Source organism: Musca domestica, unplaced genomic scaffold (assembly GCF_030504385.1).
Source record: "Musca domestica strain aabys unplaced genomic scaffold, Musca_domestica.polishedcontigs.V.1.1 20, whole genome shotgun sequence".
In the NCBI taxonomy this organism is placed as follows: Eukaryota; Metazoa; Arthropoda; class Insecta; order Diptera; family Muscidae; genus Musca; species Musca domestica.
In genome coordinates, this window is record NW_026712250.1 from 11583822 (window position 1) to 11655910 (window position 72089).

Sequence of the window (72089 nt, forward strand, 5' to 3'; positions counted from 1 at the left end):
AAATGCAAATCCTATTTTTTATGCCTTGTTATTGACCACAGAAAAAAAACACGACTCTCATAATTCACATGAAATTGCTTCATTTTCATGGGTGTGTTTCTCCCAAATCGCTTTTCCTTGGTTTTTTTTACATCAAATTTCCTTCAATTTACAAAAGGCAGAATTTGACAGTCATTGATGATCTTCTTTATGAAAAAATGATCCTAAAAAAAAGAAATTCTTTGGGCCATAAATGGCCCATTATGTCAATCTTCTGAACCTTTTGTTTTAAAATTTTCATTCATCAGCCGTCCTCAGGACAGAGGAAACATGATGTTTGCTGCGTGTCAAATTTGACACTTTTTTATCACAAAGTGGTCCTGATTTTTTTTGATATATTTTGGATTTTTTTTTTTTTTTTGCAAATGGAGCAGCTGCTTTCGAAAATATGTAGATTTCTTAAAGGATGCAAATTATTTTGCTTAAATTCGGCCTGACGTGAGTATGGCGCCCAATGTAAGCCAACGGTGTACCAAATAATTCGATAACTCAACTATTCTACATAGAAAAGTTGTCGATAACAACTATTCTCTATAGAAAAGTGGTCGATAACAACTATTCTCTATAGAAAAGTTGTCGATAACAACTATTCTCCACAGAAAAGTTGTCGATAACAACTATTCTATATAGAAAAGTTGTCGATAACAAATATTCTCCATAGAAAACTTGTCGATAACAACTATTCTCCATAGAAAAGTTGTCTATAACAACTACTCTATACAGAAAAAATGTCGATAACAACTATTCTCTATAGAAAACTAATCGATAACAACTATTCTCTAAAGAAAAGTTGTCGATAACAACAATTCTCCATAGAAAAGTTGTCGATAACAACTATTCTCCATAGAAAAGTTGTCCATAACAACTATTCTCCATAGAAAAGTTGTCGATAACAACTATTCTCTATAGAAAAAATGTCGATAACAACTATTCTCTATAGAAATGTTGTCGATAACAACTATTCTATATGGAAAAGGTCTCGATAACAACTATTCTCCATTGAAAAGTTGTCGATAAAAACTATTCTCTATAGAAAAGTTGTCGATAACAACTATTCTATATAGAAAAGATGTCGATAACAACTATTCTCTATAGAAAATATGTCGATAACAACTATTCTATATACAAAAGTTGTCGATAACAATCATTCTCCATAGAAAAGTTGTCGATAAAAACTATTCTCCATAGAAAAGTTGTCGATAACAACTATTCTCCATTGAAAAGTTGTCGATAACAACTATTCCATATAGAAAAGTTGTCGATAAAAACTATTCTCTATAGAAAAGTTGTCGATAACAACTATTCTATATAGAAAAGATGTCGATAACAACTATTCTCTATAGAAAAGTTGTCGATAACAACTATTCTACATAGAAAAGTTGTCGATAACAACTATTCTATATGGAAAAGTTGTCGATAACAACAATTCTATATAGAAACGTTGTCGATGACAACAATTCTATATAGAAACGTTGTCGACAACAACTATTATATATAGAAAAGTTGTCGATAACAACTATTCTACAACTATAGTTGTCTATTCTACATAGAAAAGTTGTCGATAACAACTATTCTATATAGAAAAGTTGTCGATTATTTTTTTTTTGTAGCAAGATTTTGATAATATCCATTTGTGTCCTTTGGGTAACTTCCCCTCTTCGGAACCTTACTAATTAGTTAAAATTTTTTCCTCAGTTTATCTGAGGTCTACATCACTGTCCAACGATACTCATGGCTGATACCAATCTGCATATGTCAGTTTGTCTGTCTGTCTGCCTGGCTGGGATGAATAATCCACCCGTGATGCTTTACCCCCTTGACAACAGAAAAAGTGACACGTTTTTTGCCGCAGATTTCGTCCAAACGAGGGTTGCGGTGTCGTTTCGTGAGCAGCAAATCCTTTCGGAATGCCAAGGCAGTATGTTTTTTTTTCTAACAAGATGCTCACGTTTTTTATGCAGACATTTCAGGACGACGATGTGTGTGGCACGGATTTATAGGAAAAAGTTTTTCCTGAACGGAAATTTTACATTTCCACGAAACAAGAAAAACTTTTGCATTTCATTTTGTAATTAACCCAATGATCCTTTTTTTGGGTCATGTCTAATGCCAAACTTCGTAGTTTGGCTTCTGAGAACCACGGATGTAATTGGAGACTTTTTCTCAGAAGATTTGTTTTTTTTTTGTATCTTCGCTCAAATGAGCTCCTTATTGATAACATGTCAATGTTGACACTATTTGACAGATTGCATTAAGTTATTTACATAAATTATATTGGGTTGTTAGCTAAATGGTATCCCAAAAAAAAGAGAGGAGAAGAAAAAGGGAAAAGAAGAGAGAAGGATTTCGTAGTTAATATACGGAAAAAATTGTTATCGTAAAGTGTTCGGTAGAAGAAAGTAGTTATGGGTAACTTTTCTCTCTCTCTCTCTCTTTCTGTGCTTAAAAGTTATTATCAACAACTTTCCTTTGAAGAAATGTCATGTTCTGCCATTTTTCTCTAAGGAAAAAAAATACGCTTAAAATTTTGAAACAAAATTGTCAACTACTTAACGGAAGGCCAAGAAAAATTGCCCTGCAAATATGCTCCTCGAACGACATGTACAAATGACCTGCAATTAATCAGATCAATACAAATAAGGAAACAAGAACACATCTTGCCCTAAAGAAAACAATGGCTACATTTTTTTTTTTTTTTTGGCCCACACCATGGGCGAAACTCAGTTGTGCAAATATTGAACCGGAATATTCGCCATGGTGTTCTTTTGAATTGAAATTTGAAAAATTTTAAATTAGAAGAAGAAAAATCTCTGTAAGAGAGAACATCTTACAATCTGTGAGTTTTTGTTTGACACCCTCAGAGAGCAATGAATAGGCGAGAGATACAATGTAATCCATTTATGGAGTTCATGCTCAGCCAGCCTGCCATTCATGGAAATTGAAAAAAAAATAACAGTCCTATGAATAGACAACAGGACTCTTGACACATGACATAAGCAAAAGTCATTGTCACCATGAGATACTAAAAAAAAAAAATCATCAATTGTGGGAATTTTTTTAACCTCCACCTCCGGTTGTTACACCTCGATATATATATTTTAGACCCCACAAAATATAAATATTCTTGATCAGAATAAAATTCGATGACGATTCGTCTGTGATAATCACTCTAACTTCCGAACGAATTGAAGTGGGTTGATAAAATTTTACCCAGATGTGTCTTTGGTCTGCTGGACTTCTGGTATTGAAAATGTCCACGTTTAGGTATAGCCCCCATATAACTGTACCTCCCTATATTCGCTATTTTAATGCTTTAAGCTACATTATTCACCGGAAATGTTTCAAAATTGGTATTTGAAGTTCGTAATGGATTCTACAGCCTAAAACAGAACATGGGCCATGTAGGTCCACGTCTCCGTATAGCCCCAATATTCGGTATTTTGATGATTTTAGCGACATTATTTACCGGAACTATTTTAAATTTAGTATTTGAAGTTCGTAATGAATACTACAGCCTATGACAGAAAATTGTCTGTGCAGGTCCACGTCTTCGTATAGCCCCCATATAACGGTACCCCCTTATATTCGATGATTTTAGCGACATTTTTCTCCGGAATTGTTTCGAATTTCATATTTGCACTTCGTAATAGATACTACAGGCTATAACAGAAAATTCCAGATACAGGTCCACATTTTTAAAAAGGCCCCAAAATAAGGTTATCTCCCTATATTCGGTATTTTTATTTAATTTTTTTATATATTTTTTTTTTTTATAATAATAATCTCGGTTTTTGAGGGACCCTAAAGCTATTTTTTTAATCCCCGATTACTAAGGGACCATGAAAATATTTTCTTTAAATAGTAGATTTTTGGTAAACCTTAAAATATATATTTTTTTTATACCCTACACCACAAGATGGTCAGGGTATTATGTCTTTGTGCATTTGTTTGTAACAGGCAAAAGGAAACGAGATAGACCCATAGTTCCTTTTGATGATCTGCATAGAATCACATTCTGAGTCGATTTATGCATGTCCGTCCGTCCGTCTGTCCATGTATTTTTGTAAACAAAGTACAGGTCGCATTTATTGCCCGATCCAGATGATATTTTGCACAAACCATTTGTTTGGCCCAAGGACGAACCCTATTGAAATTGGAGATAATCGGTAAAAATTTAGATATAGCTCCCATATATATCTTCGTCCGATTTGCCTTTTATTGTGCACCAAACGTGTAATATCAGCCGGAATGGTACGTAATTTTGCATATACACCCAAATTAGGCCGGAAAAAAAGTATGCCAAATTTGATCGAAATCGGTTCAGATATAGCTATAGCTCCCATATACATTGTTCATCCGATTTGTTATTTTTGTCCTCCGCAGCAGAAATATGCGCTCTGCAACAAAAATATTTGGGGAAATATATCAAATATAGCTCAGAAATACATTTGCTAAATTCTATCGAGATCGGTTCAGATTTGGATATAGCTCCCATATATAACTTCGTCCGATTTACCTTGGATTGTGCACCAAACGTCTAATATTTGTCTAAATGATACGGAATTTGGTACTTACGACCGAATTGTGTGTAGAAGCTAGTATGTCAAATTTGGTAAAGATCGGTTCAGATATAGCTATAGCTTCCATATATATTGTTCATCCGATTTGTTATATTTGTTACCCACAGCCGTAATATGCACTCCGTAACATCGATATTCAGGGAAATATATCAAATACAGCTCAGAAATATCTTTGCCAAAATTTATCGAGATCGGTTCAGATTTGGATATAGCTCCCATATATATCTTTATCCGATTTCAAATTAATTGTGCACCAAATGGGCAATACAACTCCGAATTTAAAATATACAAATGCATCGGCATATTTAGTCTTTTGAACTTTAAATCATAGCGTGTATGATTGAATTCACCCATAAAAACTTTTAATTGTTATGTGGAGCTCTACTAAATTAGCAAAGTGGTGTAAGGTATCATAAAGTCGGCCCCGTAAGGCTTTCTTAACTGTTTTTTTTTTTTTTTGGAGAAAGTTTCAAAATTCTTTCTAATTAGGTCCGTGCGAAGTTACTGCTGTTTTTAACTTGTTTAATTTAAAAATTAAATATCTTTGTGTGTTCCGCTCCAAAAGGCAAATATATATATGGGGAAAATCTTCCTAGGAGGAAGAAATAAATACACATTATTCCCATAATTCAAAAAAAAAAATATTTAAAAAGAGAATGCCTCTTTGTGTTCCGCTTTAAAGGGCAAATATGTAAGAGGAAAATATATCTAAGAGGAAGAAAAAAAAAAAAAAAACACACAATATTTCCGAGATTGAGGGACCTTGAAAATATTTTCTTAAAAATACATGATTATTAATGGAACTTCAAAATCCCTAAAATTTTTTTTTTTTTTTTTTGAAATACACGGTTGTTGAGGTATCATAAAATATACTTAAACATATTTTTTTAAGAAAATACTCGGCTTTTGAGGGTTCCTAAAGCTGTTCTTTAATCCCCAATTGCTAAGGGACCATAAAAATATTTTCTTTAAATAGTAGATTTTTGGTAAACCTTAAAATATATTTTTTTTTGAAAAATTCTCTAATTTTGAGGGACCTTAAAAATATTTTTTTAATCTTACATGATTTTTGAGAGACCATAAAATAAATATTTTTTAAAAATCCGAAATTTTTGGGAGACTTTAAAATATTTTTCAAAAAGTCTCAAATGCTGAGGAAACTTAAAAATATTTAAAAAAAAATTAAAAGATTTTTAAAAATCGTAGATTTGTTGAGGCCCTTAAAATATTTTCAAAAAAATATTCGTTTGTTGAGGAACCTTAAAAATATTTTTGTAAAGAATCTATGATTATATATTATATACCTTACACATAGATTTTTTTAAATCCGCCCTTAATGGGGGGACCAAAAAAATATATTTTTTTCATGGATTATTGGGAGACTTTAAAAATATTTTTTAATCAAGTAATGTAAAGGGACCTTAAAAATATATTTTTTTTTTTTGTAAAAAATCCATGAATATTGAGGGATCTTCATAATATATATATATATATATATATATATATATATATATATATATATATATATATATATATATATATATATTTTTTTTTTTTTTTTTTTTTTTTTTTAAATCTACTTATGTTGAGGGATCTTATTTTTTTTGTAATACGAAATTGTTTGGAGACCTTAAAAATATACTTTTTTTAAATACACTACTGGCTTTTTATAATTGTAAATTTTTGGGAGACCTTAATTTTTTTAAAGAAATACACGATTGCTGTTGCAAATATTTGTTCATAAATGTTGAATGTTGAGGGTATTTAAAAATATTTTTCAAAAAAAATTACGATTGTTGAGGAACCTTAAAATATTTTTTTAAAAAATCCACGAATTTTGAGTTTTTTTTTAAATATTTTTTTTAAAAATTGTACGAATTGTATGATTGTTAGAAGCTTAACAAATATTTTTTTAAATGCATGATTAATAAGGAAATAAATAAGGGGAAAATCTTTGTTAATGGGAAGAAACTACTTCTAAGATCAAGAGACCTTAAAAATATATTTTTTTTAAATCCACAAATGTTTAGGGACTCATTTTTTTTTTTTTTTTTTTTTTTTTTTTGAAAATCAAGGATTGTAAACACACATATTTGTTTTAAAACCACAAATGAGGAACGTTTACAATTTAAAAAAAAAAAAATTAAAATATAAAAAAATATTTGTTGTTTTTTAAATTAACTTCATAAACACAGTAAACAATATTGCTTCACGATATTAAAAACAATTAAAAAAACCAACCATTTTCTTGAGCAAACGATTTTTAAATTCTTTTCTTTCAAAGGGTTAAAACTTTAAGGATAATATATCCCCAATGAAATTTACCATTTAAAACTATACGATAGCATTAAAGACATTTAAAAATTATTTCAATTTCAAATAAATTAAATAGTTTGCAAATCCCAAATCCCTCTCGAAGGCGACAATGTGGCAAAGGATTTACAGTAGACAAATAACTGAAAGGACTATGTCAATATGGCTGCAATATTGGTGGCGGTGATGATAATGCATTCAATTTTGCCAAAGGATTTTTGCATAAACGGTTTGAGGTGCGGGGTAACGAGGGGTGGATATTCAAAATGCAATATCCTTTGAGTATTAAAGGATAATAAAAGATTTCAAAGGGTTAAAAATTGAGACAAACATTCTAGAGCACTTAAATTATATTTTCCATATGTTGTTGTTGTTGTTGTAACATCTTAAATGATTTGCCAAATTAAGTGGCAAATTGCAAATTAACAGAGATTCCAAAAAAAAGTAACAACAACAAAAATGCATTAGTTATGCAAACACTTTATGTTTTTTGGCATTTCCTGAAAATGGATGGGGGAAAGGGATTTGGAAAAGGGGTCTTCGTCCTTTGAAAAAATTTGCAACAAATTAATGTCGTTTAATTAATATTCATGCAATTTATATTAGTTTTAGTGAATTTCGTTTTTTGTGAGTCCTGCCGGGAAATCTGAATCTCGACACAATAAATATTTTCAAATTTATAGAAATCTTTTACAGTCCCTTGTCAATAATTGATTTCCCATTTGTAGGACAAGCAAAAGTTAAGTAGCACAAATTTGCATATCCTTGCAAGGGATATTTTTTTAGTATGGGTATTTTGGCTTGTGCAGGTCCACGTTTTGGTATAGTCCCCATATAATGGTACCTTTCTATATTCGGTATTTTAATGATTTTAGCTACATTATTCACCGATTTTTTTTTTTCAAGTTTCGCATTTAAATATTCTGATGGCCTATGGCAAATGTTGCCTATGCAGGTCCACGTCGTCCAATAGATCCTAATATAACGGCTACATTTGGCATTTTTATGATTTTAACAGAAATTTTAACGGATTTTAATTTTTTTCTTGAAAATTGCCAAATTCGTTCTCAACGGTGGAGTATTCAAAGATAGCCCCGGCTGAATTTACAGCTTTTTTACTTGTTTTAAATTTATTTTTATTTTTTTTTAAATATATTTTTAAAGTCCCTTAACAATTTCAAATTAAAAAAAAAATAAATTTTTAATAAATGTGTTTTTAGGTTCTCCCGACAATCGCGGAATTTTTGAAAATATATTTTTATGGTCCCTCAACAGTCGTGGATTTTTTAAAAAATATTTTTAAGGACCCTCAGTAATTGTTGATCTTTTAAAAATATATTTTTTAGATCCCTCCACAATCATTGATTTTTTGAAAAAGATGTTTAAGGTTACTTAACAATCATGGATTTTTTTTAATTTATTTTTAAGGACTTTCAATAATGGTGGATTTTTTAAAAATCATAATTTTCAGGTCCCTTAAATATCGTGGATTTTTTTAAAAGATATTTTAAGGAACCCAATAATCCCAGATCTTTTAAAAATTATTTGTAAGGTGTCTCAACTATCGTGGATTTTTAAAGTCCCTCCACAGTCGTGCATTTTTGAAAATATATTTTTAAGGACCCCAATAATTGTGGATCTTCTAAAAATATATTTTTAAGGTCACCTAACAATCGCGGAATTTTTGAAAATATATTTTTAAGATCTCTGCACAATCATTGATTTTTTGAAAAAAAAAATGTTTAAGAGTACTTAACAATCATGGATTTTTTTAAATTATTTATAAGTTCTCTCAATAATGGTGAATTTTTTAAAAATCATAATTTTCAGGTCACTTTAGAATCGTGGATTTTTAAAAAATTATTTTTAGGAACCCAATAATCCTGAATCTGTTAAAAATTATTTTTAAGTCCCTCAACTATCGTGGATTTAAAAAAAAGATTTTTAAGGGCCCCAATGATTGTGGATTTTTCAAAAATATATTTTTAAGGTCCCTCAACAGTCGTGGATTTTTTAAAAAATATTTTTAAGATTTCTCCACAATCATTGATGTTTTTAAAAAATACGTTACTTAACTCCCGTGGATTTAAGAAAAACATTTTTATACCCTTAATAATGGTGGATTTTTTTAATATTTTTAAGGCTCCTTAACAATTTTTTAAAATATACTTTTATTTTTTTAAATAATCCCGGAATTTTTAAAAATATATTTTTCAGGACCCATGTAGTTGTGGATCTTTTAAAAATATATTTTTAAGGTCTCCTAACAATCCCGGACTTTTTGAAAATATATTTTTAAAGTGCCTCAACAGTCGTGGATTTTTTAAAAAATATATTTCCCTCCACAATTGCGGATTTTTTTTTTAATTGTATTTTAAAGGTCATATAAATCATAATTTTCAGATCCCTTAAATAGCGCGAATTTTTTAAAAATATATTTTTAAGGTCCATCCGCAATAATGGATTTTTTAAAAAAATATGTTTAAGGTTACTTAACAATCATGGATTTTTTTTTAATTTTTTTAAGGTATCTCAATAATGGTGGATTATTTAAAATCATAATAGTCTGGTCGCTTTAAATATTGTGGATTTTAAAAAAAAAATATTTTTAGGAACCCAATAATCCCAGATCTTTTAAAAATTAATTTTAAGGGGCCTCAACTATCGTGGAAATTTTAAAAATTATTTTTACTATCGTGGATTTAAAAAAATGATTTTTAAGGTCCTTCAACTATCGTGAATTTTTTAAAAAATATTTTTAAGATTCCTCCACAATCATTGATTTTTTAAAAAAAATGTTACTTAACTCTCGTGGATTTTTTAAAAAAAATATATTTTTTAATCCCTCAATAATGGTGGATTTCTTATAAAAAAATATTTTTAGGACTTCTTAACAATTTTTTAATACATATTTTTATTTTTTTTTAATTTATTAAGGTCCCTTAACAATTGCTGATTTTTTAAAAATATATATTTTAAGGACCCCAATAGTTGTGGATATTTTATAAAAATATTTTTAAGGTCTCCTAACAATCCCGGATTTTTTGAAAGTATATTTTTGAATGTGCCTACACAGTCGTGGATTTATTAAAAAAAAATTTTTGCGGATTTTTTAAAAATGTATTTTAAAGGTCCATCCGCAATCATTGATTTTTTTTTAAAAAATAAGTTAAGGTAACTTAACACTTGAGGATTTTTTAAAAAATATTTTTAAAATCCCTCAAAAATTACGGATTTTTTTCGTAGACTTTTTAAAAAAATATTTTTAAGGTCCCTCAACTATCGAAGATTTTTTAAAAATATTTTAAGAGTCCATTAACAATTACGGATTTTTTAAAAAAATATTTTTCAAGTCCCTCAATTTTCGTAGACTTTTTATAAAATATTTTTAAGGTCCCTCACCTATCGTGGATTTTTTAAAAAATATTTTTAAGATCCCTCAACAATTACGGATTTTTTAAAAAAATATTTTTCAAGTCCCTCAATTTTCGTCGACTTTTTAAAAAATATTTTTAAAATCTCTCATATATCGTGGATTAAAAAAAATATTTTTAAGATCCCTCAACAATTGCGGATTTTATAAAAAAATATTTTTCAGGTCCCTCGATTTTCGTAGATTTTTTAAAAAATATTTTTAAGGTCCCTAAACTATCGAAGATTTTTTAAAAATATTTTTAAGATCCCTCAACAATTGCGGATTTTATAAAAAAATATTTTTCAGGTCCCTCAATTTTCGTAGACTTTTTAAAAAAATATTTTTCGAGTCCCCCAACAATTACGGATTTTTTTCTAAAAATTTAAAAAAAAAAATTAAAAATTATTTTTCAGGTCCCTCAATTTTCGTAGACTTTTAAAAAAAATATTTTTAGGGTCCCTCAACTATCGTAGATTTTTTAAAAATTATTTTTCAAATCCCTAAACTATGGTGGATTTTTTTAAATATTGTTATTAATTGACGGGAATATTATCCTCCACCACGTGTTTAAGTAAGGTATATTCTTTTTGGGGGGCAACAAGGCTTACCACTTCCAATAATTTTCGGTCTACCATGTGCTCTTCGACAATTCTTCAGTTTCTAGAAAATTTGTCAGTCGATTTTGACTCGTACCCCAAATATTTCATTTTGGCACATAAAGCTTCTATTCTATGGCCCTACGTTAACCGCACAATTCCAAGTTGCTACCCTGGATTTTATTTTATTTTTTTTATTAAATTTTCCCCTAAAATATATTGTCAAAATCTGGATGATTCAAAATGAATGAACTTGAAATTTAATTCTAATAAAAACTGACCAATATGTGTGTTGTTCTCTCAAGATGCCACATAATCACCATTCTAAGATTCTGCCATAAAATCGCTATTAAATTCCTCCATCCAGTTCATGGACAATGGAAATGTGTCATAAAATCACCTTAAATTATGTGACACATGTCACATAAATTGGGTGGCCAAGAAAGGTGTTCATGCCTCGAGATATTTAGTCGCTTGGCCAGAAAGAAAATAAGTCGAAAGTAAAAACCTACGAATTAGAGCACAATTTCCACAACCGAATACAATGGCAAGGAAACAATACTCCGAGTGAAAGTAAAATGAATTAAACCAATGGCATCTGTTTAACTATCTGGTTTTTTTTAAGAAGTAATTCTACAGCACCAATGCTACGACAAGAAAGGACATGGAATCCTGCTAAGTTGTAGCCAAGATCGGCTAAGTACATGCTCAGAGATTTTATGCGTATTTGGCTACTGTTTGCAGCATTGACACCTTGCTAACCAGAAACGGGCCAAAAACAAAGGAGAACAACAAAAACAATAAAAAATCACAATCCTGGCACTAATCATCAACTTGGCCAGCCAGCCAGTCAGCCAGTCGACCGTCCAGACAGTTAGTAAGGCAAATCCCTACAGCTGTCCAATTCCAAGACAGCTCGCACACACACACACACACATTTGGCAAAGCAGAAAAAAATTTCAATTTTTTTTCAATATCCTTTCGACAACAGGAAGAAACAGGACATTTTTTCCCCTCTTGAAACAAAAACAAACACACTGATTTGAAAAAATCAAATATGTGTGGTAGATTTTGTTTCTTTTGCAAAATATATCTATTTATGTTCTATATGTCCTGTGGCGGACATAAACAAACAAGAGGCCAGAGACAACAACAACAACATCAAACCCAGCAGGACATACCAACATCTTTCGTGCATTATCTTTCTAACAGGCCTACCTTAAGCAGGAAGATCCTGTCAACAAATGTAACAATGAGAGCAGAAGGTTTAACGGGGAGAGAGAGAGAGAGAGAGAGAGAGAGAGAGAGAAATCATTCGAAAATGTGAGAAGGATGAGAGGTAGATTTTAATTTTAAGACCTGGAAGAGAGCGGGAGATCAAGAATACCCGGGAAATTTTTAGGGGAGGACATTTTGGTTCACCACAAATTTTCTTCGTAACATTTTTCAAGACACCAATGCTATTTAACAGAAAGATGTTAAGTTAACAGAAAGAATTTTCAAGGAGCAACAGGACAGCATACGTGAACATTCTACAGAATATTTTTACAGGGCAACTGGCTTGGATGTGAAACGGGTTTTTTTAAAGATATATTTTATGGAATGTCCATAAAACGGGAAATATTAAAAAAAAAACATTTTCTTGGAGATCCAAAAATCGTGAATATTTCAAGATATTTTTTGTAATTTCTTAAATTATATTTTTTATAATTTTAATTATTTTTTTCATTATTTTTTGAAAAATACTATATTTTTATTATTATTATGTTGTTATTTTTTTGCATTTTTTCATATTTTAATTATTTTATTATTATTATTTTTTTGGATTTTTTGAAAAATACTAACAAATATTTTTTCAAGTTTTTATAAAACGTGGATTAAAAAACATTTTTTAAGTTTTATTTGGATTTTTTATAAAATATTTTTTTCAAGTTTTATAAAATGTGGATTTTTTAAAAAATATTTTTTCAAGTTTTTATAAAAAACGTGGATTAAAAAACATTTTTTTAAGTTTTATTTGGATTTTTTATAAAATATTTTTTTCAAGTTTTATAAAATGTGGATTTTTTAAAAAATATTTTTTCAAGTTTTTATAAAAAACGTGGATTAAAAAATATTTTTTTTCAAATTTTTATAAAATCTGGATTTTTTAAAAAATATTTTTTCAAGTTTTTTTAAATTGTGAATTTTTTTAAAAATATTTTTTTCATGTTTTTAGCAATGCTCGGAGTTCCTCAGAAAATATTTTTCTAAATGTTCACGTATCAGAGATAAAAAAAAATTAACTGTATACAAGACAAAGTTTTTTTTACAAAAAATATTGTCCGAAATTTTCGGCAAATCGGAGATTTTTTTAAAAAACATATTTTTTGATATGTTCACTAAGCGGGAATTTTTTAAAAAATATTTTTTGAAATGTTTTCAATGCGGATATTTTGTCAAAAATATTTTCTAAAATTCTTGCGGAGATTTTTAAAGAAGTATTTTTCAAAGTTTTTAACAAAGGTGGATTTTTTGAAATACATTTTTTAAAATATAATTTTTTAATTCTTTCAAGAATATTAAAAAATATTTTCTTAATTTCAACAAATCGAGAATTTTTAAAATATATTTTTAAGGTTTTACAAATTTTTTATACATTCAGTAAATATTTATAAAATATTTTTGGAGGTCAAAAAGGTCGTGAATAATTAAAGAATTATTTTTTTTTGCAATTTTTTATTATTTTTATTATTTTGGAGGTCCAAAAATTATGAATATTTCAAAACACTTTTTTTGTAATTTTTTTATTATATTTTTTATAATTTTAATTATTTTTTTATAATTTTTTCGATTTTTTGAAAAATACTATATTTTTAATATTATATATTGTTTTTTGTAATTTTTTATTATCTTGATTATTTTTTTTTTCATTATTTTTCCGATTTTTTTTTAAAAAAATATTAAAAAATTTTTATAAAACTTGGATTTAATTTTTTTTTAATTTTTAAAAAACTTGGATTTTTTAAAAAATATTTCTTCAAGTTTTTAACAAAGCTCGGAGTTCCTAAGAAAATATTTTTCTAAATTTTCACCTCGCAGAGATTTAAAAAAAAATTAAGTGTAGAAAAGGCAGGGTTTTTGAAAAAAAATATTTTCTGAAATTTTAAGCAAAGTGGAAATTTTTTTAACCTATTTTTTGAAATGTTCACAAAGCGGGAATTTTTTAAAAAATTTTTTAAAATGTTTACAAAACGGATATTTTGTCAAAAATATTTTCTAAAATTCTTGCAAAGCGGAGATTTTTATAGAAGTATTTTTCCAAGTTTTTAACGAAGGTGGATTTTTTGAAAAATATTTTTTAAAGTATAAGTTTTTAATTCTTTCAAGAATATCAAAAAAATTCAATTTCAACAATTAGAGAATTTTTTAAGAAAATATTTTTTAAGGGCTTACATACACTAGAACATTTTTAAAAAATATTTTTCAATTTTTTATACTGTTTATCATTCAAAGAATTAAAAATATTAAAAATATTTTTGGAGGTCAAAAAAATAGTGAACGTTTAAATAATTATTATTTTTTGCAATTTTCTATTATTCTAATTATTTTTTTTATAATATTTTTTCGATTTTTTAACAAAATATTTTTTTTTAAGTTTCATAAAATGTGGATTTTTTAATAAATATTTTTTCAAGTATTTAAATAAGACTGCGAAGTTTTAAAAAATATTTCTCTAAATTTTCACTTAGCGGAGATTTAAAAAAAATTAAGTGTAGACAAGATATGGTTTTTTGAAAAAATATTGTCTGAAATTTTCAGCAAAGCGGAGATTTAAAAAAAAACCTATTTTTTTGAAATGTTCACAAAGCGGGAATTTTTTAAAAAATATTTTTTGAAATGTTTTCAATGCAGATATTTTGTCAAAAATATTTTCTAAAATTCTTGCAAAGTGGAGATTTTTATAGAAGTATTTTTCCAAGTTTTTAACAAAGGTGGATTTTTTGAAAAATATTTTTCTATTTTTTTAAACCTTTCAAGAATATTAAAAAAAATATTATATTTTTTTAAAGTTTAACAAATCCGAGAACATATTTAAAAAATATTTTTCAATTTTTTGTACTGTCTATCATTCAAGGAATTAAAAATTATTTTTTATACATTCAATAAATATTTATAAAATATTTTTGGAGGACAAAAAATCGTGAATATTTAAAGAATTATTTTTTTGCAATTTTTTATTATTTTTTTATAATAATTTTTCGATTTTTTTAAAAATATTTTTTTCAAGTTTTTTTAAGTTGTGAATTTTTTAAAAATAATTTTTTCAAATATTTAACAAAGACAGCGCAGTTTTAAAAATACATATTTCTCTAAATTTTCAATTAGCGGATATTAAAAAAAATAAAGTATAGACCAGACGAGTATTTTTTATATATCTGCATTTTTCGCAAAGCGCAGACTTTTTAAAAAAATCATATTTTTTGAAATGTTCATAAGGCGGAAATTTTTTAAAAAATATTTTTTGGAATGTTTACAAGGCGGATATTTTGTCAAAAATATTTTCTGAAATTCTTGCAAAGTGGAGATTTTTATAGAAGTATTTTTCCAATTTTTAAGAAAGGTGGATTTTTTGAAAAATATTTTTCTATTTTTTTAAATCTTTCATAAATATCAAAAAAAAATTTTTTTCAATTTCAACAAATCGAGGATTTTTTAAAAAAAACTATTTTTTTAAGGTTTTACAAACCCGAGAAGATTTTAAAAAAAAAATTTTCGATGTTTCAGAACTGTCTATCATTCAAGGAATTAAAAATTATTTTTTATACATTCATTAAATATTTATAAAATATTTTTGGAGGTCAAACAAATCATGAATATTTAAAGAATTATTTTTTGGCAATTTTTTTATTATTTTTTTATAATAATTTTTCGATTTTTTTAAAAACATTTTTTTTCAAGTTTTTTTAAATTGTGAATTTTTTAAAAAATATTTTTTCAAGTTTTTAACCAGGCTCGAAATTTTTAAAAAATATATTTTTTAAAATTTCAACTAGCGGAGATTCTTAAAAAATGTTTTTTTTTTTTTAATATTTTTTGAAGTATTAAAATGGCGGAAAATATATTTTTTGAAATTCCTACGGAGCGGAGATTTTTTAAAAACTATTTTTCCAAGTTTTTAACAAATGTGATTTTTTTTGAAAAATATTTTTTTTAAGTTTAGACCAAATGTGATTTTTTTTTAATATATTTTTTTAGGTTGAGGCCTAACTTGAATTTTTTTAAAAAATATTCTTCAAAGTTGATGCAAATCGAATATATTAAAAAATATATTTTTCTAAATTTTTACCTAGCGGAGATTTATTAAAAAATGTAAGTATAGATAAGACGGGGATTTCTTAAAAAAAAAAATTATCTTTTTTTTCCAAAAAAATAGTTTTTGAATTGTTTAAAAGGCGGGTATTTTAAAAAATATATTTTCTGAAATTCTTACAAAGCGAAGATTTTTTAAAAAATATTTTTTCAATTTTTTAAAAAACGTGGATTTTTATTTATTTATTTTTAATTTAAAACCAAATAGTATTCTTTTGAAAAATATATTTTTTAAGTTAAGACCTAACGTGAATTCTTTATTTTTTTTTTAATTCTTCAATATTCCGCGATTTAAAAAAAATTGAACGTATTTTGAATGTTTCTTTTGGTTTTTATATTCGTCTGTTTTTTTTTTTTTTTCTTTTTTTTTTTTTTTTTTTTTTTTGAAATGGTTCCTTAAAAATTGTGTTCTTTTTAATATTTCAAAATAATAATATTTTTAAAAATATTTATAAATTTTTATATAATATATATATTATATTTTATATTTTTAAGCCTGCCCACATATATTGGATTTTGTGTGAACGTATTTTTTATTTGAATCAAATCCTATTAAAGTTATCCTCCATTGTCCAAAGGCGACCCTAGCGAGAAGTCTCAGAGTTCTCATCATGATTTAAGGTGTGTGTCTTAGCTGAAACAATTATCACCAGAGATGCCACTTATTTAAAATGTGAACGATATTGGCAAAATAAGCTTCATTATTGGTCATTTGAGAGTATTTTTTGTGGAGTTTTATTTTATTTTTAATTTTAGGGTCCTCGATATTCCACTTCTGTCAAACTTCTTTATGTTTCAGTGAATGTTTGTAAAAAACCCTGAATTTGATCAAAATTTGGAGTATCAAAATGACATTTCTCACAAACCAGGATAAATTTCGTGAAGAAATTTCAGTTGAAATTTATGGGTAAAGGATCACATACCCATCCCTGTATTTTCTTTTATTCCTGAATTTAAGTATGGACAACTTTATTCTCATTTTTTTTTTTTTGACACTCCTCTTCTTGATGCGAAAATATCCAAAAATAATTACATATTACAATTTTTGCTATCTGGCCACATCATTTAACTTTGTAAAACGCCATCTGTTGACTTTTCGGCTGCATTAAATAACTCCCCTGTTGACAGGTTGGTGTGTTTTTATCCGCCACTGTTAACTGCAACATGGATGTTTATTCCACCACTCAATGCTCTCAAAACAAAGAGAAGAGACAAGAAACATCAGCCTACCTACCTGTTTTATAACAGCGAGAGCAAACAATAACACCTTTCTCTCTCTCAGATGAGTTACTCTCTCACATGTGTTTTTGTGCTCTTCCTTGATTGTGTATTTTTGCCCAAGGGCACAGATTTGTGTGCAAAAATTCCTTTAAACGTTGTTGGATGGTTGGTATCTTTCAGATTTTTGATGATGGGGTGGTTTTGTTTTCGGACAGACAGGCTGACTGGTAGACAGACAGGCTGACGAATGAATGTTTCTCAGCATGATCATCTTGAGAGTTTGCTTCTTCTGTGTGCGTGCCTGTGTTTTTGGCAAGCAACCGGTTGTTTGATGGCACAACAATAAGAAGAGGGCGCAAAAATTCGTTTTCGTAGAGAGGGAGATTTCTTGGCATTGCCTGGCGCAGGAGACATTCGTGCGTTAGCTGTCGATGACTGAGGATCGGCGTTGAATATTAGTTTAATTTTTGTTAAGAATTTTCACAACGCGAAGTGCTGAGATTTGTTTGATGTCGGCAAACTGAGAAAAAAAAATATTAAAAACTAAAGTTTTCATTTTAAGAACTAAAATTGTTAATTTAAGGAAAAGTGTTTTTAAATTGAAATAAATAATGTTATTTGTTAATAATTATTGCTGATTTGAAGGCCATAACGGGGACAAAATGGACCTGTAAAATTCGGAAAAATTCTGAAAATTTTTGTTACTTTTTTAAGGTAAGTTGGGAGAAATCTAAAGAAATGTATTTCAAATAAAATGGATTCTCAGCTGTTTTGATCGATTAAAGGGCTCATAAGTTTGTCTCTAATTCCAATAGCGATCCAAAAGTTTGGATATCTGAAAAACATTACTTTGGCATTATGTGTGGTGATTTTTGTGCAAATATCTCAATTTGTTGAAGAGAAAATTTCCCCTTTACCAAATGAGTCAGAGAGCAAACCTTACATTACTTTCGTATATTGCTGATATTGAAGGGACCCCAAGTCAGGATCCAGAGAAGTGAGGATTTCCATATTCGGCATATAATTAGAATAATATTTCATTATTACTCACACAAAGTTTTAAAGAAAAATGCCCATTCCTTCCTATATTACTCACCGCTCTCTCCTAAAATCTCCCGAGAAAAATTTATTACCAATATCATAATTGTTCATATTTAATGGTCAATAAGTCAGGTCCAGCATTAGCTGAGATTCTGAAAACGGGCACAGTATTAGAACAACACTTCGACATTATTCATACAAATTTTTGATAAAATATATCAATTTTTTCTGACATCCGTCGCTGTTCTCTTTTAAGGGCCTCTGAGAAAAAAAAATCACTACAATATCGTACAGTTGAAATGTATAGGCTTATAACTCCTGCCCTAGAGCTACTAGGGTCACAAAATTCGGCACATAATTGGGGTAGTGTTTCAACATTATTTTTGTAAATTTTTGACGGAATATTTCTTCCTGTATACCATCGCGCTCTCTTAAAAAAATGTCGTGGAAAAATATGGTATTTTTTGTTGACAGTGTTGAAATTTCTGGGTTTATAACTCCGGCGCTATAATAGCTAGGCTCACACAATTTGGAGCCGTATTAGAGCCATATGTCAGTATTATATCTGTGAATTTTTGAAAAAATAGTTCAATTCCTTCTAGTATCTAATCGCACTCTCTTAAAAAACGTCTGAACCAAATTAAATACTCATTACTTACATTATATCAATTTATGGGCTTATAACTCCGCAGCTAGGCTCACACAATTTGGACTCCTATTAGGTCCATATCTCAGCATTATTTGTGAGAAAATTTGAAAAAATATTTCAATTCCTACTTGTATCCAAACCCACTCTCTTAGAAAAGGTCAGCAACAACTGGAATATTTATTACTTACAATATCGGCATTTATGGACCGATAGCTCCGGTCCTTGAGCACCAAGGATCACAAAATTTTGAATCCTATTAGGACCACATCTCCGTATTATTCCTGAGAATTTTTGAAAAAATATTTCAACTTTTACTTGTATCCAATTGTGTTCCTTTTAAAAAAGGTGAGTCAAATCGAATATTTATTGCTTACAATATTGACATTTATGGATCGATAAGTCCGATCCTAGAGCACCATGGATCACAAAACTGGGAATGCTGTTAGCGTCATATTTCATCATTATTTCTTAGAATTTTTGAAAAAATATTTCAATTCCTTCTAGTATCTAATCGCACTCTCTTAAAAAAGGTCCAAAATCGAATATTCATTACTTGCAATATCAATATTTATGGATCGATAACTCCAACCCTACAGTAGCTAAGGTCAAACAATTTGGACTCCTATTAGGGCCATATCTCAGTATTATTCCTGAGAATTTTTGAAAAAATATTTCAATTTCTACTTGTACCCAAACGCACTCTCTTAGAAAAGGTCAGCAAAAAATCGAATATTTATTACTTACATTATCGATACTTATTGATCGATAACTCCGGTCCTAGAGCTCGGGTGGTCACAAAATTTGGAAACCTCTTAGGGCAATATCTCAGTATTATTCCTAAAAATATTTGAAAAATATTTAAATTCCTACGTGTATCTCTCTTAAAAAAAATCTTCAAAAAATTTAATACTCATTTCTTACATCATAGAAATTTATGGGCTTATAACTCCGACGTTGTAGCAGCTAGGCTCACACAATTTGGACTCATATTAGGGCCATATCTCAAAATTATTCCTGGAAATTTTTGAAAAAATATTTCAATTTCTTCTTGTATCCAAACGCATTCTCTTAAAAAAGGTCAGCGTAAAAATCGAATATTTACTACTTACAATATCGATATTTATGGATCGATAACTCCTGTCCTAGAGCACCAATGATCACAAAATTTGGAATGCTGTTAGGGTAATATCTCATCATTATTCCTAAGAATTTTTTAAATAATATTTTAATTCGTTCCAGTATCCAGTCTCACCCTATTAAAAAGCGAGTCAAAAATGTAGATATTTATGGATCGATAACTCCGGTCCTAGAGCACCATGGGTCACAAAATTTGGAACCATACTTGGACCATATCTCACCACTATTTCTGAGAATTTTTGAAAAAATATTTCATTAGGAACATATTTCAATTCCTACTTGTCACCAATCGTGCTCCCTTAAAAACATCAGTGATGTAAATATAATATTCTTTATTTACATTTTGAAAATTTCTGGGTTCGTAACTTTGACCTAGGTGCAACTAGGCTCCTTAAAATTGGCGTACAATTAGATTATCTTATTAAATTGATCTGTGAAAAATTTTAGTAGAATATTTCAACTCCTTTCCGTTTTCCATTCGTTTCAATACGGCCACCGTATTGATGGTATCATTGCGCATGTACTTACATAGGCCTAACTCAGGTTTTAGCCGCCCGATCTTATCGAAAGTACACTTGAATGAAAGCCAAGAGACTCCGTTACCAACCATCCTTTGGAGGTATTTGCGTATTTAAAGCAGAAATTCAATTATGTATCTGTAGATATCGAACAGGGATCTCAGCTCTAAGATTTTTTGTTAGAATACTACTTGGGCCGTATCTTTGGAAGGGGGAACCTGATCGGAACAATCTTGGCCCTAAATGAAAGCTATGATTCAATGCCTTAACATATTCTGGTATCAATTTATATGTTATCTTGGAAAAAAGTTATGGGTCAAAGAATAGATACCCAAGAAACGCGATTCCAACTTGACCTCACTGGTAGGATTTCAAAGAGTAATAACGTCTGCTTCTATCGAGTAAAGTTTAGGAAATAGTTACTATTATCCATTTTTTCTTAAAACAAACATATACCACTTCTTTATTTCCTCTACAGCCATGTATAATTTGCCGCAGTACCGCCTTCATAACAACTTCCTTTAGGGTTGTATCAAATGACAATGTGAAAACCCTGAAAATAGATTTGCATTGTATTTGTGCTTAAATGAACATAAGTCCGGAACTACTTGCGCGATCTTTATGAAAGTGGCCTTAAATGAAAGCTAGGATTAGCTACTTTAAATTGTCCATTGATGGAAAATAAGTAAAAATTAAAGAAAAATTGTTATGCTCCCGTCGAACTCGGAAGCAATCCATCACTCTAACATTTTTCGTTAGAACACCAACGGTCACATATCTCGGGAACTTTTTACCCGTTGTGCGCAAACAAACCCACAAATGAAAGCTTGAATCCAATACTCTAAAATATCCTTAACTCAGTTCTAAGGGTCTTTTAGGAAAAAAATCTAAAGCCGAAGATTGGAAACCCAAAGTCCTTCTGGGTAACCCAGCATCAATGGTAGGATGTTGAAAAAAATGAAATAATTATTATTTTCCTTTTTCTTTCGTAACTGAAAGTTGTTCCGCCCCTTCCCTTCCCCTCTGGCCATGTAAAATGTTCTGTTACCCCGCCTTCTTAATTAATTTTCGTTGAGAGAAAATGCAATGAACGCGTGACAAGTCTGTGTTGCTTTCACTTTTCTTTTGACAATTTCTTTGATAGTGACATTTAAACTCAATAGACGAGCTTTTTACTTTAAAAATATCCCTGAAGATGATTTCCGGAGGAAATCGAAATATTGGATGAATAAAAAAAAGGAAAAATTCAAAAATAAAAACATAGTTTTTTAATGACCTTAAGCCAAGCTATTAACCAAATAAGTATAATTTCTTCAAAAGCCATGGCCCGCCACTTCCTTGTCCCTAAGAAGCTAAGCCTCCTTTTTTATTACCTTTCCCTTTTTTTGGAGAATCTTTGTCGCTCTTTGATAATGCTAAAAATTGCTCGATTTTTTTTTTTTGCTATCCTTTGATGGCATAACAAATGAGCGGCAAATTTTCGTCTGGGATGCTCTATTTCTTGACGTGATCCTTTTTTTTTAATTTAATGGCATATTTGGCATGCCACTCACCCTAGATAGGAATTCCTTGGGGTGGCTTTTTTTCAGGGCACCCAGGCGCATGCTTGTGTGTGTCCTTGGGCTAAATCTTGGTAAAGATCGTAAAGGTCTTTTTTGCCTTCCTTTCTCTGGGGTGACATTAATGGATTGCAGTTTCTCATTGATTTGATGTTTCTTCATTTACTATCTTGGGATTTTTTTGCTTCTTTGATCCTTTGTCCCAGGGTTTAAATGATCCACGTTTCGTTTTTTTTTTCTATCCTTGAAAAGGGTATGATCTAATTTTTTTTGTTTTTTTTTTCGGACGTCCCAATGGAATACCTTTTTTGTTTTTATTCGGAATTTTGTCGATCCAAAAGGATCTGGAAATTATCTTGGGCATTTCGAGTTTGTTTTTCAAAAATTATGGCATTGTGGCAGGCAAAGCTAATTATGATTTGTATAAAAAAATATGAAAAGAAAATTTTGCGGTTGATTGAGGTTATGAGAATATCTTAAGCTTCTTTAAATATATTTCTTCAATATTTATATTCGGCATAATAATATAATCGTTACAACAATTAGAAAGCCATTAATTTTTGGGATTCAAATACAAAAGAAAAATTTTAAAAATTTTGCAATGATTCTTGGGAAAGGTTGGATAAATTTTAAGGTTATCTCCTTTGGTGGCTAAAATTGCATTTCGAGCCTAATTTTTTTTTTACCGATATCTAAAATTACTTCAAAATTATCTGTACAAAGTTTGATGGACATATCTTGCCTCTTTGATAGCAAAATTCTATTTTTCAAAAATGTCCTTTACCGAATTTATTGTCATTTTTTAGGAAATAGCAAAATTCATGGGTCCATAAGTCATCTTATGGTAGTACTAGGTGCCTAAAATTTTGCACGCTATTAGATTATTATCTCAGATATAACCGCGACAAAAATTGTCTTAATATTCCCAATCATTCCAAAACTGTGGCCCATGGAATCAATTTACCCAGTGTGAACCCCTTTAATTGACTTTCATTGCACTTGTGCTTTTATGAAAATAATTTGGGACCAGGTGGCTCAATCTCGTTGAATATAGCCTTAAATTAAAGCTAGGATTCTCTTTTACTAACTCTCCTTCAGTTGCTAAACCATATCTAATGTAGAAAAATAGTTATGCCCCCATAGATATCGAACAGAGATCTCACAATTAAAATTTTTCGTTTAAATGCAAAGTGGGCCATATCTAGAGAACGGGTAACACGATCTGCACAAATAAGGTATCCTACGAAAGCTGGGATTGAATGCTGTAACACTTATCAATACCGATTTTAGAAGACATTTGGAAAAAAATATATAACCCATGGAACAAATCCACAAAGAGCGTATGTCCAGCCCAGCATTAAAAATTGGATTTTAACTAACTTTTATTTTTTGTGATTAGGCTAACATCGACATAACTCAGAAACTACCTGCTCTATTTATCTAAAATTGACCTTGAATTAAAGCTAAGACTTTCAGCTTTTATCATGCTATTACATACAAGACCATAAGTTTCCTGCAAAAACATTTAATTGCAGTAAAACATCAAAAAAGTATATTTAAGTTATCTCCTTTGGTGTGAACGTTAATAAGGAGATATCTAAGGAACTATTATTTGGATTTCTTCATATAAGATCACCAATGAAAGCTAAGATCGAAGTCTTTAATTTATATCATTTTCGATTCTAGAAGTTATTTGAGAAAAAAAGTTACAACCTAAAGAACAAATACACAAGGATCGCTAGTACAACCTAACATCCATGGTAGTATTTTGCGTTTGTGCCAATATGGACATAACTCAAGAACTAGTTGCTCAATCTATTCAAATGAGACTTCCAATTAGAGCTGAGACCTTACACTTTTAACCTGTTTTTACCTGTAACTCACAAAGGGTTCTGCAAATATATTTACTTGCTCTATGAATTGGAAAAAAAGCTTTTCCCCAATTTTTTGGTAGGAATATCTATAAAGACATAACATAGGATATCGTAATTGGATTTATACATTTAAGGTCTCAAATGAAAGCTTAGATCGAATACTTTAACATATATCAGTTACGATTCTAGAAGTTATTTGAGAGAAAAATAACACCCCAAAGAACAATTACGCAAGGATCGCTGGTACAACCTAACATCAATTATAGTATTTTGCGCTTGTGCCAATATGGACATAACTCAAGAACTATCCAATCGATCTATTTAAAAAAGGTCTCTAATGAGAGGTGAGACCTTGTGCTTTTAACCTGCTTTTACCTGTAACTCAAAAATGTTTCTCTAAAACTATTAATTTGCTGTATAAATTGGAAAAAAGGTGTTTACATAACCATCTGGGTTAGAATATTTTAAAAGACATATCTAAGGTCGTCGTTATCGGATTTATACGTTTAAAACCTCAAGTGAAAGCTTAGATAGAGTATTTTAATATTTATCAGTTTCGGTTAAACAAGTTATTTGCGAAAAAAGTTGTATCCAAAAGAATAAATGCGCATTTATCGTTGGTTCAGCCCAAACTGAGGGTGTGATTTTGTACTTGTCCCAATATGGACATAACTCGGGAACAAATTGATCCATCTATTCAAAAATATCATTCTGCTAGAGCTAAGACCTCGTACTTTGAAACTGCTTTTAGTTGTAACTCAAAAAGTCTGACGGATAATGCTAATCTTCCGTGAAATTTCCAAGAAAAAGATCTTATCCTTAACTTTTTGGCTACAATATTATAATGGACATATCTAGCAAACTAGCAATCGGATATCTTTATACAAGATTTCAAATGAAAGCTATGATTAAGTTATTAAACATATATCAGTTTTGATTTCAGAAGTTATCTGAGAAAAAAGCTATGACCCAAAGAACAAATACGCAGAAAGTCCTTGTTCCACCCAACATGAGTTTGGAATTATGTGCTTGCTCCAAGATGAACGTAACTCAGGAACTATTTGCTCAATCTTTTTTAAAATGGTTTGTTATGAAAGCCAAGACCTGGTTCCTTTAAATTGTCTTTGGATGCTATTAAAAAAAGTTTTCAGAAACAATTATTACTATCTGTGAGATTTTGAAAATAGAATTTTATGCTTAACTTTTTTGTCTGCAATATTAATAAGGTCATATCTAGGGAACTAGTTATTGGATTTTTAAATGTAAAATCACAAATTAAAGCTTAATTTAGATACTTCAACATATATTGGTTTCGATTCCAGAAGTTATCTGAGAAAAAAGCTATGACCCAAAGAACAAATACGCAGGAAAGACTTGTTCAACCCAACATGAGTTTGGAATTATGTGCTTGCCCCAATATGAACGTAACTCAGGAACTACTTGCCCTATCTCTTCGAAAATGGCCTTTTATGAAAGCTAACAACTCCTGTCTTTAAATTGTTTTTGGGTGCAAATAAAAATTTTTACTGAAAAAGTTGTAATTTTCAGCGAGATTTTGAAAATAGGATCTTATGCTTAACTTTTTTCGCTACGATATCAAAAAGGACATATCTCGGAAATTAGTTATTGGATAATGTAGAATCACAAATTAAAGCTTACTTTTAATACTTTAACATATATTGGTTTCGATTCTAGAAGTTATCTGAGAAAAAAACTATGACCCAAAGAACACATACGCAGGAAGTGCTTGTTTAACCCTACATGAGATAGGAATTATGTGCTTGCTCCAATATGGACGTAACTCAGGAACTATTTGCTCTATCTTTTCAAAAATGGCCTTTTATGAAAGCTAAGATCTTCTCTCTTTAAATTGTCTTCGGGTGCAATTAAAAAGTTTTCAGAAAAAAAATTATTTTCAGTGAGATTTTGAAAATAGAATTTTATGCTTAACTTTTTTGACTACAATATAAATAAGGCCATATCTCGGAAATTAGTTATTGGATTTTTAAATGTAAAATCACAAATTAAAGTTTAGTTTGGATACTTTAACTTATACTGATTTCGATTCTAGAAGTTATCTGAGAAAAAAGCTATGACCCAAAGAACAAATACGCAGGAAGTGCTTGTTCAACCTAACATGAGTTTGGAATTATGTGCTTGCTCCAATGTGGACGTAACTCAGGAACTATTTGCTCTATCTCTTCGAAAATGTTCATTTGTGAAAGCTAAGATGTTGTGCCTCTAAATTGTCTTTGGGTGAAATTTAAAGAATTTTCTGAAAAAGTTATTATTTTCATTGAGATTTTGAAAAGAGATATTTTTTCCAAATTTTTTTCTTACCCCATTAATAAGAACATATCTAGGGAGGTAGTAACCGGATTCTTACATTTAAGGTCGCAAATGAAAGCATGGATTGAGTACTTTAAATTTTATTAATATCGGATAAAGGAGATATTTGGGGAAAAAAATTGTATCCCAAAGAACAAATACGCAAGGAGTGGTGGTTCAACCCAACATGAGTTTGGAATTATGTGCTTGCTCTAATGTGGACGTAACTCTGGACCTATTTTCTCTATCTCTTCGAAAATGGCCTTTTATGAAAGCTAAGACCTCCTGACTTTAAATTGTCTTTGGGGGCAATTAAAAATATTTACTGAAAAAGTTGTAATTTTCTGTGAGATTTTGAAAAGAGATCTTGTTCCCAAATTTTTTTCTTACCTTATTAGTAAGAACAAATTCAGGAAACTATTCAACGGATTTTTACATATAAGGTCACAAATGAAAGCTAAGATTAAATACTTTAACATATTTTAATTTCAGTTTAAAACATTATCTACGAAAAAAGTTATGACCCAAGAAACAAATACCCAAAAATCATTGGTTGATCCCAATTCTTACTTGCTTCTGAGGCTTTCGAAAAGTATTAAATCCTTTTCAGTGTATCGTCTATGTCATATATTTTTGTGGGTGCTTTTTCAGGTCATCTATAGCGGCTGAGTGAACCCTCAGCTAATTAATACTGACTTTGTGACTCTTAATTATTCTTTGCGGAACCACTGCCTCTTCGCCATTTCTATATCTGTTCAATGACCCTTTTATTTGTCTGTATCGATTTAATTGATCTTCCACTTGGTCCACTACGTCACTCTGGCCTTTTTGGCTCTGCAACATAGACTCATTGCCCTTCTTCTTCCCATTGAAGATAGCAGTCCTTGTTATCTTTTCTGTCCCTTTTCACATCTCCTTTTTGCGCGGCAACTTTTGCACAAATTATTTCCATGGCACCCCGGCATTTTGTCACAAATTGCCGCAATAAATGACATAAAATTTGTGGAAGAACTAATGTGGTCCTTGCTTTGTAGTTTGTAAAAAAAAAAAATTTTCTAAAGGATCTTCTGCTGATCCTTTTGAGATAAGTTCATGGAAGCACCACCAACAACAACTACCCAACTGATAAAGGTAATAATTGTCATGGCCTGTTTTCTGTCTTGAACTATGTCATTCTCTGTGATTTATATTTTCAAATTTCGCTATGCAACAATGTGTTGGCAATTGTTGTTGTTGTTGTGGCTGGCAGGATAAGTTCGACGGAGAAGAAAAGAAAAAAAATTGAATTTCAAAAGATTTTTTCTCTTTTGAATTTTGCGATAAAAAAACATTTGAGAATACATTTCAGCCTTTTGTGCGATCTTTTTCTTCGCTGTTGTTGTCTGATGTAGTTCGTATTCTCTCAAACCAGGAACCAGTTTCCTTTTGACTTTGTTGTTATTTTTCCTTTTGGGCGAGAGCAGCAAAGAAATTGAATACAACTTTTGAAATGAATTCATTGACTGACCATCCGCATCTTTTGTGTGAGCAGATTTCTTCGTTTCTTTCGTCTTCTCTCTTCCCATCTTTTGTTTCGAATTTCTTCCTTGTTTTGTGCAAAATTTTTATTTTAAAATTTCTTTAATTAAATTGCGGAACACAGTATTTCTGGTAGGTTTGAGGGTATGTTGTCTGGTTTTGTAGGACTTTCTTTCGGAAGTCCTTATGTTTTTTGCAATGTTATGCAAAATTGTTGCTTATTTTCCCAACAAATTACCCTAAAAAAATACCGCAGCATTTAATTGGTATTGAAAGTGAACAAAAACTGCAAAACAATAGACATGGATTTTCGAATAAAGACCAGGGATGTGCAACCCTTCTCGAAGATGAAAAGTAAACAGGAGACAGAGAAGAGGAAAAAGACCAGGTTTTTAGATCTCACCAAAGGACACCTACACCTGATTCTTGATGAATTATTTAACAAGTCTTGAAGATTCGAACGAAACTATTAATTTAGATATATGTGCTTGCTTCAATATGGACATAACTCAGGAACTAGTGGCTCTATCTTTTTGAAAATGGCTTTTTATGAAAGTTAAGACCTCGTACCTCTAATTTGCCTTTAGGTGCAACTCAACTAGTCTAATATATAATGCTTATCTTCAGAGGAATTTCCAAAAAAGGGATCTTATCCTTAACTTTTTAGGCTACACTATTAAAAAGGACATATCTAGCAAACTAGCAATCGGATTTCTTTATACAATATTGCAAATGAAAGCTATGAATGAGTTCTTGAACATATATCAGTTTTGATTTCAGGAGTTATCTGAGAAAAAAGCTATGATCCAAAGAACAAATACGCAGGAAGTGGTTCTTCAACCCAGCATGTGTTTGGTATTATGTGCTTGCTTAAATATGGACGTAACTCAAGAACTAGTGGCTCTATCTTTTCGAAAATGGCATTTTATGAAAGCGAAGACCTCGCGCCTTTAAATTGCTTCTTTTAATTGCAACTCAAATAATCTGATGAATAATGCAAATCTTTAGAGAAATTTCCAAAAAGGGATCTTATCCTTAACTTTTTTGGCTACACTATTAAAAAGGACATATCTAGCAAACTAGTAATCGGATTTCTTTACACAATATTGCAAATGAAAGCTATGACTGAGTCCTTGAACATATATAAGTTTAGATTCCACAAGCTATATGAGAAAAAAGCTATGATCCAAAGAACAAATACGCAAGAAGTTCTTGGTCAACCCAACATGAGTTTGGTATTTTGTGCTTGCTCCAATATGGACGTAACTCAGGAACTGGTTGCTTTAACTCTTCGAAAATGGCATTTTGTGAAAGCGAAGACCTCGTACCTCTAAATTGCCTTTAGGTGCGACTCTAATAGTCTGATAGATAAAACAAATCTTCTGAGAAATTTCCAAAAAGGGATCTTATCCTTAACGTATTTGGCTACAACATGAAAAAGGGCATATCTAGCAAACTGGCAATCGGATTTCTTTATACCAGATTGCAAATGAAAGCTACGAATGAGTTCTTGGACATATATTAGTTTGGATTCCAGGAGTTATCTGAGAAAAAAGCTATGACCCAAGAAGAAATACGCCGGAAGTGCTAGTTCAACTCAAAACGAGTTTGGTATTTTGTGCTTGCTCCAATTTGGACGTAACTTAGGAACTAGTGGCTCTATCTGTTCGGAAATGGCATTTTATGAAAGCGAAGACCTCGTGCCTTTGAATTGCCTTTAGGTGCAACTCAAATCGTCTGATGGATAATGCAAATCGTCTGAGAAATTTCCAAAACGGGATCTTATTCATAACTTTTTTGGCTACAATATTAAAAAGGACATATCTAGCGCAGTAGCAATCGGATTTCTTCATTCCATATTGCAAACGAAAACTATGACTGAGTTCTTGAACATATATCAGTTTCGATTCTAGGAGTTATCTAAGAAAAAAGCTATGATCCAAAGAACAAATACGCAGGAAGTGATTGTTAAACCCAACATAAGTTTGGAATTATGTACTTGCTCCAATATGGACGTAACTCAGGAACTACTTGCTCTAACTCTTCGAAAATGGTCTTTTATGAAAGCTAAGACCTCGTGCCTTTAATTTGCTTTTAGGTGCAACTCGAATAGTCGGATGGGTAATACTAAGCTTTAGTGAAATTTCCAAAGCGGGATCTTATTGTTAACTTCTTTGGCTACATTATTAAACAGGACATATCTGGAAAACTAGTGAACGGATTTCTTTACACAAAATCGCAAATGAAAGATATGAATGAGTTCTCGAACATATATCAGTTTTGATTCCAGAAGTTTTCTGAGAAAAAAGCTATGACCCAAGGGAAGGGATAATATCCCGTTTTTAGATTACACCTTTGCCTCGCATGTTTGTTTTTTCTCTCTAATCCTTTGCATGTCTATTTATGCCAAAAAAAAACATTTAAAAAGGTGCAAACGAACCTATCACATTTAATTTCGTTCACATAATGTCCTACCGGTGATGGATTGCTGTCTGTTTAGACAATGTTGGAATATTTAAATACGAATTAGTAGATCAAAACAAAACGCTCACATACATAATCCTTTAACAGGACACCACCTTTCTTGTTGTGATAGAAAACATATGGCAATATGTAGTGTGTGTGCGTGTGAGAAAATGTGGGGGTTGGTGAAAGTAATCTACAAGAAATAAAAGGACAAAAGAATGCACACCATTTGTAATCCAAGATTTTCTTGCCGGATAGCCTTTGAAAAAAAAGAGCATTGGCAAAGGTGTAAGGAGGGAACCAAGCAACAATTTTCCTTTTATTTCCCTCTGTGGTAATATGAGCCAAGGTCAAAGAAGGTGTCCTTTGTAGTTTGGTTTCCTTTTTATTATTATTTGAAGACATTTTACAGTTCGGTTATGAAAAGGATATCATTGCAATTTTTAAGAGATCATATTTCTAAAAGGACATTTTTTTAGAATCTAGGCAAAAATAAAAAAAACTCCTGCTGAGAAGTCTTCTCATTGCAGAAAATAAAGAGAAATCAGCCAGGATTGCAAGGATAATTTTTTGATAGAAAAATCTAAGATAAATTGATGAGAAATGCAGAAATGGAGATATGAGTTGCAGGTGTTAATCTTAATAAAAAACGGTTCCTTTACGAATTGAAGGGATCCTGTGGATTATTTCTCTCTTAGAAAAGCACTTAAAAAATATGGAAGAATTAAGAAAAATAACTTTAAGAGACATTTTCAGGGAGCAACACATCGTAAAAGAAGGGTTGTAAGGAAAAAATGTTCCTGATATTTTGAGGAATATTTTTCAATGAACGACAATGTCAAAAATGTTGTATAGTATAATTACTCAAGGACCTTTGGAGCAATAAACAATTTGATCTAGAATAGTTTTTTCATTTATACTTTTCCCAAAAAATGAAGTAAAAAGGGAGATTTTAACAGTCCACAAAAGCAAACACACAATTTTCACTTTTAGTTTTTAAATTTCGAATGTAATTTTCTTAAGAAGTATTGTAGCTAGAGATATGGTTTATTCAGAGATTTATAGTGAAATTTTGTGTAGAATATTTCATCCTTTGACATTTTCCGCCTAGAATGAAATTTTATACGATTTTCGAGCGTCGACTTGAAAAAAGTCAGGAAAAAATTTTATAAAAAAAAGTTAAGAAATATTTTCTTTTTTTTGCGGAACTTTGACGCCAAATATTTTGGCACACAGCGGAATTAGATACTTCTTTTCTTCGGTAACTTATACTGAAATTTGATGAGAAATAATTCTTCCTTTGACACTTTTGACAAAAAATTAAATATAACGGGAGATTTTGACTCGAAGTTGATACGTGTTAAATTAGCTGTACAAAAATGTAAATACATAATTTTCATAGTTAGTACATAAATTTCGAATGTAATTTTCTTGAAAACTATTGTAGCTAGATGTATGATTTATTCAGAGATTTCTGGTGAAATTTTGTGTAGAATATTTCTTCTTCTGATACTTTCTGCCTAAAATGAAATTTTATGTTACTTTTGGGCGTCAATTCGAAAAAAGTCATGAGAAAAATTGATAAAAAAAATTAAGAAATATTTTCTTTTTTTTTGCGGAAATTTGACGCCAAATAATTTTGGTATACAGTGGAAATAGAGATTTCTTTCCTTCGGTGACTTATAGTAAAATTTGATGAAAAATAATTCTTCCTTTGACACTTTTGACAAAAAATGAAATATAACGGGAGATTTTGATTCGAAGTCGATGCGTGTAGAATTAGCAGTACAAAAAAGTAAAGACATAATTTTCATGATAAATTTCGAATGTAATTTTCTTGAAAACTATTGTAGCTAGATGTATGGTATATTCGGAGATTTATAGTGAAATGTTGTCTAGAATATTTCATCCTTTGACATTTTCCACCTAAAATGAAATTTTATGTTACTTTTGGGCGTCAACTCGAAAAAAGTCCGGAGAAAATATATCAAAAAAAATTAAGAAATATTTTCGTTTTTTTTCGGAACATTGATACGCAAATATTTTGGCCCACAACGGAAATAGAGATTTCTTTTCTTCGGTGACTTATACTAAAATTTAATGGTAAATAATTCTTCCTTTGACACTTTTGACAAAAAATGAAATATAACGGAAGATTTTGACTCGAAGTTGATACGTGTTAAAATTACATCACAAAAAAGCAAACACATAATTTTCATATTTAGTACATAAATTTGGAATGTAATTTTCTTAAAAACTATTGTAGCTAGATGTATGGTTTATTCAGAGATTTTTAGTGAAATATTGTCTAGAATATTTCATCCTTTGACATTTTCCGCCTAAAATAAAATTTTATGTTACTTTTGGGTGTCAACTCGAAAAAAGTCATGAGAAAAATTGATAAAAAAATTAAGAAATATTTTCTTTTTCTTTTGCGGAATTTAGACGCCAAATAATTTTGGTATACAGTGGAATTAGAGACTTCTTTTCTTCTGTGACTTATAGTGAAATTTGATGAAAAACAATTCTTCCTTTAACACTTTTGACAAAAAATGAAGTATAACGGTAGATTTTGACTCGAAGTTGATACGTGTTAAATTAACAGTATAAAAAAGCAAAGACATAATTATCACTTTTAGTTTTTAAATTTCGAATGTTATTTTCTTGAAAACTGTTGTAGCTAGACATATAGTTTATTCTGAAATTTATAGTGAAATGTTGTCTAGAATATTCCATCCTTTGACATTTTTCGCCTAGAATGAAATTTTATGTTACTTTTGAGCGTCAACTCGAAAAAAGTCTGGAGAAAAAGTAATAAAAAAAAAATTAAGAAATATTTTCTATTTTTTTTTTGCGGAACTTTGAGACCAAATAATTTTGATATACAGTTGAATTACAGATTTCTCTTTTTTGGAGACTTATAGTGAAATTTGATGAAGAACATTTTTGTCTTTGACATCATTCTTCTAAAATGATGATTTGTTGAAAATCTTTGCACCCACTCACACAAAGTACGACTTTAACCCTAAAACCCGTTTTTAATATATATGAATTCCTGGCGTTTAGGTAAGAGTTAGAAACTTGACGTCTTCTTATCTGTAATATTGCCGAAGATACTATATACCTAAAATTTACGAGTTGCGAAGAAACTAAATCCGAATTCTTTTTTTTTTTTAATAGGTGAGGAGGAAGAAGTTTGGGGGGGTGGATTGAAAAGTCCTGTGAAAGCAAAGTATTTGTTTTTTGAATGCCGCCTTGCTTGATTTTATTATTTTTTCTTGTTGTTGTTTTTCCTTATAATAGACATAACAAGTTATCCTTGTTAGCATGGAAAATTGTTGTCATTTGTAACAAATATTTGTTGTTGTTATTCCTGGTAGATCGTTGTTGTTTTTCTTCTTGTTATCTAGTTAATTGCTGAGCCATGTACGTTTGAATATGTCTGAATACCGACTACAAAAAACGACATGATGTTATGATGACATTGTAAGACAGCTGTCATGTTGACAGGGCAATTGTTTTGCAATAAAAAGGAGAGCGGCGACCCAACGGGATTTTCAAGTGTCATTCATTTGAGAAAAATGATTTTCTTTGTGTTTTTTTCTTGGGGTTTTGCGAGGAGGTCAGCGGGAACTTGTTTTTTGAGAGACTGCTCTTTGGAAAATGAGAGAGTGGAAGAGAGAGAGAGAGAGAGCTCGGGACGGGGAATTAGTTGAATATTGAATCGCATTCATTCAAGGGCAATGCTATTTTATTGCCCAATTTTTTCGGGGCGATATTCAAACCATCCAAAAAAATTGATTCTCTGTGAATATCACACAAAATATCTAAAAAGGAAAATTTTTATTTTTTTGATGTTTTGAATATAGTTTTTTGCAAATAATCCTGAAAACATCCTATTTAAAAAAAAAAATTCTCAAAATCTTAAATTTTTAATTTTCCTAGAAATAAATTTTTTTCTTCAGATTCATGTTGTTGTGGATAAAAAATGTCAATTACCATTAAAAACAAAATTTTCCATAAAAATTTGCCTTTATGGGATATTTAAAAATTTTGTTTTTTTTTTTCGATTTAATTTCCCCCGCAAAGTCTTAAAATATAAATATATAAATATAAATAATATATATTTCCTTAGACGAAAATAAAAATATTTTTAAAAATTTCTCAAAAATTTTAATTTCCCATAAAAGGGAAATTTTTAATTTTCCTGAAAATAAAAAAAATTCTTCAGATTCATGTTGTTATGGATGAAAAATATCAATCATTATTGAAAACAAATTTCCCTAAAAATTTCCCTTTATGGGATATTTTAAAATTTTGTTATTTTTCCATTTATTTTATTAAAATTTCCTTAGATGAAAATTTCCCTGTAGACAAAAATAAAAATATTTTTAAAAATTCCTCAAAAATTAAAATTTCCCCAAAAGGGAAATTTTTAGTTTTCCTGGGAATAAAAAAATTTTTTCAGGTTCATGTTGTTATTGAAAAAAATGTCAATTACCATTAAAAACAAACATTTCCCTAAAAAATTTCCATATGGGATATTTCAAAATTTTGTTATTTTTCGATTTAATTCCTCCAGCAAAATCTTAAAATCGAAATATTTTGTTAAAATAGACGAAAATAAAAATATTTTTTAAAAATTCCTCAAAAATTAAAATTTCCCCAAAAAGGAAATTTTTAGTTTTCCTGGGAATAAAAAAATTTCTTCAGATTCATGTTGTTATGGATGAAAAATGTCAACTACCATTGAAAACAAAAATATCCCTAAAAATTTCCCTTTATGGGATATTATAAAATTTTGTAATTTTTCGATTTAATATCGCCAGCAAAGTCTGAAAATAGAGATATTTTGTTAAAATTTTCTTCGACGAAAATAAAAATATTTTTAAAAATTTCTCAAAAACTAAATTTCCCAAAAAGGAAAATTTTTAATTTTCTTGGAAACAAAAAATTTTCTTCAGATTCATGTTGTTATGGGTGAGAAATGTCAATTACCATTAAAAACAAAAATTTCCCATATGGGATATTTCAAATTTTTGTTATTTTTCGATTTAATTTCCCCAGCAAAGTCTTAAAATAGAGACATTTTGTTAAAATATCCTTAGACGAAAATATCCCTTTAGACGAAAATAAAAATATTTTTAAAAAATTCCTCATAAACTAAAATTTCCCATAAAGGGAAATTTATAATTTTCCTGGGAATAACAATTTTTCTTCAGATTCATGTTGTTATGGATGAAAAATGTCAACTAACATTGAAAACGAAAATTTCCCTAAAAGTTTCCCTTATTTCAAAATTTTGTTATTTTTCGATTTAATTTCCCCCGCAAAGTCTTAAAATAGAAATATTTTGTTAAAATATCCTTAGTTGAAAATTTCCCTTTAGACAAAAATTAAAATATTTTAAAAATTTTTTCAAAAATTAAAATTTCCCCAAAAGGGATATTTTTAGTTTTCCTGGGAATAAAAAAATTTCTTCAGATTCATGTTGTTATGGATGAAAAATGTACACTACCATTGAAAACAAAAATTTCCCTTAAAATTTCCCTTTATGGGATATTATAAAATTTTGTAATTTTTCGCAAAGTCAGCAAAGTCTGAAAATAGAGATATTTTGTTAAAATTTCCTTAGACGAAATTATTTTTAAAAATTCTTAAAATACTAAAATTTCCCAAGAAGGGAAATTTTGAATTTTCCTAGAAATAAAATTTTTTCTTCAGATTCAAGTTGTTGTGGATAAAAAATGTTTACTACCATTTAAAAAAAAAAATTTCCCTAAAAATGTCCCTCATGGGATATTTAAAAATTTTGTTATTTTTCGATTTAATTTCCCCAGCAAAGTCTTAAATCGAAAAATTTTGTTAAAATTTCCTTTGGACAAAAATAAAAATATTTTTAAAAATTTCTCCAAAACTAAAATTTCCCATAAAAAGAAATTTTTAGTTTTCCTGGGAATAAAAAATTTCTTCAGATTCATGTTAAAATTTCCCCAAAAGGGAAATTTTTAATTTACCTGGAAATAAAAAAAATTTTAAAAATATCCTTTTCCTTTTGTTAAAATATCCTTAGATGAAAATTTCCCTTTAGACAAAAATAAAAAAAAAAATTAAAAATTTCTCAAAAATTAAAATTTCCCCAAAAGGGAAATTTTTAGTTTTCCAGATGCATCCCTAAAAGTTTCCCATATGGGATTTTTCAAATTTTGGGTATTTTTCGATTTAATTTCCCCAGCAAAGTTTTAAAATAAAAATATTTTGTTAAAATGTCCTTAGACGAAAATTTCCCTTGAAAGGAATTTGTTTTATTCCAATTCCAAAAATTTTCAAAAAAAAAAATACAATTTATTTTTAATTTTTCACATTGCTTGCCATAAATCAATTTGCTTTTAACAGGTAACACACTTTTGCCATTTCAAAATTAATTTTTCCCTCCCTCTTTCCCCTCACCACTCACTCCTTATTATCCATTCATCTATCTTTTCACCCTTTTGTCCATATCCATTTGTCGAACCCCATTCCCTCTAAAAATTCAAAAAAAAAAAAAAAAAATCATAAAAACTTCCCCACACATGCCGTGGCGACAATGTCAAGGACCCTTTTAATAAGCAGCATTTAAGGACGACGTGAAACATTTTCACAGTCCTTCGCGGACTACTTCAACGCCATGCCATAAAATGGCAAAAAAAAAAAAAAAAACGCTCTCCAATCCAACACACACATTAAATGTTGCATGCATGGTGCATTGTTCAAGTCCTGTGCTAAACAGGATATTTAAAAGGACTTCATTTGTTTGTGCTTTGCACTGAAGAAACAAGAAGTTCAAGTTATTTTTTTGCATTTGCATTTTGTAATGGGATATTAGTGCTCAGGGCATTTGTTTTATTTCTTCTACTTGTTATCCTTTAAGATCCTTGTTTTGTTGTTGAGGGGTTCCATCAGAGGGAAGGGAATAAAGGGAAATTATGCCGTGTTAAGGAAATTTATAATATAGAAATTAATATTTTTGTGCGGTAATGAAGAAGGGAGAAAGAAATTATTTTCCAGGATAAAAAAGGATAATGATGCCCTTGGTCTTTAAATGGCCTAGAATTGCAAATTTTGTCATATAAAAATTGATGAAGTTTTATTAAATGTATGGGCATTAAAAATATAACCAAAATATCCAAAATAATTTAAGGACCTGATGAATCCTTAAATTAGTTAATATAACAAAAATATCCTTTTTTGGTCCTTTAATAATTTTGTTTTATTTCTGAATACCCCATTTCTCAATTATGTTTGAATTCGTGTACTCTATCTCAAAATTGTAAATGCAAAACATAAATTCCTTCAATATTTAATGTTATCCTTGAAAATCCTTATATCCAATAAGGACTCCAATTACATTATTATTGCAGAAGCAAATCCTACTTGAATCTGCTTTTTCTCTGCTACCAAAAAAATAAAACAATTTCTTCCCTTTAGCTATCCCCGCACCTTGAAAATCTCCACCCTGTGTTGTTGCCATAATTCACTAAGGACATTTATAGACATCCTGTAAATTGTATTTGCTTGACATCTAGTGCGGACACAAACCATCATTTTTTTTACTACCTTCGAAAAAAGTCACCTCAGCCATTTATTGTGGTGGAAATATGGTAAAATACCACCAACATGTACCCAGTAGGAGCAAATGTTGAGACAGGATTCAAAGGACAAACTGAAAAAAAATTGGATTATTAAAAGAATATTTTTCCCAACCTTGGATTTCTAAAGAATATTTTCAAGGGGCCACTATTTCTGGATTTTTTTAACATTGCTTTGGATTTTTTAAATAACATTTTTAAAAGGCCAGCGAAATTTTGATTTGATCATTTTTTTTCAACGAAACATTTTTTTAAATTTTTTAAAGAAAAAAATTTTAGGACCAACAAAATGTAAATTTTTTGCAAGGACCAACAAAACGTAGATTTTTGAAGAAAATATTTTTAAGGACCAACACAATATTTTTAAGGACGAACGAAAAATAGATTTTTTAAAGAAAATATTTTCAAGGACCAAAACAATATTTTTAAGGACAAACGAAACGTAGATTTTTCGAAGAAAATATATTTTTTCAAGGCTCAAAACAGCCTGTATTTTTTAAGGAAAATAATTTCAAGGACCAAAAAATGGGAATTTTTTAAAGAACATATTTTCAAGGATCAAAAAAAAAATTAAAAAAAAAATATTTTTAAGAAACAACAAAACGTGAATTTTTTAAAGAAAATATTCTTAAGGACCAAAAAAATTGTTTAAAGAAAATAGTTTCAAGGGCCAACAAGAGGTGTACTTTTTAAAGAACATTTTTCAAGGACCAACAAAAGGAGGATCTTTTAAAGAAAAATTTTTAAGGACCTTTTAAAGAGGAGGATCTTTTAACGAAATTTTTTTCAAAGACCAACAAAAGTTAAATTTTTTAAAAAAATATTTTTAAGGACCAACAAAACGTGAATTTTTAACAAATATAATTTCAAGGAACAAATGGTTTTTTTGAAAAAAATTATTTCAAGGACCAACAAAACGTGGATTTTTAAGGAAAAAATTTTTAAGGACAGTTTCGTTGGTCTTTTTTAAAGAAACATTTTTTCTAGGATCAACAAAATGTGGATTTTTAAAAAGATAATATTTTCAAGGACCAACAAAATAGGAATTTTTAAAATAATAAATAAAGAACATTTTTTTAGGGCCAGCAAAATGTCGATATTTTTTAACAAAAATATTTTTAAGTACCAACAACACGTGATTTTTTTTAAATAAATTATTTTTAACGATCAACAAAACGTGAATTTTTAACGAAAATAGTTTCAAGGAGCAAGAAAAAATTTTTCAAGGACCAACAAAATAGGGATTTTTAAAATAATATTATTTCAAGAACCAACCAAACGTGGATTTTTAAAAAAAAAATAGTTTCAAGGACCAACAATAAAATTTTTAAAATAATATTTTTTGTGGACCAACGAAACGAGGATTTTTAAAATAATATTCTTTTAGGGACCAAACGAAAAAAAAATTTTTTTAAAGAAAACATTTTCAAGGACTAACAGAATGGGATTTTTTTTAAGAAAAATATTTTAAGGACCACCAAAACGTAAATTGAGTAAAGAAAATAATTTCAAGGACCAACAAAAGGTGAATTTTTTAAAGAAACTATTCTCAAGGACCAACAAAACATGAATTATTTAAAATAATAATTTCAAGGATCAAAAAAATGGGGATTTTTTAAAGAGAAATATTTTCAAGGACCAAAAAAACGTGGATTTTTAAAAAAATATTTTTTCAAGGACCAACACAACGTAGATTTTTTAAAGAAAAATATTTTCAAGGACCAACAAAAAGTTGATTTTTTAAGAAAATATTTTCAAGGACAAACGAAACGTTTATTTTTAAAGAAAAATATTTTTAAGGACCAACAAAACGAAGATTTTTAAAATAATATTTTTTAAGGACCAAACGAAACACAATTTTTTTAAAGAAAATATTTTCAAGGACAAACAAAATGGTAATTTTTTTAAAAAAATTATTTTAAAAACCAACGTAAATTGTTTTAAAAACATTTTTTTCAAGAATCAACAAAGCCTGGATTTTTTAAAGAAAATATTTGTAAGGACCACCAAAACGTAAATTGATTAAAGAAAATACTTTCAAGGACCAACAAAAGGTGAATTTTTTTAAAGAAACTATTTTCTAGGACCAACAAAACGTTTATTTTTTTAAAAACATTTTTTCAAGGATCAACAAAATAGGAATTTTTAAGTAAATTATTTTCAAGGACCAACCAAACGTGGATTTTTTAGAAAAAGAAAATATTTCAAGGACCAACAAAATAGGGATTTTTAAAATAATATTTTTTTAAGGACCAACAAAACGTGAATTTTAAACGAAAATAGTTTCAAAGATCAACATAAACTTGATTTTTTAAAAAAAATATATTTTTAAGGACCAACAAAATAGGGATTTTTAAAATAATATTTTGTCGTGGACTAACAAAGCGAGGATTTTTAAAATAATGTTTTTTAAGGACCAAACGAAACGCAATTTTTTAAAGAAAATATTTTCAAGGACCAAAATTATGGGGATTTTTAAAATAATATTTTTTCGGGGACCAACAAAACGAGGATTTTTAAAATAATAGTTTTTAAGGATTTTTTAGAAAAAAAATATTTTCAAGGACCAACAAAATAGAGATATTTTAAATAATATTTTTTCGTGGACCAACACAACGAGGATTTTTAAAATAATATTTTTTTAAGGACCAAACAAAAGAAAAAAGAAAAAAAATTATTTTAAGGGCCAACAAAATATGAATTTTTTAAAGAACATTGATTAAAGAAAATACTTTCAAGAACCAACCAAAAGTGGGTTTTTTAGGAAAAATTGGATTTTTTAAAGAAAATATCTTTAAGGACCAACAAAATGGCGATTTTTGAAAGAAAATTTTGAAAGAAAAATTTTGAAGGACCAGCAATAGGAACGTGGATTTAAAAAAAATACTTCTGGAACGTGGATTTAAAAAAAATATTTCTTAGGAACATAGATTTTTTAAAAATACTTCCTCAGGAGCGTAGATTTTAAAAAATACTTCTCAGGAACATGGAATGTTTAAAAATACTTCCTCAGGAGCGTGGATTTTTAAAAAATACTTCTCAGGAACATAGATTATTTAAAAAGTACTTCCTCAGGAATATTGTGTAAAATCTGATCTCAATATATTGAGAACTGGAACTCCTGATCAACAGGGAATTAGCAGTGTGGAATTTTCTCGAAGTCCCTTAAGCGACATTCTCTGTGCTTATATGGCCATAACTCAGAGACATGGTTATCGATTTGTTTGAAATTTGCCTTAAATGAAAGCTAAGACGTTCGGCTTTCAATTATCTCCTAGGCATAAGACTGAATTTTTTCTAGAAAAATATCTATACATCCACAGAAATCGAAATGCATTCTCGGCACTGAACTTTTTTGTTAGAACACAAATTGCCACATATCTATGGAACTGTTTAACTGATTAATGTATAAAGGGGCGGAAATGAAAGTAAGGACTCAGTACTATGACATATTTAAAACTTAATTTCAAAGGTTACCTAGAGAAGAAATTCTAGGTCAAAGAAGGAACACCCAAGGAACCTCGTTCCAACTCAAGAGATCGAAATATATGCCCAAAGCGGAAATTTGAATTTTTATACAATATATTTTAAATTTTTACCGTAATTCTCCAAATATATATTAGGTCCATGGAAACAATCAAAACAATTCAGAAATGCCCGAGTAAAATTTTGTGTATATATCTGTATATATTTTACTTAATTTTTCATAAGCCTTTGGATAACTTAATTTATAATTTTGAAATTGTTAAAATTCATTTGTCCACCACGAGCCAATGGGTTGTGCTATGGTTCTAAAATTTTGTACCGTAATTTGTCATGATCTTTGTCAAAATCAGTGTAAAAATTATAGCAATATGGCGATTCGTTTCCATACTGGGACTTGGTGAATTAAATTTCACAATTATAAGCACCATAACTGACTCTCTTTGTACTTGTGCTTATGAGGCCATAGCTCTAGTCCTAGTTGCCCAATCTTTTTGAAAGTGGTCTCAAATGAAAGCTAAGACCCCTTGCCTTCAATTTTATTTGGGGAAAGAAATCAAATTTTTTTTAGAAAAATATTTATGAGCCTAGAGAAATCGGGACATTATCTCGACATTAAACTTTTTTGTGAGAATTTTCTTTCCCACTTATCTATGGAATGGGTAGACTGATTAATATAAAAGGGGTCGCAAATGAAAGCTGGGGTTCTATATTCTAACATATTTGTAGCTCAGTTTCATAGGCTATATAGGGAAAAAGTTATAGCCCATAGAATGAATACCCAAACCACACCATTCCAACCTAAACTTCTCAATGGAAAATTTAAAAAGGAAAACAATATTATTTTAAAATAAATTTAAGAATTTCTCCCTAAATCTCCTAGACCTATTGGATTGAGGAAAAGAATATCTTCCAGAAGTCCTCAAAATCCTAAAGATAGATTTCCAGATGTTTTTTATTTGAAATTTGAAGTAAGTTATTTTTTGGCACTTAGAAACCATGTTTAACAATTTCTGTCACATCCCTTTAATGCGGCCATGTTTTGAAATTTTTAGGCCTTTCCTAAAAATTTCTTAACCCGCCTCGTCAAAATTCGAATATTTCACCACGAAGACCAAACATTTCACCATCATTTTCGTAACTACCCAACACTACCCTCTCTTCAACTTTTTCACCACTTTGGTTTGAATTGAACCCAATTGGTGGTGGAGTCTTGGCTAAATGAAACCGGTTTTGAGACGGGCTAAAGTGGCCCACCGAATAAATTTAGGTCGTTCGGTCCTCAGGAACTATTTCTTCAGTTTTTTTTAATTGAAACGAAAATCGAATAATTTTTTAATTTTTTTTTTTTGAATTTTCATTTTTTATTTTTTTTTAAATTTTCTTTAAAAACCCTCCATTTCTTCTTTGAAATAAAAAAAATTCTCCTTTTCTTTGCAGTTTTTGTTTTATTTTTTGAAATTGAAAACCACCTCCCTCCCTCCCAACAACCAAAAAAACCCACTCAATGCTAAAGTGGACACGTCAACAACAACGTCAGTCTCTTCAACTTCTACAGTCTCGACTCTCTACTTCAAATTCTCTTCAAAATCCACATCCGTCCCTCTCTGCCTCAGCGAAAAAAACGTTACTCCAGTGGAAATTTTCAGCAGCTGCCATCCAAAACCAATCCGAAAATGCCCACCATGACCGAAACTTTGGAAAGACGTCTGTTGCGTCGCTCTCTGGACAACCACTTGGATAGTCCTTTGGAAGAGAGAAGACGTCGCTCTTCACCCCGCCACTCTCTGACCGGCAATCATAACAAGGAAAACTTTGGGGTGCATTTTGTACGCCATTCTTTTGGCAACACTAGCCTTAGTGCTTTGCAGGATCTCAGTAATGGCAAAAGTCCTCGCAGGCCTCAAGAGGACACTCCCCCCGCAGCGCCCACAATACACATTAAAAGGCGTAACCTTCGGCGGGTTTCCATGAACCTGGAAAGAACACCCCAGCCGCCAAATGATCATCTGCGATCCCGATTTTCTGATGATTTTGCCAACGAGGAGGATATCACTCCCCTGTCGCGGCTAAAGTTCCGGAATAAAATCAAAGAAGATTCCCTCTCCTCTTCGCGTATGGGAGATGTTACCCTGGATCGCATGTTGGATGCCATCATTGAGAGTGCACGCAAAGATGTCAAAGCCCAAAGTCCTCCCAGGACTCCGGAAATCGAAATCAAAGAGGCCGACAAGGATGAGAGTATTCACGAAATGGAGGTAAGGACACCGCAACATTTGAAACGGCAAAGGGTGGTAAGGAGAAAAAATCCCAAGACAACCGACAAAAAAGCCAGCAAGGAGAAGGTCAAGGAAAAGCGGGAGCAGCAGGAAGGGAAAAGGGAAATGACTCTAGAAGCCCCCACAAGATCTCAAGGACGCCCAGAAATGATTGGCTTGACATTGCCCAATGGCATACCCAGCCCCGAAACCCCGGAGGCCATACAACACTACACCAACCACAAATCGCTGCTGAACATGGAAACACCCCCTCCCGCCATGGAACAACATTTGCTCTTCTCAGGCGCGGGCAAAAGTGTGGCGGTCCACTGCAGTACCCCTACCTTGGCCTTGGAAGGCCATCCCAACTCCATTAAACGTTGCCTCAGCTTCTCCTGTGCCAGTGAGGAGGATACCGACGATGCCAGCTACACGAACAGCAAACGTGGCTCGATGACCTCTTCCATTGCCAGTTCAACAAATGAACAGCTGAGTGGTAATTGTTCGTCCAGCTCTCTGACCAATGTTGCCACAGGACGTGGCTCCTTGGATGTGGCCATATACTTGGATAACGAGACATTAAATGTACACGGTGAGTTCCAAGTTTAGAGAACTAAAAATCTGAGCAAAGAGAGGGATTAAACACCAGGAGAGTGGAATTTTTTTTGGAAAAAATAGGAAAAATTCTTCGGTCCTGGGGAGTAATCTTTTTTCTATAGAAAAAAATTCGTCAGGGCCGTGGAGGCATTTTTTTCTATAGAAAAAAAATCGTCGGGCCAGGGGAGTGATTTTTTTCTATAGAAAAAAATTTCGTCGTGTCTGTGGAGGCAATTTTTTTCCTATAGAAAAAAATTTCGTCGGGTCCGTGGAGGCAATTTTTTTCTTATAGAAAAAAATTCGCCGGGTCCGTGGAGGCAATTTTTTTCCTATAGAAAGAAATTCGCCGGGTCCGTGTTGCGATTTTTTTCTATAGAAAAAACTTTGTCGGGCCAGGGGAGGGATTTTTTTCTATAGAAAAAAATTTGTCGGGCCAGGGGAGGATTTTTTTCTATAGAAAAAAATTTGTCGGGCCAGGGGAGGGATTTTTTTCTATAGAAAAAAATTTGTCGGGCCAGGGGAGGGATTTTTTTCTATAGAAAAAAATTTGTCGGGCCAGGGGAGGGATTTTTTTCTATAGAAAAAAATTTGTCGGGCCAGGGGAGGGATTTTTTTTGTATAGAAAAAATTTGTCGGGCCAGGGGAGGGATTTTTTTATAGAAAAAATTTGTCGGGCCAGTGGAGGGATTTTTTTCTATAGAAAAAATTTGTCTGGCCAGGGGAGGGATTTTTTTCTATAGAAAAAAATTTGTCGGGCCAGGGGAGGGATTTTTTTCTATAGAAAAAATTATCGGCCAGGGAGGGATTTTTTTTCTATAGAAAAAATTTGTCGGGCCAGGGGAGGGATTTTTTTCTATAGAAAAAAATTTGTCGGGCCAGGGGAGGGATTTTTTCTATAGAAAAAAATTGTCGGGCCAGGGGAGGGATTTTTTTTCTATAGAAAAAATTTGTCGGGCCAGGGGAGGGATTTTTTTCTATAGAAAAAATTTGTCGGGCCAGGGGAGGGATTTTTTCTATAGAAAAAAATTTGTCGGGCCAGGGGAGGGATTTTTTTTCTATAGAAAAAAATTTGTCGGGCCAGGGGAGGGATTTTTTTCTATAGAAAAAAATTTGTCGGGCCAGGGGAGGGATTTTTTTCTATAGAAAAAAATTTGTCGGGCCAGGGAGGATGTTTTTCTATAGAAAAAATTTGTCGGGCCAGGGGAGGGATTTTTTTCTATAGAAAAAATTTGTCGGGCCAGGGGAGGGATTTTTTTCTATAGAAAAAATTTGTCGGGCCAGGGGAGGATTTTTTTCTATAGAAAAAAATTTGTCGGGCCAGGGGAGGGTTTTTTTCTATAGAAAAAAATTTGTCGGGCCAGGGGAGGGATTTTTTTCTATAGAAAAAAATTCGTCGGGTCCGTGGAGGAATTTTTTTCGTATAGAAAAAAATTTCCCAGGGAGGATTTCTAGAAATTCGTCGGGTCCGTGGAGGCAATTTTTTTCGTATAGAAAAAAATTCGTCGGGTCCGTGGAGGCAATTTTTTTCGTATAGAAAAAAATTCGTCGGGTCCGTGGAGGCAATTTTTTTCGTATAGAAAAAAATTCGTCGGGTCCGTGGAGGCAATTTTTTTTCGTATAGAAAAAATTCGTCGGGGTCCGTGGAGGCAATTTTTTTTCGTATAGAAAAAATTCGTCGGGTCCGTGGAGGCAATTTTTTTTCGTATAGAAAAAATTCGTCGGGTCCGTGGAGGCAATTTTTTTCGTATAGAAAAAAATTCGTCGGGTCGTGGAGGCAATTTTTCGTATAGAAAAAATTCGTCGGGTCCGTGGAGGCAATTTTTTTCGTATAGAAAAAAATTCGTCGGGTCCGTGGAGGCAATTTTTTTCGTATAGAAAAAAATTCGTCGGGCCAGGGGAGTCATTTTTTTCGTATAGAAAAAAATTCGTCGGGCCAGGGGAATCATTTTTTTCTATAGAAAAAATTCGTCGGGCAGGGGAATCATTTTTTTCTATAGAAAAAAAATTCGTCGGGCCAGGGGAGTCATTTTTTTCTATAGAAAAAATTCGTCGGGCAGGGGAGTCATTTTTTTCTATAGAAAAAAATTCGTCGGGCCAGGGGAGTCATTTTTTTCTATAGAAAAAAATTCGTCGGGCCAGGGGAGGGATTTTTTTCTATAGAAAAAAATTCGTCGGGCCAGGGGAGGCACTTTTTTCTATAGAAAAAAATTCGTCGGGCCAGGGGAGGCACTTTTTTCTATAGAAAAAAATTCGCCGGGTCCGTGGAGGAAATTTTTTCTATAGAAAAAAAAATTCGCCCGATCCGTGGAGGCAATTTTTTTCTATAGAAAAAAAAATTCGCCCGATCCGTGGAGGCAATTTTTTTTCTATAAAAAAAAAATCGCCAGGTCCGGTTTGCGATTTTTTTCTATAGAAAAAAATTTTACTATAGAAAAAAAGAATCCATAAAAAAAAAAAATTCAAATAATTCCTCTCATCTCTCACACACTCTCTCATTCTCTCTCTCTCTCTCTCTTCGAAACCATATTTTTTTAATTTGTTTTTCACTTCCTTTCAGTTATTCGTTGCCGTGACTTGCAGCGTCCCAATGGCACTCCCTCAAATAATCTCAATGCCTATGTCAAGGTGGCTCTGATTCGTCAATCCCAGAACCAAACTCAATCCTATCAGCGCACCGTAGTTCACCGTCATTCCAATCGTCCATATTTTGATCACTGCTTCAAATTTGACCTATCCGATTTGGCTGCTGCCGTCGAGGAGATCAAGCCCGAGGATCATCTACAGATGGCGGTGTGGCATCGGGATCGCCAGCTTAAGTGAGTATGATCGTAGTTGCTCCTCCCCCTTTTGTTAAAAACGAACATTTAGATTGAAAACAAAAAACAAATACAAACCAGGCAAACAAACAATATCGGAACTATTTTTTAGGCTTAAAACAAAATTGTAGTTAAAAATATTTTAAAAAAATTGAAAAAAAAAATTGGAAAAATTAAAAATTGAAAAAAAAAAAAAAAACAAAAACCAAAAGTGTTTTCTTTATTTTACTGCCGTAGTTAGAACAATTCTTTATAAATTGCTTTAAATGTTGCCAGCTTTAATTGAGCTACCTTTAATTTTGTCTGCAATTCCTTCACACCCCCATAAACCCTCCTCCCATCCTACCTTTCCGCACATCCTCTGGCTGTGTGCGAGGAAAATTTAATGTTGGCTCTTGGGTCTCATTAAGTACTTACACATCCTTTGCTAATGGTTGCCGGTCCATTTTCCTCCTTTACTCCTTCTTTCCCACCTCTCCTCTTCCACCCCTCCCCCTTCCACCTCCTCGTTGTAATTGTCACCATGCCCACGGAGGATAACTTTCAATTTACTCTTTTTTTTTTTTGTTGTTGCTGTTTTTCTCTGCTTTTTTTCGTCTGGTCACAAAAATTATTTAATTATTGTCGTTGCCTCCTCAACAAGTCCCTTAAATAGATGCTTTCGTCCTTTTTTCTTCTAAATTTTATGGTCTTCTCTGTTTGGCGTTATGCTTTATGAGTACATGGAAAGGACATCGACTGATGTCCTTTGCAAACATTTGCCACGCTTCTTTATGACGATGATAATACTACCGGTTGATTTCTGCTACCTTTATGTGTATTTGTGGGGGGGAATTCGTTGATGTCCTTTTTGCTTCCTTAAAGGCAAGGGATGCTTTGCTCGTCATCTTGACTTCTTGGAGATGTCATGGGTTGTAATAACAGTTTGACATCATACAACCGCTGTCACTATCAGGACAGACTCATTTTATGGGGAGGCACACATACAAGTTTTTGAATCTATCATCGATAACTGGAAAAAAATTATCGACAACTTTTAATAGTTGTTCCCGGTTAATCTTCTATACGGAAAAGATGTTAATCGATAACTTTTCTACACAAAAAAATATTATCGAAAACTTTTCTTCACAGAAAAAATGTTATCGATAATTTTTCTAGACAGAAAAATTATTATCGATAACTTTTCTCACAGCAAAGTTACTATCGATAACTTCTCTGTACAGGAAACTTATTACCGATAACTTTTCTACACAGAAAAATTATTATCGATAATTTTCGTCTATATCGATAATTCTTTTTTATATAGAATAGTTATTAGCGACAACTTTTCTATACGGAAAAATTGTTTTCGACAACTTTTCTATACGGAAAAGTCATTATCGATAAATTTTCTGTGCGGAAAAGTTGTTATCGACAACTTTTCTATATAGAAAAGTTGTTATCGACAACTTTTCTATATAGAAAAGTTGTTATCGATAACTTTTCTATACAGAAAAGTTGATATCGACAACTTTTCTATACAGAAAAGTTGTTGTCGACAACTTTTCTATTGAGAAAAGTTATTACCGATAACTTTTCTATACAGAAAAGTTGTTATCGACAACTTTTCTATGGAGAAAAGTTATTACCGATAACTTTTCTATGGAGAAAAGTTACTATCGATAACTTTTCTATGGAGAAAAGTTACTATCGATAACTTTTCTATGGAGAAAAGTTACTATCGATAACTTTTCTATGGAGAAAAGTTACTATCGATAACTTTTCTATGGAGAAAAGTTATTATCCATAACTTTTCTATGGAGAAAAGTTATTATCGAAACTTTCTATACAGAAAAGTGTTATCGACAACTTTTCTATACAGAAAAGTTGTTATCGACAACTTTTCTATACAGAAAAGTTATTATCGACAACTTTTCTATACAGAAAAGTTATTATCGACAACTTTTCTACACAGAAAAGTTGTTATCGACAACTTTTTTCTATAGAATAGTTGTTATCGACAACTTTTCTCTATAGAATAGTTGTTATCGACAACTTTTCTCTATAGAATAGTTGTTATCGACAACTTTTCTCATATAGAATAGTTGTTATCGACAACTTTTCTATATAGAATAGTTGTTATCGACAACTTTCTATATAGAATAGTTGTTATCGACAACTTTTCTATATAGAATAGTTGTTATCGACAACTTTTCTATATAGAATAGTTGTTATCGACAACTTTTCTATATAGAATAGTTGTTATCGACAACTTTTCTATACAGAAAAGTTGTTATCGACTTTTTTGTTGTTATCGGCAACTTTTCTACACGGAAAAGTTGTTATCGACAACTTTTCTTTACGGAAAAGCTGTTATCGACAACTTTTCTTTACGGAAAAGTTGTTATCGACAACTCTTCTTTACGGAAAAGATGCTATCGATAAATTTTCTATACAGAAAAGTTATTATCGATAAATTTTCTATACAGAAAAGTTATTATCGACAAATTCTCTCAATAACAACTTTTCTTTATGGAAAAGTTGTTATCGACGAATTTTCTTTATGGAAAAGTTGTTATCGACGTATTTTCTTTATGGAAAAGTTGTTATCGACGTATTTTCTTTATGGAAAAGTTGTTATCGACAACTTTTCTTTATGGAAATGTTGTTATCAACACCTTTTTGTTATCGACAACTATACAGCAAAGTTGTTATCGACAAGTTTTCTACATAGGAAAGTTGTTATCGAAAACTTTTCTGCATAGGAAAGATGTTATCGACAACTTTTCTGTATAGAATAGTTTTTATCGACAACTTTTCTATATAGAATAGTTGTTATCGACAACTTTTCTATATAGAATATTTTTTATCGACAACTTTTCTATACCGAAAAGTTGTTATCGACAACTTTTCTATACGGAAAAGTTGTTACCGACAACTTTTCTATATAGAATTGTTGTTATCGACAACTTTTCTATACGGAAAAGTTGTTATCGACAACTTTTCTATACGGAAAAGTTGTTATCGACAACTTTTCTATACGGAAAAGTTGTTATCGACAACTTTTCTATACGGAAAAGTTATTTTCGATAAGTTTTCTCCATAGAAAAATTATTATCGATAATTTTTCTTCATAGAAAAGTTATTATCGATAACTTTTCTATGGAGAAAATTTATTATCGATATATTTTCTGTGGAGAAAAGTTATTATCGATAACTTTTCTATGTAGAAAATTTATTATCGATAATTTTTATATGTAGAAAATTAATCATCGATAACTTTTGTGTGGAGAAAAGTTATTATCGATAACTTTTCTATGGAGAAAATTTGTTATCGATAACTTATCTAAAGAGAAAACTTATTATCGATAACTTTTCCCTGGAGAAAATTTATTATCGACAACTTTTCTATAAAGAAAAATTGTTATCGATAATTTTTCTCTAGGGAAAACTTGTTTGTTTGTGTTGGGAAAACTTGTTGTCGATAACTTTTCTATAGAGAGAAGTTGTTATCGAAACCTACTGATGTAATATTTTTAATTTTTTTATTTATTTTTCTGCATATTTCCCCCCAAAATTCGTGGTTATTTCTCTTCTGGAAATATCTCTTTTTATATGGGAAATTTTATTAGTAGTTCCCTTATTTATTGAGACATTTTGTTTTAGGAAATGTGTCTTTAATGCATGTCCATTACCCCTTGGTTGTGTGCAATCAACCAACCCTCCCCCCCCTCCCTTGTAGATTAGCATTCCATATTAGCAAACCACAAAAACTACCCTTAAAAGTTCAAACATAAACAAATCGCAAGTTCCGATTTTTTTTTCAACTGTCCCAAGCGAAACACATGTTGTGTGTTTTGAAAAAAAAAAAAGAAAAAAAAAAACAATCAAAGACCGGTAATAAAAATTAAGCAAAGAAAAAATCATGATAGAAATAACAGCACATGGTTTTTTGGATGCCAATGCTCTACCACTCTCTCTCGAGAGATAGAGTAGGAATGGGATCCAGATTTAAAAAATTCCGGCGCATTCGAGATGGAAACCACAGTTTGTTGGGGCGCATGTCCACACACACACAGAGAGAGAGATTGGAGGCCACCCTGGCTTTTCGTAAGATGTCTATGGTGAGCTCAGTTAGATTTTCGTTGAGGTTCTGTTAAAACGTGCAAAAAGGATAACGCGGAACATTGTAGCCACAGAGGGCATTTTCCACAGGAGTCCATGGAAAATGCTGGGGAGGAAAACACACAGATGAAAAAAAAAAATATATGAAGCCATTGAAAAAATAATTGTTAAATAATTAATTGAAAAAAAATGAAATAAAAACCAGGCCTTTTTCACAAAGGAGTGGTGTAAATTAATAGAAAAAAACGCGAAATTTTTTTGAAAAATCCATTGGCTGAATGGAAATGCAGTGGAAACAACTTTGTGAAATTATATAATTACTTTATTAAATTTAATAAAAAAAAAATCAAAACAAATCTCGAAGAAAAAAAAAAAAAAATTAAATAAAATAAAAATTAAAAAAAAAAAAAATTCAAAAAAAAAATATTTGTCCTGAAAAAAATGTACACCTAAGTCTAACTTCAACGAATTTTAAATATTTAAGTGCAAAGAAAAAAAAATATTTGTGGTGCGTTCAAATTTATGTTGGTATTAAAAATTTTCCCTACATATATATGCTCCAAAAGCCATCAGGAGGAAGTGCAGACATGAAACTCAAAGGACATTCAGTGGTTCCTCTATAAAAATTATTTTTATGACATTGGAGTTCATGCCGTTGTTGTTTTTTTTTCTAGGGGAACAACACATTTTTTTCTATAACAAGAAATTTTTACCACTAAAACGTGTGCTGCAAGAGAGAGAGAGGGAGAGAGAGAAAAAAAATTAAAAGAGAAAGAGAGCAAACCCAAGAGTTGCCGCAAAGTGTGGCCAAATTGTCCACACAAACAAAAGGACCTCTCCAAATTTGAAGTTTATCTCCACTCTAGCTCACCAATAATGAGCTGAGAGGCTCCAACGAAGTTTTATGCTCAATTCTGAGTGTGTGCATGTGTGTGTGAGGCATCGACACATTAACATCCTAGGCATTACAAGGATAATAGGATATACAAAAAAAAGATCCAACATAAGATAGCTCCAAAAAAATATTGGATGTGGGTATATATGTATGTGTCTATACATGTATGTGTGTGTGCCTGTGTATGTGTAAGGGGAGTAAAAGTGTTAGCACGCATTCCACCACCACTACACTCTCAGTGCCGAGGACCACCAACAAATAAACAAATAAAAAACAACGAAAATGAAGTAAAAGCAAACAAGAAATTTCATTTTTATTTTATTGTCAACACACACACACATAGACACACACGCGCGCTCTTTAAGTGGAATCTAGAAAGTGAAGTGAACTGTGAGAAAAAGTAGTGAAAGGATAACGCAAGGAACAAAGTTTTTTTGACATGGCGTTTATTTGTGAAATTCTATGAAGACATTTGTCACGGCTTTTCACCCACATTTTCACACAGCAAAGATATAAAAATTTGTTTGAAAATCGAATTGGGAAATTTCAAAGGATAATCACAGGACATGGGTATTTAGAGAAAGTGAGAAAAAAATCGGGAAAGGAAATTGGGTAATCTACTCCGACTAATCAGAAATTTAGGTTTAATTTTTTATCCACAAAATTGGGAAATTTTCCCATAGGAAATCTCTCCAAAAATTGAGAGTGGGAAAAATCCAAAAAAGGACATCCAGAAATGTTCTACGACAATTCAGAAATTTAGATATAACTATTTCTCCAGAGATGCAGAGGATTTCAGATAGCAAACTTCTTCAAAAAAATGGGAAATTTACCTATTGAAATCTCTCCAAAAATAGAGATTGAGAAAAATCCAAAAAAAGGACATCAAGAAATCTTCTTCGACAATTCTGAAATTTAGATTAAACTATTTATCCACAGATGCAGAGGATTTCAGATAGGAAACTTCTCCACAAAATTGGTAAATTTTCCTTTTGGAAATCTCTCCAAAAATAGAGATTGAGAAAAATCCAAAAAAGGACATCAAGAAATCTTCTCCGACAATTTAGAAATTTAGATATAACTATTTACCCACAGATGCAGAGGATTACAGACAGGAAACTTCTCCACAAAATTGGGAAATTTTCCTATTGGAAATCTCTCCAAAAATAGAGAGTGGGAAAAATCCAGAAAAGGACATCAGGAAATCTTCTCCGACAATTCAGAAATTTAGATTTGACTATTTATCCACAGATGCAGAGGATTTCAGACAGGAAACATCTCCACAAAATTGGGAAATTTTCCTATTAGAAATTTCTCCAAAAGTAGGGAGTGGGAAAACCCCAGAAAAGGACATCAGGAAATCTTCTTCGACAATTCAGAAATTTAGATTTAACTATTTATCCAGAGATACAGAGGATTTCAGCCTGGAAACTTTTCCACAAAATTGGGTAATTTTGCTATTGGAAATCTCTCCAAAAATAGAGATTGAGAAAAATCCAAAAAAGGACATCCAGAAATCTTCTCCTACAATTCAGAAATTTAGATATAACTATTTATACAGATAGGCAGAGGAATTCAGACAAGAAACTTCTTCATAAAACTGGGAAAATTTCCTAAAGGAAATCTCTCCAAAAATAGAGATTGAGAAAAATCCAAAAAAGGACATCAGGAAATCTTCTCCGACAATACAGAAATTTAGATATATTTATACAGATATGCAGAGGATTTCAGACAGGAAACTTCTCCACAAAATTGGGAAATTTTCCAATTGGAAATCTCTCCAAAAATAGGGATTGAGAAAAATTCAGAAAAGGACATCAGGAAATCTTCTCCGAAAATTCACAAAATTTAGATATAACTATTTATCCAGAGATGCACAAAATAGGGAAAAATTCTTAAGAAATATCTCCAAAAAAAATAGAGATGATTGCCGATCGCAAATTTCTCCAAAAAATTTGGATTTTTTTATGGAAAATATTTTCATAAAAGAAGAAAATGCGATAAATGTATCCAACAATGATAAAAATCCCCACGACAATGTTCTCCATGGTTGGAGGAGAGATTTCTTGTGGGGAGATGAAGATATTTTTCATATTGGATTCCCCATTGTAGGGCTTGAGCAAAATCTAGAAAAGGACATCAGGAAATCTACTCTGAGCAATCAGAAATGAAGATTTAACTATTTCTCCACAGATGCAAAGGATTTCAGACAGGAAACTTCCCTACAAAATTGGGAAAATTTTCCTATTGCAAATCTCTCCAAAAATAGAGAGTGGGAAAAACCGAGGAAAGGACATCAAGAAATCTTCTCCGACAATTCAGAAATTTAGATTCAACTATTTATCCACAGATGCAGAGGAAACTTCTCCAAAAAATTGGGAAATTTTCCTATAGGAAATCTCTCCAAAAATGGAGATTGAGAAAAATCCAGAAAAGGACATCAGGAAATCAACTCTGAGCAATCAGAAACTTAGATTTAACTATTTCTCCGCAGATTTCATATAGGAAACTTCTCCAAAAAAAAAGGGAAAAATTCCTAAGAAATATCTCCAAAAAAATGGTGATGATTGCCGACTGGAAATTTCTCCAAATAAAAATTTTGAATTTTTTCTATGGAAAATATTTTTATAATGCGATAAATGTCTCAAACAATGATGAAAATCTTCACGAAAATGTTCTCCATGGTTGGAGAAGAGATTTCTTGTGCCAAGATGGAGATAGGTTCCATATTGGATTAACCACTGGAAATTTCTCCACTAATAAGAAAGATTTCCTTTAAGAAATCTTTCCATAATAGAAGGAGAAAGATCGGGGACGAGGGAGGGATAGAAATATCCTCATTTTTCCCATAGAAAAAATTTACTATAGAAAATTCTCTCCACGAGTCGAGAACATTTCCTATAGAAAATTCTCTCCACGAGTGGAGAAAATTTCCTATAGAAATTTCTCGACTCGTGGAGAGAATTTTAATTTAAAGAAGGGCTCTAGAATGGTTGTGTATGTAGAAGGTATTGGAAATATCTGATATCCTTTGATGATCTCTTGAAGGTATTTGATCTACAAAAAAAAAAAAAAAAAAAAAAAAAACAGAAATATTTCCCATCAATCACCTTCCAGTGACAAAAAAAAAATAATTAATTAAAATGTTAACATTAAAATCACGTTTTTATGTCGTTCTCAGTACATTGCTTTAGTCTATAACTTCAACTCTTCTTGATAAAAGATATAAATATATATTAAAATCTTTAAAACATACTATCAATAAATAAAAAATTAAAAAAAAAGAAAAATCAATCACAGATGCCCAAAGTGTGTAAAAAATATCTCTAAATCTACAGTTGTAAAAAAGAAGCAACAAAAAAAATTAAATTAATAAAAATAATATTTTACAAAACAACTAAACTTTCCTCAATGACTGATGTGCAATTTCAACTGCAAGCTGTTCAACAATTAGCGAGTAAGTTTTCCAAATTTTAATTAATTGATTTTTTGTTTAATATTAAGATTAATTAAAATTCTAAACTTAAGTAATTAATTTCAGTTAATTAAAAAAAAAAATTAAAAAAATATCATTACTTTATTCTCTCAAAAGCAAGAAGATTTGACTTTTCTGAAGTTCTCCAAAAAAAAACTTTTCAAGTAAAATACATTGATATTATGCGCGATTACCAAGCGAGAGAAATTTACCTTTACAATTTATTAATTTCATTAAGATATTCCACTTACTTCAGAAGATATGGCCTCTAAGACAGGCCTACTAAAAATGACAAAAAAATTGGGCTGATTTTTGCATCGGTTTCATTTCGTCATAACTTTGGCCTTTCGTGAGCTTCATCAACTAAGTTCCTGTCAGTAAAGAAAGGGGACTTCTTTCTTCCAAAATTAATCAATTTCGTTTAGATCCCTCAACTAGAACCAAAGATATGCCTCGAAGCATCCAAACATTTCCACTAAAATATAACTTTAGTATGAGGTTGCGTATGATTATTATTAATTAAATTAATATCAATTTTATCAGCCAGCCAAGTTTTAGCATTTTATGTTTTTTTTCTAAAGGTTTAGAGTCCGTTATTTCAGAATAAAAATAGTTGATCTTGATATGGAGTTGATTTTCAGATGCTTTGACCTCCATAAAAGTGTTATTCAAAAATAAGAAAAAATTGTACGATTTTTGCGTCTGTCTTCATTATGCCATATTTTTGTCGTTTCTTCAACTACATCAACATAGATTGCATTTTTGTAGAGGCGACACATCAATGTCTCCAAATCTACCCTGGATTATTGAGAAAACCTAAACAGATCCAAAAATATGGCCTGTAGAAGAGATCACTTCAAAAATTCCTTAAACAACATAATTGCCTTGAATAGTGGAGCGTATGATTAATATTATTTAAATAAAATTATAGGCAGATAGAGAATTTTATCTGGATAGCTTGGAGTCTACCCTAACATAATCATGTTATTTCATCAAGATAGCTCATTGGGTTAAGAAGTTATGGCCCCACAATCAAAGTTACTTAAACGTTCCAAAAAATTGGCCGACTTTTGCGTTTGCCTCTGTTTGATCATAACTTTGGCACTTTTTGAGTAACAGTAACACCAATTACATTTTAGTATAAGGGAGACATTCTTCTTTCCAAATTCACCCTTCTTTATTCGGAAAACTCAATCACTACCACAAATATCCTCTATAGAAAACATATCGTTCCAAAATCAAGTGTAAAATATTTATCTGGTACAGGGGAGCCTGTGATTGTTTTAAATCAAATTAAAATTATGTCGTAGTTAAAGAATTTAGAATTTATTTAAGTAGCATGAAGTCCACACTATTGTAATCATGATACTTTATCAAGATATCCCGTATATTTCAGGAGTTATGACTACCAGACGCGGTTTACGCAAAAAGAGCAAAAAATTGGCCGATTTTTGCGTCTATCTTCATTTCACCATAACTTTGCCATTTCAGGAGCTACAATGCCAGAGTTTACATTTTTGTAAAAGTAAGACACTCTTCTTTCCGCATTTATGCCTCCTTATTCTGAAAATATAATCAGAACCAAAAATATTCCCCCTTAAGGAAAAAATTCCAAAAATCAATATCAAAATATTTGTTTGGTATATCGTAGCTTATGATTGTCATTAAATAAATTTAAACAACACTTTAGTTACAGCATTTTTATTTTTTCTGAACGAAACGAAGTCCGTTCTTTCATAATCAAGTTATTTCATGAAGATATTCCCTTTATTTTAGGAGTTATGGACTCTAGACCAGAGTTACGCAAAAAGAGCATAAAATTGGCCGATTTTTGCGTCTATCTTCATTTAACCATAACTTTGCCATTTCAGGAGCTACAATGTTACAGTTCACATTTTTTTAAATATAAGACATTCTTCTTTCCGAATTTATGCCTCCTTATATTGAAAATATAATCAGAACCAAAAATATTCCCTCTTAAAGGAAAAAATCAATATCAAAATATTTGTTTGGTATAACGTAGCTTATGATTGTCATCAATTAAATTGAAATGCAGCAATTACAGCAATTTTGAATTTATTTGAATGACAGGAAGTCCGCACTTCTAGTATCAAGTCATTGCATCAAGATAGCCCCTTTATTTTAGGAGTTATGGGTACTAGACCAGGGTTACGCAGAAGGAGCAAAAAATTAGACGATTTTTGCATTCATCTTTATTAGGCCATATCTTTGGAATCTTCTGAGTTATGGCAACGCAGTTTACATTTTTATAAAGGGGCAGGTCTCCTTTTTCCGAATTTATAATATGTGACCCACAAGGTGTTACAAAAAACAAAAATATCTCACCTAGAAGAAAAAAAATCAAAAGCCAATAATAAAATATTAGTATGGATTATGGAAGCGTATTATTGTTATAAATTAATTTAAAATTACATCCTATTCACAGCATTTTGAATTCATCTGAATGACTAGAAGTCATTACTGCTATAAACCGGTCATTTCATCAAGATATCCCCTATATTCCAGGTGTTGTGACCTGTACACCAGGGTTACGCAAAAGTAGAAAAAATTTGCCGATTTTGCGTCAATGAAGATTGGGTCATATCTTTGGAATTTTCTGAGCTATGTCAATGGAGTTTACGTTTTTATAAACTGGCAGGTGCCCTTCTCTTCAGATTAATGCTATTTGACCCAGAAAACTATAAAAAACCAAAAATATCTCGCCTAGAAAAAAAATCCGAAAGCCAATAATAAAGTATTAATATGGGTTATTGGAGCGTATTATTGTTATTAATTAAATTAGAATTACGTCATATTCACAGCATTTTAAATTCATTTGGTTGGCTCGATGTCCTTACTGTCATAATCCTCTCATTTCATCAAGATTTCCCATTTATTTCAGGAGTTATGGGCTCTAGACCAAGAATACGCAGAAGGAGCAAAAAATTAAACGATTTTTGCTTTCATCTTCATTAGGTCATATCTTTAGGATTTTGTAAGTTATGGCAACACAATCTACATTTTTATAAAGGGGGAGTTCTCCTTCTTTCCGAATTAATAATACCTGAGTCACATAATGTTACAAAAAATAAAAATAACTCACCTAGAAGAAAAAATCCCAATGCCAATAATAAAATATTAGGATGGCTTATGGAAGCGTATTATTGTTATAAATTAAATTAAAATTACATCATATTCACAGCATTTTGAATTCATCTGAATGCCTCGAAGTCCTTACTGTCGTAGTCCTGGCATTTCATCCAGATATCCCCTTTATTTTAGGAGTTATGGCCTCTAGATCAAGGTTACGCAGAAGGAGCAAAAAATTAGATTTTTGCATCGATCTTTATTAGGCCATATCTTTGGAATTTTGTGAGTTATGGCAACGCTGTCTACATTTTTATAAAGGGGGAGGTCTCCTTCTTTCCATTTTAATACTCCTGACCCCCAAAATGTTACGAAAGACAAAAATATGACGCCTAGAAGAAAAAAATGCAATAGCCAATAATAAAAAATTAGCATGGGTTATGGGAGCGTATTATTGTTATTAATTGCATTAAAATTACATCCTATTCACAGCATTTTGAATTCATCTGAATGACTCGAAGTCCTTACTGTCATAATCATGTATTTTCATCAAGATATCCCCTTTATTTTAGGAGTTATGGCCTCTAGACTAGGGTTACGCAAAAGGAGCAAAAAATTTGCCGATTTTTGCGTCAATAAAGATTGGGCCATATCTTTGACATTTTCTGAGCTATGTCAATGGAATTTACGTTTTTATAAACTGGCAGGTGTCCTTCTTTCCAAATTGATACTACTTGATCCAGAAAACGTTAAAAAACCATGAATATTGCACTTGGAAGATAAAAGATATGAAAGCCAATAAATAAAATTTGTCTTGTATATGGGGACGTCTTTACTACCAAATGCTATTAATTGAATTAAAATTACGTCCTACTCAAAGCATTTTACATTTATTTGAATCGCACGAAGACCGAACTGTACTGATCAAGTCTTTTCATCAAGATATCCCACTTATTTCAGGAGTTATGGCCTCTAGACTAGGGATACGCAAAAGGAGCAAAAAATTATCCGATTTTTGCGTCTCTGTTCATTGGGCTATATCTATGGAATTTTATGAGCTACCTCAACGTAATTTACATTTTTGAAAAAGGGCAGGTCTACTTCTTTCGAAATTAATACTATATAGCCCAGAAAATGTTACAAAAACCAAAAAATATTCCATTTAGAAGAAAAAAATATAAATGCCAATAATAAAATATTTGTCTGGTATATGGGAGCGTATGACTATTATTAATTAAATTAAAATCACTTATACGCCACCCATTTTTTTTTTTGTATTCCAAATAAGAAAAAGCACAGGAGAAATCAAAGGAATTTCGTTCAAAATGAATTGAAATTCCTTAGCAAAAATTCCAACGACCACACGTATGCTACTCAAACCCCCCAAAAAAACCCGAAGAATTAAAGGTTGGTTCAAATGAGTTTTATATATCATTGTGATGTCACAATACTTTTGCGAGCAACATGAGTGACCTACAACAGCCTTGACCTTAATTTTTTTGCATGTTGGTTTTTATTGTTGTTTTTTTTTTCTCTCCTAACTTTGTTGTGGCATGTGCTGATTTTATAAGAAACTCATAAAAAAAAGTTATATTCTTTTTTTTTAAGGAATTTAATATTCATTAAGCTTGCGTGAAAAAATCTAGTAATATGTAAAACCCACAAAAGGAGAGGCAAAGAGGAGGTGAGAAAACAAATGAGAACAAAGTTGTAAAAGGAATTTACAAAAAAATTAAGTAGATGATGGGATTTTGGGAATGGGGTTTGAGGGAGGGCAAAAAATGTGGAAATTTTTACTTTGGCGAAGAGGTTTTCTGGCTTTGCATTTAATCATATTTTGTAATAGTTTAGAATTTTTATTTGGGAGCATATAAGTGTTGACAGTACTCATACGCACGCTTATGTCCTTAGTGCACAAGTGAAGATTTCTTTACTAAATATGGCTCAAATTCTTAGTTCCACGATCCCTTGATCCAAAAAATAGTCCAAATACAAAAGGGTTTCGGTTTTACCACTTCTTTTTTTAATAGTTTAGAAATTTTATTTCGGAGGTTATAAGTTTCGGCAATACTCATACTCACCCATAACCCCTTACGGCACAATTAAAAATTTCTTTACTAAATATGGCTCAAATTCTTAGTTCCACGATCCAAAAATTAATCCAAATCCAAAAGGGTTTCGGTTTTACCACCCCTTTTGTAATAGTTTAGAATTTTTATTTGGGAGCGTATACGTTTCGACAATACTCATACGCACGCTTATGCCCTTAGTGCACAATTAAAGATTTCTTTACTAAATGTAGATTAAATTCTGGTCTTCAAACTCCGTAGGTCCAATATTAATCGAAAATCACGGGGATGCTCGGCTTTTGTCCTTCTTTATTTAAAAGATTAGAATTTGTGCTTTTGGGACGTATGACAATGCTGACAATACTCATACGCATCCATATCCCCTGAGTGCAGAAGTAAAGATTTTTTTTACAAAATATGGATTAAATTCTGGACTTCACGATCCCTAGATCCCATATAAATCAAAAATTGCAAGGATTTCGGCTTCCGTGTTCATTTATTTAAAAGATAAGAATTTGTGTTTGAAGCGTATAAGTGCTGACAATATTTATACGCACTCATATCCCCTTTTTGGAAAAGTAAAGATTCCCTTAGTAAATATGGATATAATTCTAGATCCTAAGGTCTTACATTAATCGAAAACCACAAGAATTTTTGGCTTCTACTTTCCTTTATTGAAGAAATTGGAATTTGTATTGGGGGTCGTGTAAGTGCTGACAATATTTAAATATTTTTTTTTTAAGTAAAACTTCCGTTATTAGTTATGGATTAAATTCAGGTCTTCTCAATCCTCAGGTCCTATATTAATTGGAAATCAAACAGATTTTCAGCCTCCACATGCCTTTATTGAATCAATTGGAATTTGTATTTGGGGTCGTATAAGTACTGACAATACTTATACGCACTTATATCTCCTTTTTGGAAAAGTTCAGCTTCCCTTAGCAAATATGGATTAAATTCAGCACTTCTAGATCCGTAGGTCCTACATTAATCAAAAATCACAAGAATTTTTGGCTTCTACTTTCCTTTATTGAAGAAATTGGAATTTGTATTGGGGGTCGTGTAAGTGCTGACAATATTTAAATATTTTTTTTTAAGTAAAACTTCCGTTATTAATTATGGATTAAATTCAGGTCTTCACGATCCTTAGGTCCTAAATAAATCGAAAATCACAAGTAATTTCAGCGTCCACATACCTTTATTGAAAAAATTGGAATTTGTATTTGGGGTCGTATAAGTGCTGACAATACTTATACGCACTCATATCCCCTTTTTGTGATAAGTAACGCTTCCGTTATTATATATGGTTTCAATTCTGGGTTTCACGATCCTTAGCTCCTATAATTATCGAAAATCACAAGGATTATTGGCTTCTACATTCCTACATTGAAGAAATTGGGATTTGTTCTTAGGGGCGTATGAGTATTGACAATACTTATACGCATCCATGTCGCCTTTTTGATAAGTACAGCTTCCCTTATTAAATTTGGCTTAAATTTAGGGCTTCACACTCCTTTGGCTCCATCTTAATCGAAAATCAGAAGGATTTTCGGCCTTCATGTGTATCGAATTAACAGAATTTGTATTTGGGGCGTATGAGTGTTGACAATACTTATACGAACCCATATCTACTTTTATTGAACAGCAAAGCTTTCCTTATTAAATATGGCTTAAATTCTGGGAATGAAGATAACGAGATCCTATATTAATCAAAAATCACAAAGTTTGAAGAAATTGGAACAGGCGTTTGGGGGTGTATGAGCTATGAGAACTCTAATACTCACCCATCTCAACTTATTGCAAATGTCAAGCTTACTTTGCCAAACAAGGCTTCAAATTTCAAAGACTTCTCGAACCATTGGTCCTATATTTAGTCGAATCCAAAAGGATTTTGAAATACACATTCTCTTATTTCTCACAATAAAGTTCCATCATGATGGCGTATGAGTGCTGACAATACTCATACGCAACACCATCCTCACAAAATTTCCTTTACAAAAAGCAGATCATATTCTGAAAGCAATTTTTGCTTTAAAAAATATTTTTTTTTTAATTTTTTTTTTTAACAGAAAAATTCTTTAAAGTTTCAACAACAACAACAAAAATATTTTTTTTATTTTTTTTCGATGTCCTCAAAATAAGGTCACTGTACAAAAAGCCGATCATATCATATTCCGAATTTCAAAATCCATTTTTTTTACTTTAAAAAATATTTTTTTTTTCAATTTTTTTTTAAAAAGAAGAAATTCTCTAAATTCTCTTAACCAAAAAAAAACGTATTTTTCTTTTCACTCCTTCCCTACCTCCCTCCTCGGATGTCTGCAAAATAAGGTCTCTTGGTTTTGCGACACAACAACACTAATTCAACAACCCAAAAATTTTTTTAAATTTTTTTAAACGATACATTTTGTTAATTTTACGTTTCACTCCATCCCTGTCCCTTACCTCAGGTGTCCTCAAAATAAGGTCACTTTACAAAAAGCAGATCATATCATATTCCGAATTTTAAAATCCGTTTTTTTTTTTTACTTTTAAAAAATATTTTTTATATTTTCCGTTTCCCTTCCTCCCTATTTCTCTCCTCGGAGAGATATCAAAAAGAGAGAGAGGAGAGTATCAAAAAGAGAGATACAATCTAGACAGTTTTCGAAGATGTAAGACCAACCATGACAATATGGGTATCGATATGAAGCTCTAGTGTCGCTGATAATAAATTATTTTTTAAAATGTGGTTTAAGACACCTTCGTAACAAACAAACAAACAAACATTTTTAAAAATACTTCTACCAAAACTATTCACAACCGTTGGTTTTTTGAGAAATATTTTTTTAAAGACAATTTACAAAGGTGGATTTTTTAAAAAATATTTTTCCAAAGGATCATCTTTGGAGTTTTTAAATATATTTTTTCCAAAGGAACAAACGAGGATTTTTTTTAAAAAATATTTTTCCAAAGGATCATCTTTGGAGTTTTTAAATATATTTTTTCAAGGAACAAACAAGGATTTTTTTAAATATTTTTTTCCAAGGATAAACTTTTTTAAAAATGTTATTCCATTGACCAAACCTGGATTTTTCATAGTTTTTCAATGACTATCCGCAAAAGTAATTTTTTAATGTATTATTTCAAGGACTATTCGCTAACAGGCATTTTTAAAATATTTTCCAATGACTATCCAGGTAAAATTTTAAAGTAGTTTTTCAAGAACTATCTGTGAACTTGGATTTTGTAAAAACATTTTTTCGAGAACAGATTTTCAGATCATCAGATTTTCTTTTAAAAATATTTTTTCAAGGACTATCCATTAATCGGATTTTCTTTTAAAATTATTTTATTTTCAAGGACCTTCCATAAATCGGATTATTTAAAATAATTTTCTCGTGGATTTTTTTAAATAATTTTGTCAAGGACCAAACGTGGGTTTTTTTTTAAAATATTGTTTCAAGGACCCAAAGAGGATTTTTAAAAAATATTTTTTTTAGGACAAAAGGTGGATTTAAAAAAAATATTTTTTCAAGAACCAAACTTGATGTTCGCAAAATAAGGTCACTTGGTTTTGCGACACAGCAACACAATCCAACAACTAAATGAAATTATTTATTCAACAACTAAACTGAAAACCAAAAAAAAAAAAAAAGATACGAAGAGCTTATATTTATTTAATGGATTCGTAGAGTCACCACTTCGACCACAGGGCCCAAAAAAAAAAAAAAAAAAAAAAAAAAAAAAAAAAAAAAACTGCTCACCAATCGAAAAAAATAAGGCCACGAAGTAAACAAAATAAATAATTAAATGCAAACATTGCTGCGTTTTGGCCACATCGAGGCTTGAAACACGAACCCCCAACGCAACTTAACATGGCGGCGCTAAAAATCAGCTCCTACATGTATGCCAGGCCATTTGAAACTAATGACCCTTTTGGTTAAGTCAGAATTTCCGGCAGTACTTTAAATTCCGGTCAGTGCAGTGTGTTGCTCTAGGAAACAGGGCTAACAAAAAATTTCCTGTCACAAAATCGAAACCAAAAAAAAAAAAAAAAAAAAACAATAGCCTAAACCAACCACCAAACCGAATAAATTTATTTAACTACAATATCAACACTTAACCGGGCGCCTAAAAATAGGCAACTGTCCAAAATACATTTACAATTCAATAAAATTTTATTAAAACTAACTACCCTACCCTTCAACTCAGTGATGACAATGGCTTTGGCAAATGGCTTGCACATTCCAGTTGAGCCAAACAATTTGCCTTCATTTTTTTGGGGGTGTTGGTGGCAGCCTAAAAGTATACTATAATTTTTTCTCATTTAATGATGTATACTATCAGCTGTTGGTTTTCGTGTGTGTGTCAGTGTGTCTGTGGTCAAACAAATAGTCCATCATTAATATTTATGGCTTATCAAAATAATTTATTGATTGAATGTTCGGTAGCGACATATTTAGTTGGGGAGACGTCACAGAAATTGCCAGAATTTAGGTCGCGAGAGGAGGTTGTGTTGAGGGGGGTTATTGGAATGGTAATTAATTTTATGGTCAATGGCTGCAAAATGACTTAATTAGGAAATAAGGGAGGGGGGAAAGGGGGACAAAAAATAGACCGAATGAAAAAATGTCCTTAAATATTTAACCGAATTATTGGCTCTTCGTCCTTGGAAAAATTTCTGAAGAAAAAATCCTTGAAAAATATTTTTTTTTTAAATCTAGACAGGATTTTTTATACAAAATTTTTCGGATTTTTTAGAGTGGGAATAATGTGTATCTTTTTTTACCCTTGGAAAAATTAGCACACCACCCCCCACCCTCCCATAAAAATAATTTTGAATATTTTTCCTTTAGTACTTGCAAAAAATCCTTTTTAAAAAATCCTAAAAAAACCTTTTGGATATTTTTTTAATTGTTGAAAAAAGGACTTTTTATACCCTAAGCCCTATAGCTACAGAGGTTTTATATTATTTGATACGGCCAAAAAGGTGCCACATTGAAATAATGGTTATAGACCCTAGGTCTCTTTGGAAAAAAACCGTTTTAGGACATTTGAAGTCGATCTGGGGATTTCTGTCCATCAGCCCGTTTGTCTGGCTGGCTGTCTGGTGCGCAAGATAGCTCTCGAAGAGAAATAATGGTTATAGACCCTAGGTATCTTGGAAAAAAAAATCCGTTTCAGGACATTTGGAGTCGATCTGGGGATGTCTGTCCATCCACCCGTCTGTCTGGCTGGCTGGTGCGCAAGATAGCTCTCGAAGAGAAATAATGGTTATAGACCCTATGTCTGTTTGGAAAAAAATCCGTTGCAGGACATTTGGAGTCGATCTGGAGGATTTCTGTTCATCAGCCCATCTGTCTGGCTGGCTGGCTGGTGCGCAAGGTAGCTCTCGAAGAGAAATAAAAATTATAGACCCTAGGTCTCTTTGAAGAAAATCCGTTTCAGGAAATTTGGAGTCGATTTCTTTCCATCAGCTCTCGACGATACAGCAAGATAGCTCCCGAAGAGAGTATCCGATTTCCTCCAAACTTGGTACATCGTAATATTATCCATCCACCTTAGGTCGAACTCGGAGATGGGCAACATGGGTCCTTCTGGTCCTTCTGGAACCTCCCTCACAAAATGTCAACATTTTCAAAGAAAATAAATTACTGCACAGAAAGAGAAAGGATAATCCGATGTTGCTCTAACTTCGCAAATCCTAATATTTCCAACAGTGCTACGTCAGGAACGAAAATGGATAATATTGGTACAATTCATCAATTACCTCCCCCACAAAGGGTCAAAATTCGGAATAATTATAAATTTTATAAAAAGCGATGTAAGAGTCCGATTGTCTTCAAATTTCACACATCCCAATATTTATGGTAACCCAAGGTCTAGTGTGAAGATGGAAAAAATTGGTTCACTCCTTCTGGTACCTCCCCCACAACAGGTCGGAATTTTCAAAAAATATATTTTCTGCACAGAAATTGAAAGGATAATCCGATTTTGCTCTAACTTTGCAGATCACAATATTTCCATCAGTGCTACGTCAGGTGCGAAAATGGACAATATCGCTCCACTCCATCAAGTACCTCCCCCACCTTAAAGGGTCAAAATTTTGAATAATTATAAATTTTATAAAAAGCGATGTAAGAGTCCGATTGTCTTCACACATCCCAATATTTATGGTAACCCAAGGTCTAGTGTGAAGATGGGATATATCGGTCTACTCCTTCTGGTACTTCCCCCACAAAGGGTCAAAATTTCGAATATCCATGAAGCTCATAAAACGCGAAATTAACATCCGATTCCATTCAGACTTGGCACACCTCAATATTTCCATCAACATAAGATCCGTGATAAAAATGGTAATGATCGGACCATTCCTTCTGGTACCTCCCACACAAAGGGTCAAAGTTTTAAATAACCCAAACTATTATAAAATCCGAAATAAGCATTCGGTTCTCTTCATATTTCAGAAATCCCATTATTTATACTAACTTAAGATCTGAAGTGAAGCTGGAAAATATCGGTCCATTCCTTCTGGTACCTTTCCCACAAAAGATCGAAGTTTTAAATAACCAAAACCATCATAAAATCCGAAATAAGCATCCGGTTCTCTTCATATTTCACACATCCCATTATTACTACTTACACAAGAGCTGCTGTGAATATGGGATATATTGGTTCACTCCTTCTGGTATCTCCTCCACAAAGGGTTCAAAATTTCGAATAACCATGAAGGTCATAAAAAGTGAAATTAACATTCGATTCCATTCAGAATTGGTACATCTCAATATTTCCATCAACACAAGATCTGTTATAAAGATGGCGGAGATCGGATCATTCCTTCTGTACCTCCCAAACCTTTAGCACGAATTATGGCCTTCAGACGGCCAACGAAACCGTCACGCGCTGCCCGAATGTTGTTTTCCTTTTTTTGGCCCATTCCCGGCGAAGCGCCTGCTTGAGGTGATCGACACATTGATATTTTTTAGTACCAACCTTTAAAAAAATTCTCCAGACAGAATAGTCCAGCGGATTGGTATCCGGAGATTTTGGTGGCCATTGTGCGCTGCAAATGAAGCGAGGAACTTCATTGTGTAACCATTCGTGGGTCCTGTTGGAATGTCCAACGCCTACGGCCATAATTTTTGCGTGCCCAAGGCTTTTATACACCCTCCAGAATATTTTCGCGATAATTTATTCTGATGCCACGGTCGATTAATACGAACAGAGAGTGGCCATCGGTTGTTATAGCGGCCCACACCATCATCACACCATGGCCGGCGCTTGTTCGAAATGGATACTTCAGTCTGAGACAAAAAATTGTCTGTGCCGGTCCAGGTCTTCGTATAAGCCCCATATATCAGTACTTCCCTATATTCGGTATTTTGATGATTTTATCGTCATTATTAACCGGAATCGTTTCAAATTTCGTATTTGAAGTTCGTAACGGGAACTACAGTCTGTGACAGAAAATTGTCTATGCAGGTCGACGTCTTCGTATAGCCCCCATATAACGGTACCTCCCGATATTCGGTATTTTGATGATTTTAGCGATATTATTTATCGGAATTGTTTCAAATCTGGTATTTGAAGTTCGTAATGGGAACTACAGTCTGTGACAGAAAATTATCTGTGCAGGTCGACGTCTTCGTATAGACCCAATATAACGGTACCTCCCGATATTCGGTATTTTGATGATTTTAGCGATATTATTTATCGGAATTGTTTCAAATCTGGTATTTGAAGTTCGAAATGGATACTACAGCCTATGACAGAAATTTGTCGGGGTAGGTCCAGGTCTTCGTATAGGCCCCATATATCAGTACCTCCCTATATTCGGTATTTTGATGATTTTAGCGACATTATTCACCGGAATTGTTTCAACTTTGGTATTTAAAGTTTGAAATGGATACTACAGCCTATAACAGAAAATTGTCTGTGCAGGTCCACGTCTTCGTATAGCCCCAAATATCACGGTACCTCCCGATATTCGGTATTTTGATGATTTTAGCGACATTATTCACCGGAATCGTTTCAAATTTGGTATTTAGAGTTCGTAATGGGAACTACAGTCTGTGACAAAAAATTGTCTGTGCCGGTCCAGGTCTTCGTATAGGCCCCATATATCAGTACCTCCCTATATTCGGTATTTTGATGATTTTAGCGACATTATTCACCGGAATGTTTCAAATTTGGTATTTGAAGGTCGAAATGGATACTTCAGTCTGAGACAGAAAATTGTCTGTACAGGTCCACGTCTTCGTATAGCCCCCTTACAACGGTACCTCCCAATATTCGGTATTCTGATGATTTTAGGTACAATACTCAGCGAAATTGTTTGAGGTGTCGTATTTGAAGTTCGTAATGGATGCTACAGCCTGTGACAGAAAATTGTCTATGCTGGTCCAGGTCTTCGTATAGCTCCGATATAACGGTACCGTACCTATGTACGGTATTTTCATGATTTCAGCTACATTATTCACTGTTTATTTTAAGTTTCGAATTTGAATATGGTAATGGCTTCTGACAAACAATGCCTATGCAGCTGCACGTCGTACAGACCCTAATATAACGGCTATATTCGGTATTTTTAAGATGTTAACAGAATTTTTGGCGAATATTATCTTTTTCGAAAATTGTCATATTCGTTCTAAATGGTCGAGGGTATTCAAAGTTCGGCCCGGCCGAACTTACTGCTTTTTTACTTGTTGGAGATCCACATAAGTAGACGAGATAATCTTCAAGAAATATATCTTTAAAAATATACCACATTAGTCTATCCTATCCTCTAAAAATATTCCTTAAAAATTCACATCCTCAGAAATATGCTCTAAAAGCCTCTACCCGCCATTCCTCAAAATTTACGCTTTAAAAATCCCACAATTATGTGGGGATTGTTGTTGGGGAAAGCGGAACTATTTTTGTGGGCTTAAAAAAAACACATTTCAAGGAATTTTAATTTTTCAAGAATTGCTGCTAAGAATAATAAGGGCTACTCCTCAATCAATTTTTATTTAAATTTAATTTCTAAGCCCAATGGTGCGTATGAGTACTGACAACAGTAATACGCCCCATGTCTCCTATAGACAAGGTTTAAATTATTACACATATTTATATATACTCTTCACACACGAAGCTATAGCCGCCCAGGACAATAGCAAAATATACAAATAATAAAAAAAGCAAATAATAATAGATCCCAAAAAAACTCTAGCCTACTTTAAGGCTCTGATGCATTACATTTCATATTTTTTATAGCATACAAGTACAAGTATAAGATTTTCCGTTCATAGAAAGAAATATATCAAAAAAAAAAAACTAAAATTGTGAACACATAAAATGCCTCAATTGGCATGGTAGATAATAAGAAAACCATATAGGTCGCAAAAAAAAATCCCATAGAAAAAAATGTTATTTACTTGGCATCCTATGTTAATGCAGCATAGCCTACTTATAGGGGTAGTTAATTAAATATTTGGCAAACTCGAGAAGATGAAAAACTGGGCTTGTATAGAAAAAAACGCAAATAGGATTTAATACATAAATTCTCAATGAGGCAAAGTATGGTATAAAAAGAAGTACAGAAACAAAAAATAAACAAAGCATACTTTTAGGATGAAATAGTTTGAAGAAAAAATGTATTTAAATAATCTTTTTCAAATGACTCTAAAATCAAGGACTTTTTAGGTCAAGGAATGTAGATTTTTATAAACATATTTTGAAGGGTTTATAAAATCCTGAAATGGGAGATTTTTTAAAAAAATCTTATCCCTAAAATTGGCATTCGTAAAAAATTATTTATATGAGTTTTTGAATCTAAATATTTTTAATATTTTTTTCAATTTTTAAAAGAATTCATGAACACGTTTTAATTTGAAAATATTTTCTATAATTGTGAGAGATTTTTACGCTGTATTCGAAGATTCTAGGACCACTTATTTTATTATTTTCTGAGTCATAAACTGATTTAAAAAGCATGGTTTTATGGAAGAAAAAGTCCCCAGTTTAAGAAATTTTCGGTTTTTTTTTTTTTTTTTTTTGGAATGCAAATTTTTTTGTTATGCCGTGAAAATACTGATTTAATATCTTTAGCGACTTATAATAAAATTGAAAGAGGATTATTTTTTTACGTTGGTGTTATCCTTCAAAAGTGATGCTTTGTAGGAGGTTTTTGAATAAACTTATGCTATATTGCAATATTGACGAAGACACTATATACCTAATATATAAAGATTCTAAGGAATCTTAATTCCAAAATTTCCAAAAATTTCGAAAGGGTGGAACTTCCTTTAAGGTTATTTTGCTACATAACTTTTAAAAAAGGCCATTATGCGTGTCTTCTGTTTCTCTAAACCCTGAACGAATTTTGGGTAATGTTTTTTCAAGGAATTTAAAAATATTTTTTTAAAAAAAAATTTAGGCTCTTCAAGGACTCATAAGCAGCCGTTTATATTTTCTGCTCAGAAAATTGAATTAAAAAAATAATATAAATACTTTTTAAATATTTTTAATATTTTTAAAAATATTTTTTGTTTGAGTTTTTTTTTTTTTTTTTTTTTTTTTGAAAATATGTTATCAATTGCTCCAAAGCTGCGGAATTTTTTAAGTTTTGTTTTCAAGGAGCCTGTTCAGAAAATATGGAAATGAAATCAAAAAATATTTAAAACAAGTAAAAAAGCTGTAAGTTTGGCCGGGCCGAACTTTGAATACCCTCCACCATTTGGTACAAATTTAACAATTTTCAAAAAAAAAAAAAAATAATAATAAAAAATAAAATAAACTCCGTTAAAAATTGTGGAATTTTCTGTCATAGGCTGTAGTAGTCATTGCGAACTTCAAATACCAAATTTGAAATAGTTCCGGTAAATAATGTCGTTAAAATCACCAAAATACCGCATATCGGGAGGTACCGTTATATGGGGGCTATAATAAGACTTGGACCTGCACAGACAATTTTCTTTCGTAGGCTGTAGTATTTATTGCGAACTTCAAATACCAATTTTGAAACAATTCCAATGAATATTGTCGCTAAAATCATCAAAATACCGAATATCGGGAGGTACCGTTATATGGGGGCTATACGAAGACTTGG

General features: G+C 31.2%; 1 protein-coding gene across 1 annotated transcript; it reads left to right on the top strand.

The window, feature by feature from the left end:
* The first annotated feature begins 18048 nt into the window (after window positions 1-18048).
* LOC101890507 (uncharacterized) lies at window positions 18049-47494 on the top strand. Its single transcript, XM_005188533.4, has 3 exons — window positions 18049-18230; window positions 43158-44567; window positions 47130-47494. The coding sequence occupies exons 2-3, from the start codon at window positions 43394-43396 to the stop codon at window positions 47390-47392; spliced, it is 1437 nt and encodes a 478-aa protein (XP_005188590.4). The 5' UTR covers window positions 18049-18230; window positions 43158-43393; the 3' UTR covers window positions 47393-47494.
* Window positions 47495-72089: the final 24595 nt, after the last annotated feature.

What these genes read in the sequence shown, in the direction of transcription:
- LOC101890507 (XM_005188533.4), top strand. Translation starts at nt 43,394, where the DNA reads ATGCCCACCATGACCGAAACTTTGGAAAGACGTCTGTTGCGTCGCTCT. An exon ending in CGAGACATTAAATGTACACG is followed by an intron (nt 44,568 to 47,129) that starts GTGAGTTCCAAG and finishes ACTTCCTTTCAG; the next exon opens with TTATTCGTTGCCGTGACTTG.